At 39.8% G+C, this 60,948-nt stretch overlaps 1 protein-coding gene across 1 annotated transcript; it reads right to left on the reverse strand.

Moving 5' to 3' along the window:
* Window positions 1-36,325: 36,325 nt before the first annotated feature.
* On the reverse strand, window positions 36,326-36,862 carry LOC139194996 (uncharacterized). Its single transcript, XM_070820166.1, has one exon. The coding sequence runs from the start codon at window positions 36,860-36,862 to the stop codon at window positions 36,326-36,328; it is 537 nt and encodes a 178-aa protein (XP_070676267.1).
* Window positions 36,863-60,948: the final 24,086 nt, after the last annotated feature.

Here is a 60,948-nt window from a genome sequence, read left to right on the forward strand (position 1 = left end):
GACAAGCTACAAGTTTAGCATGCTCATAATTTAATTAATTATCTGCATCGCCATAGTTAATAAAAATGTCCTTATCACTCAACCAATCCTCGCTCCAATCTCCATCTCATCCACTCCCCGGAAAGTCCAAACCTCCACCTTCCAACTCCAATCTGCATCCTTGTTTTGTCCTTAGATCCTAAGGGATGAGAGGACGACACTATCCTATAATAATAAATTAACATAATCAAAAGCACCAATCGCTTTCCATCCCTCAACACTTGCCCATGATTTTTCTTCCCAACAAATATTTCTTTTAACGCTACTTATTAGTACGATTTAGTGAACTTTTCTTCAGTTATAAAATAAAAGTCTTAGGTTCGAATCTCATAAATGATATGTTTGAGATAAAATTATTATGACATGCTAATTGTATGACTTAGTCTTAATTTCTTACCTCTTAACGTAAATATATCGTCTGTATTATAAAATTTTATTTTGGCACAAAAAAAAAAATATATATATATATGTCAAAGATGAAAGAGTCAGCCTCTATGGATTGGATGGGCTGGACCACAACAGCACCCAAAACCGTAACAAATAATGGTTCACAGCTCTAATGTGCACCACCATGCACTACACTGCGTTTGGAGCCATGGGCCTCCCAATACTTCAATAAAATAAAATCTTGAAGTGTTGTAAAAGTTGTGGGTTTGAATGCCACATGGTTTAGTCAAAAGTTAAAATGTAAGGATGACTAAAATGGCAGTGTTGTTAGATTTGCAATTCTTAGAAGACATGATTTTCAACTTGTATGGCATGGTTTTCAACATGCCTTAATTTGCCTTTTAGACTTATGCATGTAAAAGTCTCTATATAAATAGCATGCAATGCATGATCAAACAACACACTAGATCAAGAGTGAAAGTAATAATACCAATATACCACACAAACGCCATGCCTGTGAACGAGAAATTAAACAGTCGTAACTTGTGGAAATTGTTGTTGACATCCCCATGTTGGGTAGTGAATCTGACCACGTGTTCTAATGAGGAAAAGGATGATTCCCCAATGAAGAGACTGAAATCTAGGATATTGAATCCTCGGGGATATTCAAACCTTTCAATGAAAGCTAGGTATGGAAGGATAAACTTTGGGACTTTCGGCCCTTTCTTTCAAAGCCAAATTAATCATTCTCTTAACTTCACCCTTATCAACGGATGTCGTTTCTGTTCTTCTGCCAAATTCGGCCAAACTGGTCCTTGGCCCACTGTATGGTCTTTCAAGATCGCTTGTCTTGGTCTGATTGAGTCTCATTTTGGCTTGCCCTGGTGGTGCGAAAATTTTCTTCAAACACAAATTAAACCTTCTTGTTGTCAAATTGTAGTATAAATGCAAGTAGGGATCATTCTAAACCGGGGATTATGAGGGCTTGCTAAAACCTCTAAACTGACTTAAAAACATATAAACAAAGTTAAAAACACTAATCTAGACTCAAAGAACTTAAAACAAACTCAAAGGACTCAAAACAAGCTAAAAACGCTCAAATCTGCCTAAAAACACAAACTGGGTAGATTTGGACTCTAACACACTTTTGGGACACCTAAAAACACAAATCAAAACAGAATTTGACTAATAAAACACTTTAAAGTAAATGGGGTTTTGATCGGATCATATTTATATATATTTTTACTTCGAATTCACTCATCTTTTCTTAGTTAGTTCCTTATATTTTTGAGCTATTTACGTTATTTTTGTGTTTATAGGATTTGTTATGCAAAGAAAATAAAAATAGCACAAATGAGTTTTAAATAATAAACAGAATAGTTACTTCGAACATTATGATTTTTTTGTAGGTCAATTAATTTAGTTTATTCATTGCGATTATAATTGAAGTCATTATTTGTCTATTTTCTGATCGCCAACTTCAAGCAAATTCTCTTGCTTGCAGAGTTCCTAAAGACGTGACCTGCCTAAGAATTGTGGAATGCATTTCGGGAGTCAATACTCGTAGTAAGCTGTTTAGAAGTGCAATTGCCCATCAGATGCTTCTTAGCTGTTATGATCATAAGCAAGTGTGGCTTTCCAACTAGACAACAAAAGGGATCCAAGGAAGTGGAAGGCTGAGAGACAGCTAGGAGGCAGAAACGAAAAATATAATAGAGCAGACGCGGGGGGGAGACATAAAAAGGATTGGGAGCTGCTGGGGCAGCTAAGAGAAAGGAAATAAAAAATAAATAAAGAAACGGTGAAAAGAATCCAAGGCAGTAGAGAGGTCAGAGTGCGCCAGAGGGGAAAGCAAAAAGCAGACACGGGACGGATTGGAAAAAGCTGCCTTGGCAGCGTGTGAGAGAGTGAAAGAAATAGAGGGGAGCAGGATAATTAGAAAAAAAAACGTGACGCGGAGAGAGGGGGCTGCCTCTTGGCAGCTCGCGGAGAGCACAGGGCAGTGTGCGGAAAAATAAAAAAAAAGGCAGAACAGGAGAGGTGAGGACGTGCAGAGAGAGCAGCATCGGGGAGAAAAAGAAAATAAAAAAAGAGAGGTCAGAGAGGGAAGCAGGAAAGCTGCCTTTGGCAGCTGGAAAGAAAGCGGAAGAAAGGGGCTGCCCTTTGGGCAGCTCGCAGGAACGTGCAGAGAGCAGTGAGGAAAGGTGAGGCAAGCAAGAGAGAGCAGTGAGGGAAGGAGAGGCGCAGGAAGAGTGAGGACCGTGAGAACAGGAAGGCAGTACGGGAATACAAGCTGCCTTTGGCAGCTGGCAGTTGACGCGCGGAAAGGAAAGTCAGCACGCTGCCTTGGCAGCGTGAAAAACCAGGAAGGCAGGCCAGCGAGGCGCAGTTCACACGGGCGCGAAAGCAGCAGATCACCTTCTTTCGGTTTAATCTTTCCAAACTCCTATTTTATTTCTGTTTTTAATAATGTGTAATTAAACTTATTTTGGCTAGAGGTTAATTCAAAGCCATGAATATATTTGTAATATGAATTGATTACCTTCGGTTGTGATTTCATAAGTTGTGATTTCAATTTACTTATCCGTTCGTATAAAAACTGATTTGTGTATGTTGGTTGAGAGTGCACGCTTAATTTACATGCATGAATTTGATGCTAGAATATAAGTGAATTTCACCTAATCGTTATGAACTTATTTTCACAAGTAGTAAAGGTTGCTAGTCACAATCACGTTAAGTAAATTCTTGGCAAGAGTATCATGCTTTTCATAGTTACGAATGCCTCGTCAATGCTTATAGTTTTCACAAAGTTTAATGATCTTTGATTGTATCTCTATTGTGCTTTTCACGTAGGGGACTTTTGAAGAATGTTTTGAATTGTTGTATGCGTTTTTCCGTCCAATTCAATAACTTAAGGAAAACTTGAAGATTAAAAAAGTGCTGTTCACGGTTAATCTGGAGTATTGAGATTCACAATTTATTGAAAGAACAACTGAAAATCAATTTAGGTTGCATATGTGTCATGTGTGGAGAAGAACCCTCTAGCTAGTCCGTCATTTATCATTTTACCTTAATTTTATGTTTTTATCAATTCTGTAATTTAATTAAGTTTAATTTATTTTTCATCAAAGCCAAACACCCATCCATTATTAAATTATATTATTTAGTTAGTTTTCTTTATTGTTAGTCTTTTAATTTAATTTCCGTCCATTTCAATTCCTAGTGTCTATTTTGATTGTTTTTATTATTTTGAGTCATTTTAAGTGTGTTTCGAATTATTAGAGTTTTTAGCCTAGTTTTGTGTCCTTGAGTCTTGTTTAATATTTTTTACTTTGTTTTTTTATGTTTTTAAGAGGTTTTAGCAAGCCCTCCTAATCCCCGGCCTAGAACGATACCCTACTTATACTTATACTACAATTGACAAAAAGAGGGTTTAATTTTGTGTGCTTATATTTTTCACATCAAATTTTGGCGCCGTTGCCGGGGATTAGTAACTTTGCTAATCCTTTTATTTTTGTTTTTGTTTATGTTTATATTGGTGTTTGTGTATTTTACTTTTGATATTTGATTTATTTTTCTTTCTTTGATTTTAGGTTCAAATGGAGCCGAGGGAAATTTAAAGGAAAGATGCGTCCGGCTAAAGACGTTAAATCAAGCGCTTCTTGGGAGGCAACCCAAGCATTCAACGAAGGGAGACTTTGGAATCGCTAACCCAATCAGCTTTGCATTCTTCCACCCTTATCTTTGCTGCTTTCATTTTGTTTTGTTTAGTTAGTTGTGTTATTTGGTTGATTTCTGTGAGTTTGTGTTATTTAGTTTAAGTGTGGGGGAAGGTTAACCAAAGTCTCTTTACATTAATTTACATTTAAAAAAAAATAAAAAAATAAAAAAATAAAAAAATAAAAAAATAAAAATAAAAAAAAATAAAAAATTAAAAATTAAAAAAAAAAAAAAAAAAAAAAAGATAAAATTTAAAATTAATGTTAAAAAAAAAAAAAAAAAAAATTACATAAAATATTTTACAATAATGTAAACTAATAGTATTCATTGGTCGGGTGGTGCTTCAGTAGTAGGCGGGGCTTCAGCAGTCGGCGGGGCCACAGAAGGAGGAGGCGGCAGAGGTTGATCAGTTGGAGCTTCACTACGCGGTGCCGCTCCAGAAGACGAAGGCAGATGCGGTTGGAACAAACCCACAAACCTCCGATGATCAAGTAAAATTTGACCATCGGTGTCCTGCATCTGGTCAATCTTCCTCTTCATGCTGGTGGCATAGCTGTGTGCGAGCTTGTGCAATTCCTTATTCTCATGCTTGAGCCCTTTAATCTCTTGCTTGAGACTCTGTATTTCAGCCACCAAGGATTCAACGTGACGGGTTCGGGCATATAGGCGTTGGGCCATGTTGGATACGGAACCCGCACACTGCACACTGAGAGCCAGAGACTCCTTGACCGCCAATTCATCAGACCGCCTTGCGAGCAGTCTGTTATCTCTGGGAGTGACAAGGTTTCGGGCCACCACCGCAGCGGTCATGTCATTTTTCATCATCGAATCCCCCACGGTAAGGGGACCGGTAGGGGATATGAAGGATGGCCGCCATATGTTGTCTGGTGAAGGCGGAGCTGCCTCTTCACCAATGTTCAAGTCAAAACGACGATCAGAAGGGCCAGACATTTTTCAGAGGTGGTGAAGAAAGAAGAGAGGATGACTGATCAAGATTAAACAAGTGCAAGAAGGGAGTGTTTACAGGAGGGTACTCAAGTGTGTTGTGGAACAAGCTTAACGTCTCTATAAAAAGGAAGAAATCAAAGAGGCGCTCCTCAGAGAAGCGTCCTCTCGCAAATCGAAGAGTCGGGGCTCCGTTCTCAAACGTCTGATTCTTTTCTCAAAAGAGGAGTTTCCTTTCTCAAAAGCCGGATTCTTTTCTCAAAAGAGGCGTTTCATTTCTTAAAGGCTGGGCTTGCTCAGAAACCACGAGCCGAACCCCGGATTTCAAAAGATCAATTTGTCCAGACGTGTCGTCACTTGTCACACGCAAATTGCTTTGCGGAAATCTTGGGCAATTTGTCGAAGCACCAATTCAGAAATCGAAGAGGGAAATTCAACAGTCAAAGACACGCTAGCTTTCTCAAAAGCTGGGCTTCAACCCACGGGAAAATCTTCTTTTCCAGATTTATCCGCACGTGTCACATGCTACCTCTACAATCGACGATGCTCAGAGCTCGAAGCGCCGATTACAGATATCAATGAGGAATCAGCTTTGCGGAAATTACGGGCAGCTTTGTCAGAAAGCGCGTAATTTGTATTCTTCACCCATCCACCGGCTGCCGACACTAAGTGAGAGAACAGTTCCGGTTGTGAAGACAAGTCCTATAAGTTTCTACCTTCGCCTTCCACAGCAATAGCACACTCTCTCAGCACACCCTCTCAACACCTCTTCATCTCCGAAAATGCATTCCCAAAGAATCCTCTCGAGTCACTCTGTGTTCCTCATTCCTTGGGATACTCCTGCGAACAACCCATTCAAAGCAAAAGTATTTCATATCATAAAGGTTGAAAGCAAGAGTATCTCATATCATGCTTTCTCCATGTCCTTCTCCTTGTCTTTGTTTTCCGACAAGGAGAAAGAGAGCAATCAGCCAGCATTTGGTATCAATCTTCCAATCTGGAGCCAACTGCCTGGAACCCTTTCCTGATTGCTTACCTAGCCTTGCTCTCGAGTACTCATCTTCTTCATCTTATGCTTCCGTTTTGTCTACCACATCTACTTGGGGGACAAGTAAGGGAGGTGAAAATGAGACCTCGAAGCATGTGGAGACAATTCAGCTAGGGACAAGGAGAAAGAAAGCAAGAGGTGGGCACTTGGAAAGATTGAAGAAAGAAATAAGGACCAACACCTTTCCCTCGTGCCTGCCCGTTGTGCAGAAGAAACAAGCAGAGAAGAATGCAGCTTGCACAATCATCCCAGCGGAAGGAGTCCGAACTGAGGAACTAGAGAAGCTGCCACATTCTGCTTGGAGAACAAATAAGGAACTGCAACATTCCCAAAGAGCAAAGCTCCGCCGTACAATATCATCAAATAGTAAAAAGCTAAGTGTCACCCTGTTCAAGAGGAAAGCTGTGGAAAGTCAACAAGCACGACCAATGATTATTTATTAGTTTTATTCATTATCTTTTATCGTAATTTTCAATTTTTCGTTTGCAATTTTTTTTAATTAATTTTCTTGCGTACTTAACTGAATTTTTCCTTTTCTTTGCAGGAACTTTTGGTTATTTCCACCCTTGAAGTTGATTGCAGAATTTTAGCTTGGGGGTCATCGCTTGATTTTACTGCAAATTAGGGAAGTTTTCAGTCCAATTGCGTTATTTTGTTTCTTATTATTTATTTATTTTATTTTATTTTTTTATTTGCATTATAGTGTTTTCTGACATTGGGGACAATGTCCAGTTTAAGTGTGGGGGTAGAAATCTCCAGAATTTCATTTGTTTCTGTGTTGCTGTTTTTTGTGTTCTTAATTAGTTTTGTTTTCTTTTAAAAAAAATAAAAAAATAAAAAAATAAAAAAATAAAAAATCGGAAAATTTAAAAATCTAAAAATATTGTCTTGTTTCCCTTATTGTTTTGAATTAGATTTTTGTTAGTTTCCCGACCCAATGATATAATTAGATCAAATTTGAATCACGATTATCAAGAACTTAGTTAACATGTGTTTTATGAAATTCCTAATTCTCTTGTTAGTTTTGTACATGTTTGATCATCTTTGAAAAACCAAATGCACATAGCCTTGTTAATGTGAAACTAAAGTATGACTTAAAGCTTCATATGTGAATTTAGTGACCATATACATCCTATGTGAGTTTTTGAGCCTATTGAAAGTGTGCATTTTTCATACACTCCTATTCTTTCATGTGTGATGAACTTATGTGAGATACATCTCTAGAACTTGCGTAACGATCTTTCGAAATGTTTGTCATTGATTGCATGAACTTGGAAATGATAGAGGCATTAGGTTTACCACTATGGCCCAAATAACTATGTTCCCCAAAGAAAAATGATATCATTAGATTGCCAATTTGAGCCGTGTATGTTGAGCCTTTTATTTCTTATTTCCAGATATGTCTACCCTTATACCTGAACCATTTTTTCCTTACCCTTTCCAAGCGAGCAATGCGAGATTGTCTTATGAGAAACGTTTGTGAAGTGCTTTGAAGGTGTGTGGCAAAAGAATAAGTGTGGGGGTATTTCATGTTTGTATTTAAAAAAAAAAAAAAAAAAAAAAAAAAAGAGAAAAAAAAAAGAAGAAAGATTGTATACAAATGAAATAAAAAGTTTGTCAATTTTCAGTTTAAGGGTGTGGTTGGAGGTGCTAAAAGAATCGTTGGAAATATTGAGTTCTTATAAATCTAAATAGAAGAATTGCTTGCAATGTAGCTTGGAACTTGTGTTTTCCTATTCTTTCGTTTCAATAACCCTCTCCTTAAACCTCATTACGTCCAATAAAAGTCCTCTTGATTTAAGTTTTGCAATTATGATTGTGGAGATGAGATCTTTATGCAAGCTTATGGTAGAAATTTCACATTTGATTCTTTGAGCGAAACACATTAAAACTAAACACATGTGTGATTGAGTGTATATCCCGTGAGAATGTTACTAGTTTGCATATGATGATTTTAAAAATAAAAACTTGAAATTGCATTAGCATGGCTATCTCACACACTACACTTCAAGGATGATTCAAAGATTACTGCTAATATTTGAATAAGGAAGATGAACTTGGATTAACTTGTTTGGTGCTAGCTATGGTTCTTGACGATTTGTTTTCTCGAATGAAATTCTATGAGGGTCACATAGGGGGAAACTAATGTTTTTCATGTTAGTGCTTTTTCATGTTTTCTTTGTTTTGCTCGAGGACTAGCAAAAGTTAAGTGTGGGGGTATTTGATCGGATCATATTTATATATATTTTTACTTCGAATTCACTCATCTTTTCTTAGTTAGTTCCTTATATTTTTGAGCTATTTACGTTATTTTTGTGTTTATAGGATTTGTTATGCAAAGAAAATAAAAATAGCACAAATGAGTTTTAAATAATAAACAGAATAGTTACTTCGAACATTATGATTTTTTTGTAGGTCAATTAATTTAGTTTATTCATTGCGATTATAATTGAAGTCATTATTTGTCTATTTTCTGATCGCCAACTTCAAGCAAATTCTCTTGCTTGCAGAGTTCCTAAAGACGTGACCTGCCTAAGAATTGTGGAATGCATTTCGGGAGTCAATACTCGTAGTAAGCTGTTTAGAAGTGCAATTGCCCATCAGATGCTTCTTAGCTGTTATGATCATAAGCAAGTGTGGCTTTCCAACTAGACAACAAAAGGGATCCAAGGAAGTGGAAGGCTGAGAGACAGCTAGGAGGCAGAAACGAAAAATATAATAGAGCAGACGCGGGGGGGAGACATAAAAAGGATTGGGAGCTGCTGGGGCAGCTAAGAGAAAGGAAATAAAAAATAAATAAAGAAACGGTGAAAAGAATCCAAGGCAGTAGAGAGGTCAGAGTGCGCCAGAGGGGAAAGCAAAAAGCAGACACGGGACGGATTGGAAAAAGCTGCCTTGGCAGCGTGTGAGAGAGTGAAAGAAATAGAAGGGAGCAGGATAATTAGAAAAAAAAAACGTGACGCGGAGAGAGGGGGCTGCCTCTTGGCAGCTCGCGGAGAGCACAGGGCAGTGTGCGGAAAAATAAAAAAAAAGGCAGAACAGGAGAGGTGAGGACGTGCAGAGAGAGCAGCATCGGGGAGAAAAAGAAAATAAAAAAAGAGAGGTCAGAGAGGGAAGCAGGAAAGCTGCCTTTGGCAGCTGGAAAGAAAGCGGAAGAAAGGGGCTGCCCTTTGGGCAGCTCGCAGGAACGTGCAGAGAGCAGTGAGGAAAGGTGAGGCAAGCAAGAGAGAGCAGTGAGGGAAGGAGAGGCGCAGGAAGAGTGAGGACCGTGAGAACAGGAAGGCAGTACGGGAATACAAGCTGCCTTTGGCAGCTGGCAGTTGACGCGCGGAAAGGAAAGTCAGCACGCTGCCTTGGCAGCGTGAAAAACCAGGAAGGCAGGCCAGCGAGGCGCAGTTCACACGGGCGCGAAAGCAGCAGATCACCTTCTTTCGGTTTAATCTTTCCAAACTCCTATTTTATTTCTGTTTTTAATAATGTGTAATTAAACTTATTTTGGCTAGAGGTTAATTCAAAGCCATGAATATATTTGTAATATGAATTGATTACCTTCGGTTGTGATTTCATAAGTTGTGATTTCAATTTACTTATCCGTTCGTATAAAAACTGATTTGTGTATGTTGGTTGAGAGTGCACGCTTAATTTACATGCATGAATTTGATGCTAGAATATAAGTGAATTTCACCTAATCGTTATGAACTTATTTTCACAAGTAGTAAAGGTTGCTAGTCACAATCACGTTAAGTAAATTCTTGGCAAGAGTATCATGCTTTTCATAGTTACGAATGCCTCGTCAATGCTTATAGTTTTCACAAAGTTTAATGATCTTTGATTGTATCTCTATTGTGCTTTTCACGTAGGGGACTTTTGAAGAATGTTTTGAATTGTTGTATGCGTTTTTCCGTCCAATTCAATAACTTAAGGAAAACTTGAAGATTAAAAAAGTGCTGTTCACGGTTAATCTGGAGTATTGAGATTCACAATTTATTGAAAGAACAACTGAAAATCAATTTAGGTTGCATATGTGTCATGTGTGGAGAAGAACCCTCTAGCTAGTCCGTCATTTATCATTTTACCTTAATTTTATGTTTTTATCAATTCTGTAATTTAATTAAGTTTAATTTATTTTTCATCAAAGCCAAACACCCATCCATTATTAAATTATATTATTTAGTTAGTTTTCTTTATTGTTAGTCTTTTAATTTAATTTCCGTCCATTTCAATTCCTAGTGTCTATTTTGATTGTTTTTATTATTTTGAGTCATTTTAAGTGTGTTTCGAATTATTAGAGTTTTTAGCCTAGTTTTGTGTCCTTGAGTCTTGTTTAATATTTTTTACTTTGTTTTTTTATGTTTTTAAGAGGTTTTAGCAAGCCCTCCTAATCCCCGGCCTAGAACGATACCCTACTTATACTTATACTACAATTGACAAAAAGAGGGTTTAATTTTGTGTGCTTATATTTTTCACATCAGGTTTTGGTTTTGACGAATTTGAAAACAAAACAAGTAAATTAAAGAACTAATGAAATCTGCACGAATTTGAGTAAATTGAATGGATGGAAGGCTAGCTAGGAGGTTCTTCTCCACACATGACATACTTGCACATAAACCAATTTTCAGTTGTTCTTTCGATCAATCATGAAACTCAACACCCCAGGTTAATTAAGTCCGCTTAAATTAACCTTCAAGTTCTCCTTAAGTTATTGAATTGGATGGGAAAACGCATACAACAATTCAAGCATTCTTCAAAAGTTCTTTACGTGAACAGCACAATAAAGATACAATCAAAGATCATTAAGCATTATGAAAACTATAAGTATTGACGAGGCACTCGTTACTATGATGAGCATGAAACTCCTGCCAAGAATTTATTTAACGCGATCGTTTATAAGCGACCTCCACTACTTGTGAATATAAGTTTGTAACTATTAGGTGAAACTCCCTCATACTCTAGCATCATATTCATGCATGCAAACTAAGTGTGCACTCTTAATAAACATACATGAATAAGTTATCAATCAAGCAGTTAAACAAATTGAATTCATAACTTATGAAATCACAACTGAAGGTAATCAAATCATATTGCAAGCATGAACATGGTTTTGAATTCCCCCCTAGCTAAGGGGGGTTTAGTTCCTCATACTCACAAAGCAAAGATAAACAAATTTAGACATTGAAAACAAAAGAATGAAAACACCTAAAAACGCTCCAACAATCCAACTTGAATGGCAAGCACGTCCAAGACTCCTTCTTCTCTTTGTTGCGGCACAAGGTGTGGTTTGATGGATGAGTGGTAAATTATGGTGGTGGATGGATATAGGTGAGTTATGGTGAAGGGTGGATGGGTGGATTGTGTTCTCCCGGCCAAGGAATGAAAGTGTGAGTGTATGGAGTTGTGAGATGTGAATGTAGTGTCTTTTGATGGATCTTTTCTCCTACCCCCTTGTTATGGTGAAGGGTGGATGTATTTATAGGCTAGGGAGAGGACCACCATCTAATTAAGGTGGTAGTGGTGTATGTTGTGGTAATGAGTGGATGTAATGGGTGTAGTGGATAGATGATTGGTAATGAGTGGATGAGTGTTTGGTAATGAGTGGATGTAATGGGTGTAGTGGGTGGATGTTTGGTAATGAGTGGATGTAATGGGTGTAGTGGATGGATGTTTGGTAATGAGTGGATGTAATGGGTGTAGTGGATGGATGTTTGGAGTTGTAGGTCAACACACTTGCACACACACATGCTGATTTCTAGCCTTCAAATCTTCAAAAACGTCCATCCTCATGTCTCCATGCTTGCACTATCTAATCTTGGCCCAAAAATGCTCCAAATAGCACTTTGTTGCTAACTTTGTTATTTGAACCTACAAACACACGAAAATAGCTTAAAATACATAATTAACTAAGAAATAACAACATAAATGCACAAGAACAAGCTAACTAAGTCACATAAATATGCTCATATCACCTGGTGGCAGCCTTTCCCCTCCCAAGGGAATATTGTTTAAGAAGGTATTTTGTTTTGGCTAATCGACGGGCCCATTCTCGTGAGCTTTGTTAACTCGAATCTCAAGCAACTTATTAGTCACTAAGTGGCTTTCAAGTGCCTCATCATGTTTGTCGTGTAGGTTTTTCACCTCTCAGCCCAAAACTTGCTCAAATTGTCAAGATTGTTTTTCCGACTGTCGTCGAAAAAAAGATTTGAACAGTACACCAGAGGTCTCATCATCGTCGTTGTCGTTGTTGTCACAATCCTCTACTAGGCCTTCGATAAAACCATATTTTGCCACCCTAGTAGTATGTGTGAAGATCGCGACATCATGGTTCTGACCGCAGAGATTAATTTCCATTTCTCGACGACACATTACCTTGGACTGGACTTCGAACTGTAGGTGTTAAACTAGTAGTCAATTTACCCATAGTTACTGATCGTGTCTCAATGGTCATGAACTTCGTAGTTTTAGCATTGGGTCCTACTGGGCGTGCAGGCTAAGTAATTAATGAGCTAACTACGTCATTTAGCTGAATGCGGGACGTGCCAACTTGTTGGCCGAGCTCGGCCAGGGAGTAAAATGAATGTTGATATGGAGTTGGGCGCACTGCTGACTTTGTGATCTCGCAATTGCAACTGAGGAAGGAACACATCTCGGTCGTCCGGTTCTAGAGCTTGAAGACAAGGCTGCTAGTTTTATGAAGTTCAATATCGAAGCAGTACTGTTTATCCAAACTGAATGTGCTTCTCGATTGGCTGATTCTACAACTCTAGTACCGTTAATCCAAACTGAAGATGTTGCTGGTTGCCTTCACAATACTGTTTATCCAAACTAAAGGTATGTTGGCGAAAAAAAGGAAAAAAAAATCTCAAGGCTTTTTAGAGGTTGTTTGCACAGGGCAATTATGTGTTTATTTGGAAGGGGCTTTGAATGATGCACTCCTTTCTTTATTTATAATAGCAATTTCCTCAATTACGGTTAGAATTTCACTCAGACTAGAATTCCTCAACCCAAATTAATTAGGTTTCGACCAATCCTAACTCCTATAGGATTCTGAACCAAGTTATTTAATCACTCGGATTCAAACCTTGACTCCCGGCATCTATTCTAATTTGAAGCATCCTTAGCTTCTGAAGAATCCTCATTGTACAAAGATTTGACCACTTCACCTTTATCCAGACAGAACCATCTTCTAAGATGACTCGGTTGAACTCTATTGGGGCAGGCCTAAGGTAGGAATATTCCTGATACTTCTTACTAAACCGAGAACAATCATGGGCTCGACCCAAAGTATTATTTTGGGTCTAAACATTAACCCCTCACTTCCGTCTTCAGCCTATGACACCTGGCCAAACTTCAACCTTGAAGAAATGAATAGTTACCAACCAAAAATAAATCTTTGGCCTACACTACATGGTCGAACAAATTGTCCTTACAAAATGAATATTCTCCATCTACCCCCTCAGATGCATTTATAGAACACGAACCCTTACTCTGCATCTAAGTCCTTAGTAGTCGTGAATCCTTGACACATGGTTATTTCTTGACACGTCTCTCTAACTTCGATGACACACGCACCTCATGCCCAAGGCGCGTAGATGTCGAAAAGTCTCTTCATAATAATCATTCAACCTTGATTAACGTGCTTTTCGACCTCTTCACCTGGATTTTTTAATTTTGCAATGATTATTAAATATTTCGGCCACATTTGCCCTTTAACTCTCAGATCTGAGATCATCGATCTTCTTTTCCAGTTGTCTATAAATACCAACTCTAGCCTGATTCCAATTTTACAGTTTCAAAAATCCCATAACTCTTACCATATTGCTCTAATTATTTGAAACCTAGAAAACCTTCAACCTTTACTCTAATGGCTTCCAACATCTTTATCACCAAACTCACTGAAGAATACGACACATGTCCAGGCTTCATTGATCACAACGCCATCAATGCCCTCTATTCTGAGGATGAAGCAATCCCAACTCACCAAGCTCTAGAACCTCTGTTCAAGGATGTCATCCCAGAACCTATCACCGAGCTACGAAAGAGCAATTACCTTAATCCTCTACTTCAAGGCCATGATTGGTCAAAATGGGAATCGGTCAAACCCCAAGGGGCGTAGCCTTCTACCCCCGTAACCTGGGCCGCTTAGGTCGACTGAATGGAACCTTACTTCTATATCACCTGCAAAAAGTTTGGTATCTTTGACACCATCATACTCTCAACCATCGAGATTAGCATAGATCGAGAACTCTTAATAACTGCTCTAAGTTTCTCAAGTTCGGCCACTAACACAAAGGTACTCCCTCTAAGCACTATAAGGTCGACTGTATTAGACGTGATGGCCATCCTCGGCACATCCTGGCCTGGCCTTCCAATTGATATCGCCCTTTCCAGGTATCAATTTGACCTAAACCTAAATACTGCTATAAGTTTCTCGAGTTCGGCCACTAACACAATGGTACTCCCTCTAAGCACTATAAGGTCGACTGTATTGGAGGTGATGGCCATCCGCGGCACCTCTCGGCCTGGCCTTCCAATTGATATCGCCCTTTTCCAGGTATCAATTTGACCTAAACTTGAAGACAGTCTTTGGGGAACGCACTTATGAGGTTTTTAAGAGAAAGGATCAAGAAGTGCCAAAGGATGAGGTGAACAAGCTCAACAAGAATTTCTTTAATTACAGCACGCTCCTCACCTACTTTACTGGTCAGAATTAAAGTTGCCTCTAGAAAGAATAGCATTAGGTCTTCTTGTTTTATTAGTACAATAAGTTCATATTTTGCTCCAAATCAAACAAGAGCCTCGCTGAGAACATGTTAATTGCTGAAGCCCTAGTTAGTGGTTACCAATTGGTGATCAGCCTAACCATTCTCGCCAATCTTACACGTTACCTCACTGCGGCCACAGTCGAGAAAATCGACCTACACTAGAATGGCCCACTCTAGGTCTTCCAGCTCTGGCTACAGGTTTATTATATAATCTTAAAGCCAGAATGACTTTACTTCGATTCTTCTAAAACAATGGGTCCTACCTAGCCTCTCGACCTACACCAAACCATTTGGCCAAAGAAATATTCAAATACTTCTTCGGTCTAAACGACCTTTCTGATGACGAATTTATGATTTGCCATCAAATGACCTATCCCTCATCCATCCATCTCCCAGCATCAACTTAGGGAGAGACAGAAGATGCTGCCTTTCGACAATATTGGGGATCCTTCTTGCTGGCTCTTGACATTCTGTTTGGTTGCGACACACATCGAGCTAGCTGGGAAGTATACCATCCCCATTTCTTGGCTTGACAACTCGATTACCTCTAGGGTTGCCCTTTGCCTTTACTCAATTCTCACTCGCTTCTAAGCTGAGAATGACTTTCTAGCTCTTGAGAAATAGAGTGTAACGAAGTAGAGAAGAACTTTGAAAAACGATGTGCTAGATTTTGTCTTCGACCATAAGCCTCTGAAATTCATGGCACTAGTACTTTTGTTGACAGGTAACGAAAAAGGTCTTTGGTGACCGACCCAAGAAAACTCATGCCTTGGAATCCGAGAAGGTGGCTCAAGGTATTTCTCAGTTCTTACATATTTCAATGCATTCAATTGATTACCTTCACAACTAATTTCTTATCAGTTAATCCAACTAGTTGTTCGATCAAACGTGACGAAGTAGTGGCGATGGTCACGGCGTAGAAAAAACTTGCCTCACCTCTTAAAAAGGTAGTTGCTACTTCGGCGGTGCCTCCACACCTGCCTCAGCTACTATTGCCTCGGCAGGTGACACTATCATCCCCCAAACAAAGGCAAAAATGCCTCTTCCCTCTTTATTGAAAACTACAACCCCACAAGGCAAACCCTTGAAGAAGAAAGCTAAAAAGGGGTTGCATGAAATTCACATGATCTCCAACCAAGACACAAAAATGACTACTACTGAAGTCATTCATCATCCTACTATTGAGGTACAAATGGAAATGTTACCAGATACCTCGGTTCCAACTACTAACCAAACAACCACTATACAACCAACGGCACAACCTGCCGTCCTTGTTGAACAGCCGACTCAAAACCTTGGGGCCAAGGAACCTGTAGTTCAGCGGTCGACCCTCAAATTGAGGTAACTATTATTGATTTATAGCCCAGCGCTACTCTTGATGAGGCAATGGTCGACTCGGCCACTGTGGCTCCCTCATTTAATCCAAAGATCACCATTGCATCGTTCGTTCTGGATGAAGAATTATGAAGACATTTTAACATTTTATATATATATGTATACCTCAAAAAACTTGAACCAAATTTTCCTAAACTTTCCTTTGTGATCAGGAAGGTGATGACGAGCTGATTCATCTCGTGAAGCGCCTTCGAACACCTAGGCAGCTGGGTGCAACTCCATTGCCCATGGACAAAGGGAAGGCCGTCATGTCCTCAACACCTGGTCTTGACCAAGATGTGATCCATTTTTTGGTTGAGCCAACTAGTATTGCTGCTCTCGAGGCGGTCATTGTAGGGACAGCAGATGAACCGGTGGTTTCTGCAAAACCTAAAGCGACATCGAAGATGCTGCTTCATCCTCAGGATCAAGACCTCGGCATCCCTGCTTAAGATGTTACTTCTACCTTTGTAAGTTCTTCTTGAACTTGATTTTAACCATTGATTCTAGAATTCTAAAACAAAACATCAAATGTCAGGTGCTTAGTCATTCATCTCAACGAAAATTTTATGTGTCGAAGGGCGTTGTCTACATTTCATGGCCACCTAAGTGGCCATAAAACATAGATACCCTTCATCGACCATATGAAGTACAGAGCTATCTTAAACATTAGCCTCAGCCATTAAGCTCTCTAGGTTCAACCAACAGCCCAGAAGACATGGCCAAAGTCATTTATCGATAGGTCTAAAAACATTTCTCTTTCGTCACTCTCTTTTAGATTTTGCTCGTTTAACATTTCTTTTGTGTAGCCTTCATGGGAAGTTAAGGTTGACGCATATCTTGCCAACACATCTAGGACGGTCAGCCATTTTGTAGCCCTCACATAGTCCAATGCTCTAACCAAACTACAAGAGACTCAATCTCTTTCAGCTTTGTAAACTCTTCAAACAAAAAGTCTCGACTCTAATGAAAAGTGCTTGAACAACCTTGCAGTTGATGATCTGGTAAGTAATGAAAGTTTTGTTCACTTGACGATCATCTTGGAGCGAGCTCGGCCATACTTTGATATTTTTTTAGAAAACTCTACAAGCTGATAATGACCTAAAAGCCATAACGGTTGCTCAAAAAGCTATCTTACCAGAGCTAGAGGCAATCAAAGCAAAGAAAAAGAAAATGGTAGATCTCGACAGTCAGATCACCGAGCTTCAATCCCAAAGATATGCCTTTGCCTCTGAGCTTGAGAATGATATTGAGGCAAACAAACCTCGATAGGCAGAGTATACGGTCAGCGCAAAGCAGATACAAGCGTTAAAGGCTGACAAGAGGACTTAGCAGGCTGAGATCACTATGGGCGAAGTAAAATGGTTGGAGCTAAAAGCCATACTTGAAGCGTTCCTTCCTTTGACCCCATAGATTATAATTGCCAGTACCGATTGACTTTTCTTATATATATATACTTTTTGCAATATTAATGAATATTAGTGAAACATCTTTACTCCTGCATCTCCCAAGTAACAGAATAATATTTCTTTAAGAACTTCCCATTAATCGACAACTTGTGCACCGAACCAGTTCAATCCTTGAGATGGTATAGCCCATTGCCGAGAATCTTGTGAATGATATATGGTCCTTCCTAATTCGACGACCATTTCCCAAATATGGGTTCCTTGATCCCAACTTGGAACACCATTTCCCAGACTAAGTCACCTTCGCCAAACACCTTTTTCAATACTCGTTTATTATAAGCTCACTTGGCGATCTTTTTTATGCTACTAACAGATTATAGGTATCAAGTCGAGCCTCTTCTAGATCCTTTAAATCCTGCCTCATTGCTTGACTATATTAGGCTCTGAACAATCTACTTTGTTCGATAATTTGCAACGAGTTTATTCTTAGCTTGACTTGCAGAATTGTATCATGTCCATGAGTCAAAGCATATGGAGTCATTTCTATCGATGATCGAAGTGATGTTTGATATGCCATAATGCCTCATTTAATTTTAAATGTCGCATGGCAGGCCTTTCCTTCACCATTTTCTCAAGGATACCGATTAAAACTTTCTTACTCATCTCGGCTTGCCTGCTCGCTTATGGGTAATACGGCATGGATTGTTCGAGCCATGAAAAGTTTACCGTTATTTGTGATAATTGTTTCTGGCACGCCGAATCTTGTTACAATATTCTGTTCTTCGACCCACTTGGTGAAGTAATATGTTACTACAAGTATCCATGTGGGTTTCGTCGATCTAGATGATGGTGTGATTTTGCCAATCACATCATAGCCCATCCTTTGAATGGCCATGGTGATCGAATGAAGCAATTCAGCCAGGACCTTTTGGATAGGTCAGTGGATTTGACATTACAAACAATTGTGTGCATATTCTATACAATCTTTTAAAATACTCGGCCAGACATATCTGTGTTGGCGGAACAACCAACATATTTTCTACCGGATTGATGGGTGCCACATATTCCTTTATGCATTTCTTCAATAGATTGAACATCTTCTTCTGGGCTAAGACATAGTAACAACAAACCATCATCGCCCTTTTGGTATAACTGTTGGAAATGTGCCCTAAAACCAATCATGTGATGATACTTTACGGACATTTCACATGTTAAACTAATCTAGTTTAATATAAAGGGCAAATATTATTGTTTGAGCCGTCTCATATAAATGTTATATGCTTAAACGAGAAAGTCCAAGGAATATGTGATTGGGAGAATGCAATCTAATGAAGTTAGATTCATGAGACCATTCTTTCGTAGACACATCCTAAATGTTCCTGATCATAGGATTGCCAATTGGGCATTGACAGTCCGTCAAGATTGGTACGTGCTATGTCTTCTCTCAGGGAGAGTGACTAGTCTCGAGTCATTGGTGTGTGTGACATCAAGACAAGTACGTAGGTGCTCAGTAGAGAATGAGTTCACTGAACGCGATCAACGAAGAGTTCTCATACTCATGTCACATGAGAACTCATGTCACATGAGAACTCATGGTTGGGATAATGCAAAGTAGTCCTTTGACCTGAGTCATCACAGTTGTCTTGTGGTTAAGTCCTTGATCTTTGATTATGTCAAACGTCATTCCATTGGAGTGTCCACGGCATCGTTGGGGTTAAGCCACTTAGCCATGGAGGCAAGTGAATGCGCAACAAGGGATCTCTAACCTTCAAACTGTTTGAGGGAGAATACTTTATGATATGATTTAGAATCTCTGGCCAGAGTATGAATGAGATTTAGAAAAGTCGTTCTAAATCACATTCAAGGTAATCATATAAGCACACGAATCACATTGGATAGTAGACATGAATAAATAAACTATCAAACCAAACAATGTGGTCAAGAGTATTGTATTAGAGAAAGACCGTATTGCATTTGTAATCCCAAACTGAATAGGTTTTCTCTACCTCTTCTGATTAGCTTGGGTAACCATGATATGCTGCAAGGTGTCACTCATGGTTTGTGGAAGCCCTAAACGTGTGTAATCACTAAAGGGAGAATTGAAAGTAAGTTTCAATTCACAATCGATATAAAATGGTTTTAATCGCCCACTGCCTCGCTAAAAGGAACCTAATGGATCGCACACCGTGTAAGGTGGAGATTGAAGAAATAATGGAGATGAGTAAGAATGATTAAATGGTTTAATCATTTATTTATGGCAAGGATTAATTAATATGTTAATTAATCAAACGAATAAGTTTGTTAAAGACCTCAGGATAGTTTTGGACATTAAGGCCCAATGGGCTTTGAACGTCAAGCCCATTGACTTAAGTTGTATGACAACTTAATGAATAATGATTCACAAAGGCCTAATTAGCCCAAAAATACCCTAGGGCCGGCCATGATGCTAAGGGTAGTGAACTTGGACTTATTTACAAGTTTGCCACTCAAATGAATAAAGGTATAAATATCACTTTATAGCCTAAAATTCATAAGGGTTTGTTTTGGAGAAAATTGGTGAGAACTTGTCTCTCCATTTCTCTCTAAAGAGGCCGGCCACCTTGGGGGTGCATCTTGCAATCCCACTACTCCAAGGTCACTCATTTCTTCTCCAATCTCTCCTTGGTGAAGAGACTTAGAGGTTCCCTATTTTGGGAACTTGGAGAAACCTATTCATCCATCCAAATCCATAGATTTTAGATGCAAGGAATGAAGGCCCTCTCTTTGGGTGATTAGCCTTTGCTTATGCAAAGAGGAATCTACAAAGGTACAATTTCAACTCACTTTGTTTTGAGTTGAGTTTTGGTTCACCAATCTACTAGGCTTTGAATTTCTTGGTTAATGTTTTGTTTTTAAGTGCATGCTAGCATGATTCCGCCTTTAATTGTTAATTGCATGCTATATGATGTTGCTTAAATGAACATGTTTTCACAAAATATTCCTTCAATAACTCATTTTGATATAGCACATAATTTGTAGCGTGCACCCTTGTCATGCGGTCATGCTTGCCACTAAGATTGTCGAGATATCGTATGATCGATCTTCTCCAATCATTTGGCAAGGTTTCGACTGTGCAGATATCTACGGGAGCCTCTCGTTCCAGTAACGAAGGCAAAGACATAACCCGTGTCTGAATTATACCATCCAATTTGAGAGTTTGTTGATTGACCAAGGCCGGGTATGGATGTCGATCGACTGGTATGACTCAGCTTACCTCACTTCCCAGAAGTTGTGCACCGGAGGCTATTTGAGCCAACTCATCAACATCAGTATTATGAAGTCGAGAGACATTTATGAATGTAATGCTTGCAAATGATTTGGCCAAATAACTGGCAACCATGTGATAAGGTGCTAGGGTACAACTTAAGCAACGAAAAGTCTCATTAAGTTGGTTAATCACAAGCTTTGAATCACCGAGGACAAGTACTTAAGCTATGATAGAAGCATATTTATGCAACTTAGTTAGCTTTTATCTTGGCATTTATGTTGTTAGTTCCTAGTTATTTTAGTAATTTAAGCTATTTTCGTGCGTTTGTAGGTCCAAAGGGCTAAAGTAGCAAGAAAGTGCAATTTGGAGCATTTTGGAGCAGTTTTGGGCTTGGAATGGATAACACATGCATGGAGCAAGGTGGATGGATGAATTTGACGGCCAAAAGAGGCTAGGATTATGCTGAAGTTATGAAGAAATTAATTCAAGAAAAGGAAGTAAAGGATGCAAGCAAGAAATAGAAGGAATGTTAGCCAAAGTTACCTTATTTTGTCCTAAACTTTCCTAATCCTTCACTACTTAATTTCCAGCTGCAAGGAGGATCTTTAATTAAATTGGGAGACTTAAATTCAGACCTAAACCCATTCCTATAAGGTGTCGCACCACCTTTCCCTTTCCTTTTCCCTTGCCATGCAAGGCAAACCTCTTTTCCCTTGCCCCTTGCCGCATATCCCATTCCCCTTTCCTACTAGGATCATGCCGTACCCTACTTACCCTTTTCCTCTTAGGATTCTGATTTGTTACCCTTTTCCTCTTGGGATTCTGATTTGTTACCCTTTTCTTAGAGGATTTGGAGTACTAAACCCTTCCCAATTTAATTACCAGCCATGCCCTTCCTTATCCTATAAATAAAGGCCTTTGTTGCAGCTTTTGAACTATCCATCAACACATCCCATCCCATCCTAAACCCATTCACCACACATCCCTTCATACAATTCATCACCCAAACCCTTCACCCACACCTTGTGCCACAACAAAGAAGAAGAATGAGGACCCTTGGACATGCTTGCCATTCAAGTTGGATTGCTGGAACATTCTTAGGTGTAATCCACCTTTTGTTTTCAATGTTTAAGTTTAATTATCTTTGTTTTGCGAACATGAGGAGCTAAACTCGTTTTAGCTAGGGGGAAATTCGAAGCCATGAACATATTTGCAATATGAATTGATTACTTCCAGTTGTGATTCTATAAATCGTGAATGCAATTTACTTAACTGTTTGATTCAAAACTTGTTCTTGTTTGTGGATTAAGGATGCATACTTAGTTTGAATGCATCAATTTGATGCTAGAATATAAAGGAGTTTCACCTAATCATTATGAACTTATATTCATAAGTAGTGGATGTTGCTAGTCATAATCATGTTAAGTAGATTCCTGGCAGGAGTATCATGCTGTTCATAGTTATGAATGCCTTGTCAATGCTTATGATTTTCACAAAGCTTAATGATCTTTGAATGTATCTCTATTATGTTGTTCATGTATGGACTATTGAAGAATAATTTGGTTGCCGATGCGTTGTCCATCCAATTTAATGACTTAAAGAAAATCTGAGGTTTAATTAGTGATGTTCACGGTTAATCTGGGCTGTTGAGGTTTATGGTTTATTGTAAAAGCAACTGGAAATCGATTTGTGTGAAGTGTGTCATGTGTGGAAAAGAACCCTCTAGCTAGCCAATCACCCATATTTTCCCCCAAATTCGTGCTAAACTTGTTTAAGTCTTTAGGTTACTTGTCTTTACTTTAAATTCGTCAAAAACCCAATCACCTTTACTTGGTTAAGTCAAATTAGTTAGAATCTGTCCAAATTTGTGTTTTTAAGTGTTTTGAGTCAATTTGAAATCAATTTTCGTCCAAATCACTCTGTAGTGTCTAGTTTGAGTCAATTTGATTGTTTTGTGTTGTTTTGAGTCTTTTTAGTTTGTTTTGAGTTCTTTGAGTCTAGTTAAGTGTTTTCAAGCCTAATTTTGTATTTTTGAGTCAGTTTTAAGTAGATTAGCAATCCCTCCTAATCCCCGGCCTTGAAAGATCCGTACTTCATCTTTACTACAATTGTCAATAAGAGTGTTTAATTTGAGTGCTAGTTTATATCACATCAAGCTGCCTTCAAGTCGTGAAGAATATTAAGACTGATAACAAGGGCTTCGTATTTAGTTTGTGAGGATCGGAGATCAAGAAATACCAAAGAGCGACCGTTTTCGTTACCTAGGATCTATCTTGCAAAAGAACGGAGAATTAGATGGAGATCTCAACCATAGAATACAAGCTGGATGGATGAAGTGGAAGAGTGCATCCGGCGTGTTGTGTGACCGCCGTATGCCACTGAAGCTCAAAGGAAAATTTTATAGGACAGCAATAAGGCCGGCGATGTTGTATGGCACAGAATGTTGGGCGGTGAAGCATCAACACGTACACAAAATGGGTGTAGCGGAGATGAGGATGCTTCGTTGGATGTGTGGGCACATGAGAAAGGATAAGATTAGGAATGAGGATATCCGGGGTAAAGTAGGAGTAGCCGAAATTGAAGGAAAGATGAGAGAAAATCGGTTACGGTGGTTTGGACATGTGCAAAGAAGGCCTACTGACGCTCCAATTAAAAGATGCGACTATGGGACAGAGGTTCAGGGCCGAAGGGGTAGAGGAAGACCTAGGAAAACTTTGGAAGAGACCCTAAGAAAAGACTTAGAGTACTTGGATCTAACGGAGGACATGACACAGGACAGAACACAATGGCGTTCTAAGATTCATATAGCCGATCCCACTCAGTGACTTGGATTTTCCAAGTCTCCAACCGAGAAGTTTTCCTCACTCGGGAAATTAAGGGAACACTACCTCAACCTACATGCTCCACTCACAAAGCTTCAACATACAAGCTTCAACAAAAGAAAATTCAAAGAACTTAGCGAAGAAGGCTTTGGTGTATTTAACACAATACGTTGAAATGAAGGAAAGCTTATTTATTGATATCCCCGATAAGTTACAAATATGAACATATACTTGAGTCAAAATAAACAAACAAGAGGGAGCCTTCATAAAGGTTGCTTAGGAGAAGTCTCAGCAGTCGGTAGAGCCCCAGAAAGAGAAGGCACCAGAGGGTGATCATTCGGAGCCTCAGTACTGGACAGAACCCTAGACGGAGGAGGCATCAGAGGTTGATCATTTGGAGCTTCATTACGCGGTACAGCCCCAGAAGACGAAGGCAATAAATGCATTTGGAACAAACCCACAAATCTCTGATGATCAAGTAAAACCTGACCATCAGATTCCTTCATCTGGTCAAGCTTCCTCTTCATGTTTGTAGCATAGTCATGTGCGAGCCGGTGCAACTGTTTATTCTCATGCTTGAGCCCTCTAATCTCCTGTTTGAGACTCATCACTTCAGCCGCCAATGATTCAACTTGGCGGGTTCGAGCAAATAGGCGTTGGGCCATATTAGACACAAAACCTACACACTGAACACTGAAAGCCAGAGAATCCTTAACAGCCAACTCATCAGACCATTTGGAAAGTAGTCTGTTATCTTTGGGAGTGAGAAGGTTCCTGGCCACTACCGCAGCGGTCATATCATTCTTCATCACGGAATCCCCAACGGTAAGAGGACCAGTAGGGGAGACGAAGGATGGGCGCCATATGTTGTCTGAAGAAGGCGGGGCTGCCTCTTCAACAAGGTTCAAGTCAAAACGACGGTCGGAGGGGCCAGACATTTTCAAAGGTGTTGAAGAGAGAAGAGGTCGAACAAATCAAGATCTTATAAGTTTAAGAATGGAGCTTCTACTGGTGGATATTCAAGTGTGCTTTGGAACTTAATGTCAGCCCCTATAAAAATCTACACTCGACGAAGCTTCAGAAATCGAAGAGGCGCCTGCTCAGAAATCGAAGAGGCGTTTGCTTTCTCAAAAGCTGGGCTGCTCAGAGACCACGAGGGTCGATCTCAAAAATCGAAGAGGCGTTTGCTTTCTCAAAAGCTGGACTGCTCAAAGACCACGAAGGCCGATCTCAGAAATCGAAGAGGCTTGCTTTCTCAAAAGCTGGGCTGCTCAGAGACCACGAGGGTCGATCTCAGAAATCGAAGAGGCACCTACTTTTCCAGCCTTGTCAGCACCTGTCACACGTACACTCAGCTTTGCGGAAATTATGGGCATTCTGTCGAAGATTTCTGGCGAAGTAGAAAGCACATGAATCGTACTGTTCAATCACCCACTTCCCACACGCAACAGTAGCTCACGGGTACCACAGATAACTTTGCCAAAGTTCTCTGACAAAGTTGAGACACGTGAAGCTTGCAGCTTCCACTACATCGCTCTGACCAAGAAGGGTAAAAGAATAGCAAAGAAACAACACTAACAAAGTTTAGACACATAAATTTTGAAGGTCTAGCTACCATATTATTACCCACAAGGGTAAAGGAACAGTACCACTGCTGGATAATTGGAAAGTCCCGGTGTGTCAACCTCTGTGCTTCGTGGCAAGGTAGACTAGCAAACATGCCCAACCTTTACTCACATTCGAGAAAACACTCCCAACAAGATTGCATGCTCCAAAATCGAAGAGGCACCGCCCTCCGAATCTCGAGAGCCAGACTCCCAACATGATTACTTTCTCAAAAATCGAAGAGACACCGCTCTCCGAATCTCGAGAGCCAGACCCCCAGCAAGATTGCTTTCTCAAAAATCGAAGAGGCATCGTTCTCCGAATCTCGAGAGCCAGATCCCCGACAGGATTGCTTGTTCAAAAACCGAAGAGGCACCACTTTCCCAACTTCAAGAGCTGGATCTCCTTGGATAAAGCTTGTCTGTAATCTTCACACGCAACATCAGCTTTCCAGATACCACAGAACACTTTTTCAAAGTGCTCTGACAGAGTTAAAACATGTGAAGCTGGCAGCTCCCACTACCGTGCTATGACCAAGCAGGGTAAAGGAATAGCATTATTACTTGATGTTAGGGAGACTCCTATATATGTCGACCTCCATCCCCAACGGACAGGCAGACCTGCAAAAATGCTCAACCCTTCCTCTTATCTAAGAGGGCACTCCCAACGAAGCCTTTCGAAATATTCAGCTTTCTTTCCCCCCGATAACACCTCTGTAAACAAGCTATACTAGAGCAAGAATATCTCATATCATCAGGGTTAAAAGCAAGAGTATCCCATATCATGCTTTTTCCCTATCTTTTCCTTTGGCCTTGTTCTTACCTGAAAGACAAGGAGAAAGAGAGCAATCAGTCAGCACTTGGAATCAAGCTTCCAGCCAGGAACTGACTGCCTGGAACCCCTTACCTGATTACTTACCTGGCATTGCTCTCGAGTACTCATCTTCAACATCTTATGCTTCCAGGGAAGATACCACATCTGCCTGAGGAACAGATAGGGCAAGTGAGAAGGATACAAGGAAGCATGTGGAGATAAGCGTAACAGCACAAGTGCCGATACATCCACTACCCTGTCAAAAGCAAAAGTATCCCATATCTGCAGGGTCGAACGTACTCTAGATTTGATGGACTTGTTTTGACCCTCAAATTCTTCAGTCGGCCTTATACTCTGGAGGAAACCAGAAAACCCTCCAGCCCAGTTCAAGAATAAGCCTGTGGAAAGTTACTTCTTCAAAAGCAAAAGTATCCCATATCATCTCTTCTCATTTTTCTTCTCTTTATCCTTCATGCTGCCTGCAAGATAGGGAGAATGTGAACAATCAGCCGGATCTCTGATTGCTTACCTTGTCTGTCACCTCTTTCAGCAGATCCCCTAGCTCGGCGACTTGGGGGACTCCTACTACATGGTTTGTATTGCGCTTGACCAAGCCTGAAACTACAAGTAAGCTTCAAGTGAAATTGATACATTACCTTGTGCATCTCCACCAGTTACAGATACCACCCCTGGATGGAGGAAGAGTACTTCCAGAGAAGATGCCACATCTACCTATGAGACAGATAAGGCAAGTCAAGACGATACCACACTCCGGTACTTAGAAGTTTCGTGGTTACGAGATCATTCTCCCACAATATTTCCTAGGGGTGGTTCGGGTCGGGATCCCGAACCGAAACTCCTTTCCCAAATCCCAAACCAAAACATTTCGGGATGGGATTTTATATCCCAAAACCGAACCGAAAATGTGCATTTCCCGAAATTCGGGATTCCCGAAAGTGTTTTGGGATTTTCGGGATACTTCGGGATTGGTTAAAAACAAACCATCATTCCATCGGAGGAGGTATCAAATGAACTCAAAACACTACAGATGACTAGTAAGCCAGAGAACATGTGCCGCATATAAATGTGAACAAAGAACCCTCACCAATAGACTTAAACACATTATCCATAAATTAGAAAGTAATAGATTGGTGGGGTGGGTTTCATGTATCTATTTTGCAGAATATATAATAGAGTGGACCTCCTGGACAATAATTCGACTTAAAGACTAGAAAGTGAATTCAGATAAAAAATTAAGGAGACAATGACCATATATAATTTACTCAGATATTGGTAGGTAGAAACTGGCCTGATTCAAGAGGCCGGTGATGGCTGCGCGGCGGTGGATTGGAGCTCCGGCTGCGGCGCTTCGTCTACTTCCACTTTACTCTCCATCCTCCTCCTCTGTGCTTCTCCGTTGCTGTCGCTTAGTCGCTTGGCACAAGCGGCGGATTGCAGAAAACGCCTTGGAGTTGGACAGTTATAAGTTATAACTTTGGCACCCTTTCTCTCAGCTTGAACAATGGCTTCCTCAATCAAGCTATTGATGGCCGAGACTGTTTGTGAGAGTGTGTGTGAGGGAGAGACTGAGACTGTGAGTGAGAGTGGAGCGCAGAGAGTGAACGAGAGCGGAGCACAGAGAGTGAGCGAGAGCGGAGCACAGAGAGTGAGCGAGAGTGGAGCGGAGAGACCGAGAGTGAGTGAGTCCGAGAGATCTGATCACCAACCTAATAAAATGACCTAACTAATGGACGGTTGGATTAGATTTTAACAAATCCAATGGTTCAAGTAATTTCTAATTATAAATTATAAATTATAAATAAATAAATATATATAATAATCGGTTCGGTTCGGGATTACCGAAAGCTTTCAAAGCTGTGGCCGAATCCCAACCCGAAACTTTCGGGACGGGTTCGATTTCGGGTACCGAATGTTTCGGGAAATTCGGTTCGGGAATTTTTCGGTCAAGTTTCAGGACGGGATCGGGATGGTTCGGGATTTTCGGGAAAAAATTCCACCCCTAATATTTCCTAATGTCATTTGTACTAAATCATTCACTTGTACTCACTAAAGGAGAGCTTGAACCTATGTACTTGTGTAAACCCTTCACAATTAATGAGAACTCCTCTATTCCGTGGACGTAGCCAATCTGGGTGAACCACGTACATCTTGTGTTTGCTTTCCTATCTCTATCCATTTATATACTTATCCACACTAATGACTGGAGCAATCTAGCGAAGATCACAAAAAGTGACCGTTTTCGCTACCTAGGATCTATCTTGCAAGAGAACGGAGACTTAGATGGAGATCTCAACCATAGAATACAAGCTGGATTGATGAAGTGTAAGAGTGCATCCGGCGTGTTATGTGACCGTCGTAGGCCACTGAAGTTGAAGGGAAAATTTTATAGGACGGCAATAAGGCCGCGATGTTGTATGGCACAGAATGTTGGGCGGTGAAGCATCAACACGTACACAAAATGGGTGTAGCGGAGATGAGGATGCTTCGTGGGATGTATGGGCACACGAGAAAGGATAAGATTGGGAATGAGGATATCCGAGGTAAAGTAGGAGTAGCCAAAATTGAAGGAAATATGAGAGAAAATCGGTTCCGGTGGTTTGGACATGTGCAAAGAAGGCTTACTAACGCTCCAGTTCGAAAATGTGACTACGGGACAGAGGTTCAGGGCCGAATGGGTAGAGGAAGACCTAGGAAAACTTTGGAAGAGACCCTAGGAAAAGACTTGAGTACTTGGATCTAACGGAGGACATGACACAAAACCGAGCGCAATGGCGTTCTAGGATTCATATAGCCGACCCCACTTAGTGGGAAAAGGCTTTGTTGTTGTTGTTGTTGTTGGTACAGTCGAAATATAACTTAAAAGCAAAGAACCATCGATAATGGCTAGGGGATTGAATGACGATGCCAACACTAACCGAGGTCACAATACTGGACCGGTCGAAATACATCGTTCAATAATTATCACATGTTAATACCATGTTGATGTCAACATCGTTGCCTCCAAATCTGTATAGAGAAAGGTGTTAAGCTAAGAAATCGGCCAAAGCCTGACCTTAGACTGCCTTTTGGGGCACGTACTGCAAACTAAATTCAAATAAAGCCATTGCCCATTTGCTAATTCGGCCTTTGACTATTGGCTGAATAAGAATGTAATGAATAACATCAGTTTAGGCAATGACTTGAGTAACGGACTGCATGTAATGCCTGAGTTTGGATGCGGCAAAGAATAAAGTCAGGCAAAGTTTTTCGACGACTAAATAATTTATCTCAGCTTATTGAGATTCGGTTGAGGTAAAAAATGGCATGTTCACGACCAATATCAATATCTTATGCCAGAAGGCAACCAATAAATTCTTCGATACCTAAGATATACAATTTTAAAGGTTTGCCATTCTGAGCTGGCATGAGAACAAGAGGGTGAGTGAGAGACACTTTAATTTGTGTAAAAGCGGCCTGATGTTCTTCATGCCATTCGAATTGGTTGGAATCTTTTAGATTTAGAAGCATTGAAAAAGATTTCATTTTCCCCACCAAATTAAATATAAATCAGTGAAGAAAATTGATCTTGCAGGGCGAGGATTGTAACAACTTTTTTGTTGTCGGGGGTAGGGCGTCTATAATTGCACGAGCTTTGTTCTTATCCACCTCGATCCCTCAGTGATGCATGAGGAAACCCAAACAAATTCATGCAGACTTGCCGAAGGCACATTTAGCAGGGTTTGTTTTGAGTTTATGTTGACACATACAGAGAAAAGTACGTTGAAGATCCTCTATTGTTCGGTAGCGTTTAGACTTGACCACGACATCGTCAATATATACTTCAACAACGGTGCCTATCAGGTCATGGAATATGGTATTCATGGCACGTTGATATGTGGCACCGGTGTTCTTAAGTCCAAAAGGCATGACAACCTATTCATAAGTCCCTAATGCCCTAGGGCATCGAAAAGTAATTTTATGGACATCTGCTTCAACAATAAAAATTTGATTGCAACTAGCGTGGCCATCCATGAAAGATAAAATTTTGTGGTTTGTTGCGACATCAATTAACAAATATGAAGTTGGCATTGGGTATTCATTTTTAGGAGTTGCCAAATTTAGATTACGAAAATTGATGTAGATACGCAAGGCATTACTCTTCTTCATGACTGGTACAATGTTCACCAACCATTCAACGTATCTGGCTATCTGAATAAAATCGGCTTTTAAAAGTCGAACAAGTTCATCTTTCAATTAGTGTTTGATCAAGTCCATGCATCTCATGGTAGCTCTAAGTAAATTAATCTTTAAATTCCTTGAGTAAGGTACAAAGTTCAGCCTTCATAGGTAGAGGGCAACAAGGAACTAATAAATCAAGGTCGAGGGTCATTGGCCGTCCCAACATTTATCTCTTTTAAAGGATCTTTGACTTTGAACAATTGTCTTCAAGTTGAACTGGTGCAGCTTAGACTTTATCTAACGTCAAAACGGGGTCGTTATTTACTTCAGCGAGGAATTATACCAAGTTTACACCTGAATTTGGCTGCTTGGAGATAGCGTACCAATGGGATAACAATCATTCTATAATAGATGAAATCATGGTTGTGGGTCTGTCCAGTCGTGTTGTATCAGTCATTAGGACAATCAGCTAAATCGACCAATCCAAGCTTTGCCAAATCCTGTTAAATAGTCTTGGCACCAACCTCAATGATTTTCTGAACGAAGATCCTGATCAGCCGTCCTCTTTGTTAAAGCCTTGTAAGGTGATATAGTCGACTAGGTTGTCATAATAATGGGCTTGAATCATGTTGGCTTCGAACGCCTTGTTATCGGTCGGATGAACTACGGTCGATATGCCGTCCCAAAAAATAAGGACCTAGTATAATGAAGAAAGATACAACCAATCTAGTGGATCCAGTCATGACCGAGCAATGCATTGTACTTGGTTTTTAATCAACTATGAAAAACATGGTCATATGATTTCGACCTATTATATTTTCTTCCAAATGAAGTATTCCTTCAATCTGAGATTTATCACTAACACAGCTGCTCATGGTTACGCCAGATAGAATGAGCTCATCTTTAGAGCAGCGCAAAGCTTTCATTATGGAAACGGGCATAACGTTGACCGTTGTTCTGTAGTTAATGAAAACTTTGGATATTGAATATCCTTCAATATAGGCCGTTACGTACAATGGCTTCAAATGATGAAGGTTTACGACCGAGGAATGGGGAAATAGCTCGACTAAGGCTGCTCTAAGCTTATCCTCCTTGGTAATCGATTTGGCCTCTATGATGGCCATGAAGTCAACTTGTGTAGTCTATTGGCAACCACATCATCATCCAAAAAGCTTAGTTGAGATGTGGTTGGCTGGAACTCTACAGATAGGACATGAACCATGCTAATTTCCATGTTGTCAAGGATTGAAGGCCCTATTGGGTCGTGATCCTTGTCCTCTAGATCATTTGGCAGAATATCTTGATCTATAGCTTAACCAATTGCATCATTTACAACTACAGGTGTCAGAGAATGCTCACCTAGCGTGTTTGGCATGGTCGTTACAATTTCAACTTCGACAACTAATTCCAATAGTGCTAAGACTTGGTCCTGTGTTTGTAGAGCCTTACGAGTCCACTCTTGATATATGATGCAACCATCTCGTGTGTCCAAGTAAGCATCTAATCTCGTAACACATTCTATTTCTTCGACCGTGAGGCTGAATAATGACACGATTGAGAAAACCTTAAAATAATGTCGCAAATACTACAGGTTATCTAAAGAAAATGGGAGGTCTGTAAGATCCAAATCAGTGTATGGGTCTACATCAAAGCCGAGAACACTGGCTTCTTGGATGTGTTGGAATCTAGCCTTCATTCCCAAATAAGACCATTTTAGGGTGATTTGTTCGGTACTAGGACCCGTTAAGGCTAAATCAATGAACTCTTGACATGCTATTGGGAAACCGTATAGGTCGTTGGCCGAATATTTATTGTGAAATTCCAAAATGTATTCTAGAGCCTCGTAAAAAATGGTAGGTGTCGATTCCCCTTGACTTTTATCAATGGTACATGCAGCAGCAATGGAAAGAGTTTGCTTTCGGCCTCTTTTCTGAAATACTCGATGTGAGCTTTCATTTCTCCAGGCCAAAGAAGAAGTTTGATTCTTTTCTCAGATTCTTCAATCTCAGTTTCAAAGTCACGACCAATTACCTTCTTCCCTTGACACAACATGTTCGAAATAGTTTGTTCGTCATCTTCCTTTTTGTTGTTTCTTTAGGCTGCCATTTTGTGACTGACACTTCCTAAGCAGCTCTTTGATGGGCCATGGAGTTCATTCTTTGTCGACGACATTTTTGGGACTTGGATAGAATAGTATATGTGTCGGTAGGGAATTGTAACTATACAAATGGTGGTTCTATAGCTCGGGTGGTTTGAAAGTTCGCTGGGTTGTGGATGAACTTGAACTTCCAAAGGTATGTACATAGTAATCCTCATCATAACATGGCCCGTTGAAGTCAAGTCGTCGTCTTACTGAAGGTTGTTTGTAATTCTGTTGTTAAGGGTCGAGTCTATCGAAAACCTTTTGCTGGCGTTAACCCGAACCGAGCAATGATTGAGACTTCGCCGAAATTGTAAGTGCGGGTTGTGGCGGTTCGGCCAAAGGTTTCTGTAGTTTTGGCTCAACTATAATGACTTGGAATTGGCATTTACTGCACATGATCATTAGACTTTCAGATTAATATTAATTTGAACTAGAGTCAGACATTGGCTCGATATAAACTAGATTGGAGAAGAAACTAGACGGTTCATTTTGGGATGAGAAATGGATCTTCAATCGTGGTAGAGAATTCTGTTTTGGGATGTGGTATGTTGGAATGAACTCATCTTTTTCTTTTTTCTTATCCTTTAGAAGATAGGCATCTACCATGTTTATCGATGCCAAATGGAAAAGATCAACGTCAACTAGCATTTGTGTCTTGTCTGGGAACTTCAACTTGCCATTATCGATCCAGCTTTGGATGGCATCACAAAATATGACACAGTTATTTCTTGTGTGCTTGTTCGAATTGTGGTATTTGCAGTATGTTTTCCCCTTTATGTCTTTGGCTTAGGAATTTTGTGCCCTGGCTGAAGCTTGATAATATCTGATACAATGTTCAATTTATCCGATCAATTGAACACGACTCATCTGGGTGTTTCAGACTTTGTTGCGGAAATAAAGAATGAAGTATATCGATCCGATTAAAATCATTTTTATGTTGAATGTATCTTGCTTTATTATTTGAACTTCTCGTTTAACGCTTGTATTTCAATTCAATAAAAAGTGGCATTGCAATTTCCTTTTTATTATGAATAATTGTTTTTAACTCTGATTCTCTTACTCAGAAAGCACGGATAAAAACTATGGTTGTTCTCAAAACAAAAGCAATGGCGGAGATATTTGTCTTGGAGACAACGCAACCACACATACAATACTTCGATATCAAAAATATTTCTCAAACTTGATGCTTACAAAAGTAAAGGTAACAACAATATCAAGCTAATCAGATGTAATTAAAGGCTCAGGAAAAACTCAGGTCATGTTACCAAATAGAACAATATTGTCCATACAAAATGCATTGTACGCTACTTGATCTACAAGAAATTTGTTGAGTTTTAAAGATATACGTTTGAATGGATACCACATTGAACAAAAAGTGCATAAAATGTGGAATATCTATGTAGTACCTCCAATGATACCCAGAAGCGTACATTGGAGAAGTTGCATGGTTTATCAAGTAAATTGTATTATACATGCATTAAGACAATTGAAGCACATATTGTCATGAACCAGAAGTTCATTGATCCAAAAAATTACATACTTTGGCATGACAATCTGGGTCACCTAGGATCCACCATGATGCGTAGGATCATTATCAACTCTAATGGACATCTATTATTGAGTAGACATATTACTATAGCAAATGATAACCTTCACAAGGCTTGTCCTCAAGGAAAGTTGGTAATTAAACCATCACAATCAACTATTGATGTTGAATCCCCATCATTTTTGCAAAGAATTCAAGGGGATATTTCTGGGCCTATTTAACCACCTTGTGGACTATTTCGATATTTTATGGTTTTGGTTGATGCATCTACCCTATGATCACATATTTGCCTCTTGTCTACTTGAAATGTAGCTTTTGTGAGACTTCTTACTCAGATAATTAAATTATGAGCACAGTTTCCAAATCACCCTATTAAGTCAATTCGACTTGATAACGTTGGTGAATTTATGTCTCAAACTTTTGATGATTATTGCATGACAATAGACATTAATGTTGAACTGTTCCTCTTATCTATGCTCAAAATGGTTTAGTAGAAGCATTTATGAAGTTGCTTCAATTATTAGCTCGTGCTCTACTCATGAAAACAAAATTGCCAATTTTCTGCATGGGAACATGCCATTTTACATGCTGCATCATTAATTCAACTGAGACTTGTTGCCAACCATCAATACTCTTCAGTACAACTTGTGTTTGGGCATCAACCAAACATTTCACATTTACAAAAATGGGACCTTAGTGAAGACTGGGAATTTATGTGAGTTTGATTCATCATCGATCATTAGATATTGGGAACCCTTGACATGTTATATTTTTTACCGCTCGTTTTACGGATTGTCACTTTTATGAGACAATTTTCCCGCCATTAAGAGGAAAAAAAGGCCATTCCAGAAGAATGGCGAGAATTAACATGGGATATACCCACCTTGGATGAGGTAACCCCTTCGGTCGATAAAAGTCTCCCTAAAAATCCAAAACAATCAGCGATCATCTTGGAAGAGGTATGATTATGTTGTTGGTAAATCCCTTTTCTTATTAAAAAATATTAACAGCTTTTATTTCAGGATGACGATAACGACGAGACTCTGCTGGCGTGTCGCTTTCGACTAACCAAACCTCCTTTCATTGAGCCTCCCCCTGTGGTTGAGGTGACTGACCAGGTCGATCTTACTGCAGCCGATTGTGGAAAAATACCTCAAATTGAGCTTGAAGCGACGGCATAAACACCAATTCACCCATAGGATCAAGACCTCGGCATTCCCCCTCAAGAGGCGACTTCGGCTTTTTAAGACTCAATTACTTTCTCCTTTTAACTTTACTATAACAAGTCTGAACATAAAAAATAGTACATGTTAGGTGCCCAATTATTCATTTCATCGAAAATTTTATGCGCCGAAGGGCATTATCTATATTTCCTGGCCACCTCAGTGGCCGTCGAATATAGATAACCTTCATCGGCCGTGTGAATTGAGAAGCAATCTAAAACACTGGGCTCAGCCATTAAGCTCTCTAGGTTCGAGCAATAAACCAGGAGACATGGCCGAAGTCTCATCTCGACAGGTCTAAAAACAAATTCTTTCTACTATATTCTTTTACGTTTTCCTTTTTCCTAAATTCTTTTCATGTACAGCCCTCATGGGAAGTCAAGTTCGATGCTCTTCTTTTGAATACCTCGAGAATGGCCAGCCCTTCGGTAGCTACAACCAGGTTCTCCGTACCGACGGCCGAATCAAATGCTCTTGTTAGGCTGCAAAATCTCTTGTCTCTATCGGCTTCACAAGCTCTTGAACGCCAGGGTCTTGATTCCATGGGTGCATGCCTGAACAATCTTGCAATTGACAGTCAATTGAGCACTGAAGCCATCACTCGAGTGTCTTCTACCTTGGAACGAACCCGTGAATATTTCGGTATTTTCGAGAAAGCTCTTCGGGCCAAAGATGACTTGAAAGCTGTGACGGCCGTTCGAGAAGCTCTTCGTCCAAAGGTTAAAGTTTTGAAGGCGAAGAAAGAAAGGTTGGCCGACCTCGACCGTGAAATTGCCGAACTCTAAAATTGAAGGTCGGCAGTTGCTTCCGAGCTTGCAAAGGATTTTAAGTTGAGTGGCAAATCTTGCTTAACTGAATATGCGACTAGCGTGAAGCGGGTCGAACAACTGAGGATGAATAAGAGGAATTGGCAAGCTGAGGTCACCATGGGCAAGCTGAGGTGGTTGGAGTTGAAGGCCGTTCTTGAATCTCTCCTTCCTTCATCACCTTAGAATTATTTATTTGTAAACTGATCGACCAACTTTATTTGTACATTCTTTTGCAAATTTAATGAAATGAACTTTTATTCTCACATTTCCCATGTGACTGGATAGTATTTCTTTAAAAACTTCCCATTGATTGGCAACTTGTGAATTACACCAGTTTGATCCTTAAGACGGTATGCCCCCTTGCCGAGAACCTTATGAATAACGAATGGCCCTTCACAATTCAGCGACAACTTGCTGAACCTGGGGTTTTTAATTCCTATGGGTAGTACAATTTGCCAAACCAACTCTCCTTCGTCGAACGTTTTTTTTCTGACCCATTGATTATAAGCTAGTTTGCCGATCTTCTTTTGTGCCACTAATAAGTTATAAGCATCAAGCCGAACTTCTTCTAAATCTTCTAACTCTTGTCTCATGGCCCGACTGTACTCGGCACTGAACAAACTACTTTGTTCGATTACTCGCAACGAGTTTATACTTAGCTCAACTGGCAACATTGCGTCGTGTCCATATGTCAACGCGTATGGAGTCGTTGCAGTGGCTGACCGAAGAGAAGTTCGATAGGCCCATAACGCTTCGTTTAGCTTTATATGCCATATTCCAGGCCTTTCTCTCACCATTTTTTCGAGAATACCAATCAAAACTTTCTTACTTTCTTCGGCCTACCCCATTTTCATGCGAGTAATATGGCGTAGACTGCTCAAGTCAAATTTTCAAATTCGTCGTATACTCTTTAAACATGTCAGACGTGAAGATCATGCCATTATCTGTTATGATTGTTTTCGGTACACTGAATCTAGTCACGATGTTTTCTTTTAAAAAATTACAAACTTCTTTATACATTAATTCGGCATATGACTTCGCTTCAACCTATTTGGTGAAGTAGTCTGTCACGACAAGTATCTATGCATGCTTTGTGGACCCAGAAGACAGCGTAATTTTGCTAATTACATCCATGGCCCATCCTCTGAACGGTCATGGTTTAGTGACCGAATGTAGTGACTCGGCTGAGACCCTCTGTATAGGAACATGAATTTGGCACTGTACACATCCTCGTGCAAACTCAATGTAATCCTTTAGTATACTTGGCCAGAAATAGCCGTGTCAACAAAGCAACCATCGTATTTTCAGCCGAACTGATGAACCCTGCAAATTCCTTCATAAACTTCTGCGATTGCTAAGGCAGCCTCTTATGGTGTAAGGCATAACAGTAATAAATCGTCCTCACCTTTTCAGTATAATTCATTTTGGTATATGATAGGAGTATATTTATGCGACTTAGTTGGCTTGTTCTTGTGCATTTATGTCGTGTTTCCTTAGTTATTTTAATGTTTAAAGTCATTTTCGTGTGTTTTCAGACTCTAAGTACAAAGTATGCAAGAAGATGCATTTTGGAGGCCTTTGGAGCATGTTTCGGGCTTGGAATGGATAGCAAATGCATGGGCCAAGTGGATGGACGAATTTGAGAACTAAAGAGGCCAAGAATGTGAAGAATTATGGTCCAAAAGATAAAGAAAACAGCCCAAAAATCTGTCACCCCAACTTGCATTCCTTGCCATGCAAACCACATAGAATTCCCTTTGGATTCCATGCCATGCTTGATCACTCTTGTCCCCTACATAATTTCTAATTTCATGCTTCAATTCATTTAATTATTACACTCAATTGCTTGATACCTCTTGTTCCCTTCACTCATTAGATTTTAGACAACATTTACATCCATTACATGCACCAATTGATGCTCCATCATTCACATTTGGAATCCCATGCCTTGTGTACCACATGTTGCTGCACCTTTGACCCATTTATTGACACATTTTCACCTCCCTTTCCATCTCTATGCAATGTACACAATCATTCATGCCCCCTAGCTACAAGACCACTCCATTTTACCCTTCACACTTTGCATCATCACTTCATTTTCACCCTTGGACCATTGCACACCACACACACAAATTGCCATGCATTTCATCCTTAACCTAACCTGATTTTCTAAGGTTTTTGGGGCCTATAAATACATGTTTACACCCCTTGGCCAAAGGATAATTCCCCATATTCATCATTTTATCACAGAAATTCGTCCATACACACCCTAGGAAGCAAAACACCCCAAAAACACCATTCTAGTGCCTAGAAAACATAACAGCCACTCCACCTTCTTCCACCCTCTTTGCCTAGTTCTCTACCACTCCCCAACCATCAAACACTCTTCCACTCTCACCCTAAACCCTTCCACAAAATTCCCCATCCATTCTACACCATAAATCCACCCAAAAATCTGTCCACAAGCTTCATGCCGCAAGCAAGGGAAAGGAGGAATCTTGGATGCACTTGCTACCAAGTTGGAGCATTTTAGGTGTTTTCTTTCCTTTGATTTTAATGTCTAATTTTATGTATCTTTGCTTTGTGAGTATGAGGAACTAAACCCCTCTTAGTTAGGGGGTGATTCGAAACCATGTACATGCTTGCAATATGATTTGATTACATTCAGTTGTTATTTCATAAGTTGCGGATTCAATTCGTTCATCTACTTGATTGATAACTTATTTGTGTATGTTCATTGAGAGTGCACGCTTAGTTTTCATGCATGAATATGATGCTAGATTATAAGGGAGTTTCACCTAATAGTTACAATCTTATAATCACAAGTAGTGAAGGTCGCTTGAAAACGATCGCGTTGAATGAATTCTTGGCACTAGTTTCATGCTCATCATAGTAACGAATGCCTCGTCAACACTTATAGTTCTCATTGTGCTTCATGATTCTTGATTGTATCTTTATTGTGCTCATCACGTAAGGAACCTTTGAGGAATGCTTTGAATTGTTGTATGCGCTTTTCCATCCAATTCATTAACTTAAGGAGAACTTGAAGGTTAATTTAAGCGTATCTAATTAACTTGGGGTGTTGAGTTTCATAATTTATTGAAAGAACAACTGAAAATCATTTTGTTTGCAAGTGTGTCATGTGTGGAGAAGAACCTCCTAACTAGCCTTTTATCCATCCTTTTCATCCAAAAACGTTTTACAATCTGTTTTGTTTTAAAGTTTCTGTTTTGTTTTCAATTTTCGTCCAAAACAAATCCCCCTTTATTTTGAAGTCTTAGATTAGTTAGAAAGTGTTTTGATTTGTGTTTCTAAGTGTTTTGATTCAAGTTTTCATCCAACTTCGTCCAAGTTCTTGTTAGGTTCTCAAAACTGCCCAGAAAGTGGTTTTTAGGCAGTTTTGAGTCATTAGGTTGCTGTTTTGAGTTTTATGTTTGTTTAAGTATTTTAAAGTATAGTTTTGCATTCTTTGAGTCTAGTTTAGTGTTTTAAATTTTGTTTTTATGTTTTTAAGTCAGTTTTCAAGTGTTTAGCAATCCCTCCTAATCCCCGGCCTAGAACGATCCCTACTTACATACTTTACTACATTTGATAAAAAGAGGGTTTAATTTTGTGTGTTAACTTATTTTACGCATCAAATTTTGGCGCCGTTGCCGGGGATTAGCAAAGTTGCTAATCCCTTGTCTTGAGTCTTGTTTAAATTGTTTAGTTTTTTTTATTTATTTTTATTTTTATTTTTATTTTTTTTTATTTTTTTTATTTTATTTTATTTTTTATTTTATTTATTTTATTTTTTATAATTACCCTGTTTTGTTTACTTATGATATTTGATTTAGTTTTATTTCTTTGATATCAGGTACTAAAAGAAGTAAGACATGGCAATTGCTAATCTTCAAGCTCAAATGGCAATTCTTACTTCTCAATTGTCACAGTACATCGAAAGGACCACAATACAAAGCACCCCTACATTCGATGTGTCCTATACGCAAGGATATCAAGCAGATCAACATCCACAAAGGAGTTGGGAGAGTTATCATGATCATAATCAATCAATGAACAACTTGTTTTCCAACACGTATAATTCAGATTGGAGGGATCATTCAAACACTATGTGGTGGGAACCTCAACCAGTTCAACACGAAGGATATTGGCAGCCATATAATGAGTTCTATTCAAGCCCTGCTCAGCCACCACAACCTCATACACAATATACCCAACCAAACTCAGGTTCGTCAATAGATTGTGCTCAAATTCTTGATGTACTAACTTCTTTGACGCAGGAATCACAAAATCAAGCCCAAGTGATGAGCGAATTGAAGAATCAAATGGGAGAGATCGTGGAATTCATGGGGCAAATGCAAGAACAAAGTGAAGTAACTGACTCAACTGTTGAAATTATTGAAGCTATCAACTTGGAAAGTGGCATAGAGGTTGGAGATGAACCCAAGATGTCCAAACCAAGCCAAAACATGGATGAACAGTTACTGCTCGAAGAAGAGGAGGATAACAAGGCCACGGCAAAGGAAGAACCACCATTGCTGCAGCCTACCCTAGCCCCAACACCCTTGCCGCAGCCCCATATGCCCTCTATGCAGTCCACTACAACCAAGGTAAGCCCAAATTCAATTCGTCCTGACCCCGTTCCACTAAATGTCTTTATTCCTTGCAGGATCATGCAATCCAAGGAAGAAGAGGGTGAGAAAGGCATCTTTGAAACCTTTCCAAAGAATCAAGAGAAAGAAGTGGATGGGGAATGTCTAGAATGCATCAAAGAGGATGTGCTTGAGACAACCATTCCTAAAGAAGTTGAATTTTATGACATGGGACAAGTCCCAACCATCACATTCAATCTGGCCAAGTCCAATATCCCTGAAACTTTCAAAAATGTGGTGTTTGTCATTGAGTTCTTGTCGGACAAAGCAAGTAAGCCATCTTCTCCAATTTCGATTTTAGTATATACTAACTTGTTGATTTTGATGATTCAGGCACCTACACTAGAATTTAAGCCATTGCCGGATCACGTCAAGTATCACCGTCCATTCAAGGATCAATTCCATGCTATGGGCCCTATCCAAGTTTAGAAGGAAGTATCGTCCGGCTGCAAGACGTTAAAGAAAACGCTTCTTGGGAGGCAACCCATGTATTCAAAAAAAGGAAGATCTATGAATCGCTCTACAATCAGTTTTGCGTTTCTAAAAACCTTCACTTTTCTGCATTTTTATTTTGCCATGATTGTCATTTTTTTATTTTTGTTTATTTAATTATTTTTGGGTGTGGGTTTATTTTTGAAACATTGATAGATATGCAAGATATTCTTACATTCTTTTTCATGAAAAAAAAAAGGGAACATTAAGCAAGAAATTACAAAGAGGGAGCCTTCACAAAGGCTGATTGGGAGAGGTCGCAGTAGTCGGCGGAGTTGCAGTAGTCGGCGGAGTCTCAGCAGTCGGTGGGGCCACGGAAGGAGGAGGTATCGGAGGTTGATCAGTTGGAGCTTCACTACGCGGTGCCGCCCCAGAAGACGAAGGCAGATGCTGTTGGAACAAACCCACAAACCTCCGGTGATCAAGTAAAATCTGACCATCATTTTCCTGCAGCTGGTCAATTTTCCTCTTCATGTTTGTGGCATAATTGTGTGCAAGCTTGTGCAATTGTTTATTTTCATGCTTGAGTCCTCTAATCTCCTCTTTGAGACTCTGTATTTCAGCCACCAAAGATTCAACGTGACGGGTTCGAGCAAATAGGCGTTGGGCCATGTTGGACACAGAACCCGCACACTGCACGCTAAGAGCCAGAGACTCCTTAACCGCCAATTCATCAGACCGTCTAGCGAGTAGTCTATTATCTCTGGGGGTGACAAGGTTTCGGGCCACCACCGCAGCAGTCATGTCATTTTTCATCACCGAATCCCCAACGGTGAGAGGACCAGTAGGGGATATGAGGGACGGGCGCCATATGTTGTCTGGAGAAGGAGGGGCTGCTCCTTCACTAAGGTTCAAGTCAAAACGACGGTCGGAAGGGCCAGACATTTTTTAGAGGTGTTAAAGAAAGAGGAGATCGGACAAGTCAAGATCGTAGAAGTGCAAAACGGGAGTTTTTACAGGCAGAAATTCAAGAGTGCTTTGAACGTCCTGCATACCTCTATAAAAATCAGCATGCGATGGGATTTCAGAGATCGAAGAGGTGAGCTCAGAAATCGAAGAAGCCATTCGGAGATCGAAGAGGCGCCAGCTTTCTCAAAAGTTGGGCTTGCTCACAAACCACCAATTCCAGATACCGAAGAGTGTCAACTGTCTCAGCCTCTTCAGCATCCATCACACGCAACTCAGCTTTGCGAAAATCACGGGCAGTCTGTCGAAGCACCGATTCCAACCATCTGTCTCTCTCAGCCTCGTCAGCACTTGTCACATGCAATCTCAGCCTCGTCAGCATTTGTCACATGCAATCTCTGCCCTCAACGAAGCTCAGAACTCGAAGCGTAAATTCCGGATATTAAAGAGACCTCTGCTTTATCGAGACGTGTCAGCATCTGTCAATTTGCACATCTGCGTTGCGTAAATCACGCGCAATCTGTCGAAATTTTTTTGGAGAAGCGGAATGCATGTGGAAACTACTGTTAAATTATCCCAGGCTTGCCGACACGAGTAATGGAACAATGCCTTCCCAGCCATTAAGAAAATTCTATAAATGTTAAACTTCAAAGTGAAGCAGTCTCACCCAACTTTCAGCCTCACTTAACCCTTCATCCTCTCTAAAATGGCTTTCCAACAAACCCTCTCGAGTCACACTGTATTCCTCATTCCCTGGGATACCCCTGCAAACAACCCATCCAGAGCAAAAGTATTTCATATCATAAAGGTTGAAAGCAAGAGTATCTCATATCATGCATTCTCCATGTCCTTTTCCTTGTCTTTGTTCTAACCTGCAGGACATGGAGAAATTGCTCTCGAGTACTCGTCTTCCACTGCTGATGTACTTCCAAAGAAGCTGCCACATCTACCTGAAGAACAGATAAGGCAAGCGAAAATGATACCAGCAGCATGTGGAGACAACGTACAGAAGAAACAAGCAGAGAAGAATGCAGCTCGTACAATCAACCCAGCACAAGGAGTCCGAGCTGAAGAACTAGAGAAGCTGCCACATCTGCTTGGAGAACAAATAAGGAATTGCAACATCGCCAAAGAGAAAAGCTTCGCCGTACAATTCCAATCCAGTTCAAGATCAAAGCTGTGGAAAGTCAACAAGATCAACTATCTCCAAAACCAGATTTGCGTTCTTAAACTCTACTCTGTCTGGTTTTTACTTTGCCATATTTGTCATGTTTATTTGTCGTTTATTATTTGCTTGTTTTTGGTGTGAGTATATGCTTGAAACATTGAGGACAATGCTTGATTTAAGTGTGGGGGGGGGTAACTAGTGTTTTGCATAAAATTCGTAGAAAATTATCACCCATTACTTCTAGTGTTGTTCCTTACTGTTTTAAGTATTTTTTTAAGCTGTTTTGGAGTATTTCAGTGTGTTTTGACATAAAAATCCGAAAATTCATAAAAATTTGAAAAATTGTTTTTGAAAATCCCAAAAAGAGTTGTTTTTGTGTGGTAACTAGTGTTTTGCATAAAATTCGTAGAAAATTATCACCCATTACTTCTAGTGTTGTTCCTTACTGTTTTAAGTTTTTTTTTTTTTTAAGCTGTTTTGGAGTATTTCAGTGTGTTTTGACATAAAAATCCGAAAATTCATAAAAATTTGAAAAATTGTTTTTGAAAATCCCAAAAAGAGTTGTTTTTGTGTGCTTATTTGTGTCTTAGGGTACCTTCCAACACAATGATGAGGATTCAGTTTGTAATTGCATGACTGTTAAAGAGAGTTATAAACATGGATGAAAGTTTGATTTACTCTTTATTTATGCGTGATTGTGGTTATAACTTATGAAATCACATGTAATCATAAAAGAAAAAAATTAGTTTTTTTGTAACATGCTTGAAGGAAAGAACTCAAACTAACGGTACAACCTTGTGAGACTTGAGCCTAAATGTTTATTTGGAGAGTTAAAATCTGTGCATTATTGTTTTCTAAAGTCGTTGCATGATCTCATTATTCTTTGCTTGGTTATTACTTAGAAGGCGTTTCATCATTTAGTTCCAAATGCTAGAACTCATGCCTATTTCATTCAAAGCATGCTATTGATTTGCATAACACATATTCAAGATGAAGTTGTGTAGTTACCACCACCAAAGCCAAACTGCCATGTATCCCATATCGTTATATGTTTAAGTTAACCCCATTGAGCCTTGATAGCCTACATTCTTTGTTAAACCACATTATCCTTACCTATCCTAGTTTAGGAACCCTTGTTCTTGAAGCATAGTGAAGTATGAGTCAAATTGAATTCCTTTTGATTAATGTATGGCAGAAAACAAGTGTGGGGGAAGTGATTCTTGTGTGTGTGTGTATGCCAAAATCATTCATAAGGCACGAGTAGAAAAGAAAGATTCGTGAAAAATAGAATGAAAAGAAGAAGAGCTGTGAAAAGAAAAGGAGTTGAAAAATATGTGAAAAAGAGTTTTAAAGTGTTGCTTGTTGAAGAAAGGGTCCAAAACATTGAATTCGGCCCTAAATATTGCTTGAGTCTTCCCTTCGTGTTTAAAAGTTGATTACTGCAATCTAAGTGAATTCTAAGTTTCCATTTCATTACTTTTCTTGCTATTGCTTTAAGAACGTTTGTTATCCCTATCCTTCATTTGTTAGCCAACACCCCAAGCCCGTTACAACCTTTGACTTCAATCTTGAGTGTTATGTGTTTCAATTTGTGGAGTTTGAATTTGGTATGAGCATATGGTGTCACTGGTTCTCGCGTCTAAGTAATAGCATTCCATTCATGAGATCATATCTAAACATGCTTATTAACTCCAGAAATTGCTTTCTTTGTGATACATATATGTGAGCATTCGTTTTCATATCTACATCAATCTTCTCACATATAACGAGTATAGGGTGTGTAGTTGGAAAATCTGAGTGAAAATTGAATGCATATCTTGTAAGGAATTGAGCGAATTCTCTAAGGCATGTTACTACATCAAAAACATTGTTTTAATTGATTAATTGTGAACTAGTAAGTGGTGACTATGATTAAGTATGTGCTTAAGTGTAAAGATGACTCAAATCTGTGGGGATAATGATTTTTAACATGTCATGTGCATTGGAAATCCCTGAGGCAAATGTTGGAAGGTTTAGGTTGTGTTTTATTTGTTTTGTTTCATTTTATTTCTTTGTTTTGCTCGAGGACTAGCAAAAGCTAAGTGTGGGGGAATTTGATAGGAGTATATTTATGCGACTTAGTTGGCTTGTTCTTGTGCATTTATGTCGTGTTTCCTTAGTTATTTTAATGTTTAAAGTCATTTTCGTGTGTTTTCAGACTCTAAGTACAAAGTATGCAAGAAGATGCATTTTGGAGGCCTTTGGAGCATGTTTCGGGCTTGGAATGGATAGCAAATGCATGGGCCAAGTGGATGGACGAATTTGAGAACTAAAGAGGCCAAGAATGTGAAGAATTATGGTCCAAAAGATAAAGAAAACAGCCCAAAAATCTGTCACCCCAACTTGCATTCCTTGCCATGCAAACCACATAGAATTCCCTTTGGATTCCATGCCATGCTTGATCACTCTTGTCCCCTACATAATTTCTAATTTCATGCTTCAATTCATTTAATTATTACACTCAATTGCTTGATACCTCTTGTTCCCTTCACTCATTAGATTTTAGACAACATTTACATCCATTACATGCACCAATTGATGCTCCATCATTCACATTTGGAATCCCATGCCTTGTGTACCACATGTTGCTGCACCTTTGACCCATTTATTGACACATTTTCACCTCCCTTTCCATCTCTATGCAATGTACACAATCATTCATGCCCCCTAGCTACAAGACCACTCCATTTTACCCTTCACACTTTGCATCATCACTTCATTTTCACCCTTGGACCATTGCACACCACACACACAAATTGCCATGCATTTCATCCTTAACCTAACCTGATTTTCTAAGGTTTTTGGGGCCTATAAATACATGTTTACACCCCTTGGCCAAAGGATAATTCCCCATATTCATCATTTTATCACAGAAATTCGTCCATACACACCCTAGGAAGCAAAACACCCCAAAAACACCATTCTAGTGCCTAGAAAACATAACAGCCACTCCACCTTCTTCCACCCTCTTTGCCTAGTTCTCTACCACTCCCCAACCATCAAACACTCTTCCACTCTCACCCTAAACCCTTCCACAAAATTCCCCATCCATTCTACACCATAAATCCACCCAAAAATCTGTCCACAAGCTTCATGCCGCAAGCAAGGGAAAGGAGGAATCTTGGATGCACTTGCTACCAAGTTGGAGCATTTTAGGTGTTTTCTTTCCTTTGATTTTAATGTCTAATTTTATTTATCTTTGCTTTGTGAGTATGAGGAACTAAACCCCTCTTAGTTAGGGGGTGATTCGAAACCATGTACATGCTTGCAATATGATTTGATTACATTCAGTTGTTATTTCATAAGTTGCGGATTCAATTCGTTCATCTACTTGATTGATAACTTATTTGTGTATGTTCATTGAGAGTGCACGCTTAGTTTTCATGCATGAATATGATGCTAGATTATAAGGGAGTTTCACCTAATAGTTACAATCTTATAATCACAAGTAGTGAAGGTCGCTTGAAAACGATCGCGTTGAATGAATTCTTGGCACTAGTTTCATGCTCATCATAGTAACGAATGCCTCGTCAACACTTATAGTTCTCATTGTGCTTCATGATTCTTGATTGTATCTTTATTGTGCTCATCACGTAAGGAACCTTTGAGGAATGCTTTGAATTGTTGTATGCGCTTTTCCATCCAATTCATTAACTTAAGGAGAACTTGAAGGTTAATTTAAGCGTATCTAATTAACTTGGGGTGTTGAGTTTCATAATTTATTGAAAGAACAACTGAAAATCATTTTGTTTGCAAGTGTGTCATGTGTGGAGAAGAACCTCCTAACTAGCCTTTTATCCATCCTTTTCATCCAAAAACGTTTTACAATCTGTTTTGTTTTAAAGTTTCTGTTTTGTTTTCAATTTTCGTCCAAAACAAGTCCCCCTTTATTTTGAAGTCTTAGATTAGTTAGAAAGTGTTTTGATTTGTGTTTCTAAGTGTTTTGATTCAAGTTTTCATCCAACTTCGTCCAAGTTCTTGTTAGGTTCTCAAAACTGCCCAGAAAGTGGTTTTTAGGCAGTTTTGAGTCATTAGGTTGCTGTTTTGAGTTTTATGTTTGTTTAAGTATTTTAAAGTATAGTTTTGCATTCTTTGAGTCTAGTTTAGTGTTTTAAATTTTGTTTTTATGTTTTTAAGTCAGTTTTCAAGTGTTTAGCAATCCCTCCTAATCCCCGGCCTAGAACGATCCCTACTTACATACTTTACTACATTTGATAAAAAGAGGGTTTAATTTTGTGTGTTAACTTATTTTACGCATCAGTATAATACGTAGTTTGTGGCATGGACCTTTGTCCGTCGGTAGTGTTTTTCGCTGGGGTTATCAATATATCTCATAATCACCCTTCTTCAATCGTCTGGTAATGCCTCAACAACACAAACCTCAATAGTGTCCTTCCGTTCTAACAACGAAGTTAAGGACATGACCCGTGTGTGGATCACGCAATCTCGTTGGAAAACACCTTGATTTGCGTAAATGCCTCTTGGTGTTCTGCACGCCATTCGAAGATGTTAGAATCCTTAAGTTTCAAAAGCGTGGAGAAGGCTTTCATTTTCCCAGCCGAATTAGCAATAAATCGACGAAGAAAGTTAATCTTGCCAAGCAACGATTGTAGTGTTTCTTAGTCATTAGGGATAGAGCATTGATGATTGCGCGAGCCTTGTTGTCGTCAACCTTAATACCACGATGTTGTACGAGGAATCCTAAAAAATTATCGATTGACACGCAGAAAGCACATTTAGCGGGATTCATCTTAAGATTGTGCCGGCATATACGTAGGAAAGCCCGATGGAGGTCATCCAAATTTGTTTGCCGACGTTCTGATTTGATTACAACATCGTCGATGTAGACTTCGACGATGGCACCAATCAAATCATGGAAAATAGTGTTCATGGCTCGTTGGTATATGGCACCAGCATTCTTCAAGCCGAATGGCATGACGACTCATTCTTACGTGCCGAGTGCCCCCGGGCAACAAAAAGTGATTTTGTGAACATCGGCTTCGGCGATAAAACTCTGGTTGTAGCCAGCATGGCCGTCCATGAAGGACAACATTTCATGATTGGTTGTGACGTCCATTAACAAATCTGAGATTGGCATCGGGTATTCATCTTTGGGAGTCGCCAGATTCAAATTATGAAAATCGATATAGATGCGTAAGGTGCCATTTTTCTTTAGTACCAGGACCATATTGGCCAGCCACTCAACATATCGAGCGGTCTGAATAAACCCAGCTTTTAAAAGTTGAACTAGTTCGTCTTTTATGCCGAGTTGTACTTCAGTTAAGAATCAGCGAGGAGGCTGGCGGAAAGGCTTACAAACCAGGTTTGATGCGTAATTCATGTTCACCGAGGGTCCGATCAAGGCCCGGCATCTCACGATAACATCAAGCAAAACAACCTTTAAACTCATTGAGTAATTTACAGAGTTTGATTTTCATGGAGTGGGGTAACAATGCACTTATAAATAACGGTCGAGGGCCATCGGTCGTTCCAACATTTATTTCTTCTAATGGGTCTTTAACTTGGGGCCGACTGTCTTTGAGTTCGGCCGGTGCGGCCTAAACTTTATCTATCGATAATACTGTGCCGTTATCTTCCTCGTCCAAAAATTTGATTAAGTTTTTGCCCGAATGTGGATGCTTGGAAATAGCATATTAATGAGCCAGCAGACGTTCCATAGTGGATGAAACCACGGCCCGGTGCCTTTCTCTTTTGGCATCAGTCATTAGTGTTAGTAATTAAGTCGGCCAAGCCGAGTCTTGCCGAATCCTGGTGTACAGTCTCGGGCCTACCTCGATGGCTTTCTGGACTAAGATCCGAGTCAACCGTCCATCTTCATTAAAACCCTGCAGGGTAATGTAGCCAACATGATCGTTGTAATAGCGGGCCTCATGTTAGTTTCGAATGGCTGATTATCGGTTGGGTGGACCACAACCAATTTGCTGTCCCAAAAAATGAGAACTTGGTATAAAGAAGAGAAAATGCAATTCGTTTGATGAATCTAATCCCGACCCAGCAAAGCATTATACTTGGTCTTGGAGTCGATGATAAAAAATATGGTCATGTGATTACGACCTACAATGTTTACCTCTAAAGGGAGCACTCCTTTGGTTTGAGATTTGTCACCGACGAAGCTGTTCATGGTTATTCCTAATGGGATGAGTTCGTCGTTGGATCATCTTAATGTCTTCATCACGGATATGGCCATGATATTGACCGTCGCCCCACAATCGATGAAAATTTTGGAGATTGGATAACCTTTAATATAGGCCATGACATACAACGACTTTAAATGTTGAAGCTTAGCCGAGGATGAGTGGGGAAACAATATGGCTAGGGCTGTTTTAAGTTTATCGTCGTTATTTGCTTGCCTATCTTCGGCAATGGTGACGAAATCAACTTGTGTTGCTTCCTCGACCACCATATCACCATCTAAGAAATTTGATTGGTGTATAGTTGGCTGGAATTCAGCAGGTAGAACATGAACCATGCTGATTTCCATGTTCTCAAGGACTGAAGGGCCCATCAAATCCTGGTCGTCATCTTCCGGGTTATCGAGGACTACAGCATCATGCATAGAGCATTCTCAGCCTGATTATCGTGTGCCTCAACGGGTACTTGCTCTTGTGCCATGTAACCCGACCTTGCTTCTTCCTGATTGTTGTTTTCGAGCCTGTTTGTCTCTAGTGTCTGACTTTGTCCTTGCAATGCTTTACCGGCTCGTTCTTCATAGGCAATCCAAGTGTCCCTTGTGTCTAGGTAGGCGTCCAGACGTGCCACCCAATCTTTTTCATCGGCCATAAGACCGAAGAAAGATACGACCGAAAAGACTTCGAAGTGGCGTCGTAAATATTGGAAGTCTTCAAGAGAAAAAGAAAGCTCGGCCATATCAATGTCCGTGTATGGATCGACCTCGAAGCCAAGACCCTAGCTTCTCGTAAATGCTGGAACCTAGCCTTTATTGCTGGGTCGGTGGTTTTTTGGATAATCTGTTCAGCATCAGGGCAAGTTAGTGCCAGGTCAAGGGCTTCTTGACATGCCTTGGGCAAGCTATACAAGTCATTGACATAATGTTCCTTATGAAATTCTCGCATGTTGATAGGAGCATATTTATGCGACTTAGTTGGCTTGTTCTTGTGCATTTATGTCGTGTTTCCTTAGTTATTTTAATGTTTAAAGTCATTTTCGTGTGTTTTCAGACTCTAAGTACAAAGTATGCAAGAAGATGCATTTTGGAGGCCTTTGGAGCATGTTTCGGGCTTGGAATGGATAGCAAATGCATGGGCCAAGTGGATGGACGAATTTGAGAACTAAAGAGGCCAAGAATATGAAGAATTATGGTCCAAAAGATGAAGAAAATAGCCCAAAAATCTGTCACCCCAACTTGCATTCCTTGCCATGCAAACCACATAGAATTCCCTTTGGATTCCATGCCATGCTTGATCACTCTTGTCCCCTACATAATTTCTAATTTCATGCTTCAATTCATTTAATTATTACACTCAATTGCTTGATACCTCTTGTTCCCTTCACTTATTAGATTTTAGACAACATTTACATCCATTACATGCACCAATTGATGCTCCATCATTCACATTTGGAATCCCATGCCTTGTGTACCACATGTTGCTGCACCTTTGACCCATTTATTGACACATTTTCACCTCCATTTCCATCTCTATGCAATGTACACAATCATTCATGCTCCCTAGCTTCAAGACCACTCCATTTTACCCTTCACACTTTGCATCATCACTTCATTTTCACCCTTGGACCATTGCACACCACACACACAAATTACCATGCATTTCATCCTTAACCTAACCTGATTTTCTAAGGTTTTTGGGGCCTATAAATACATGTTTACACCCCTTGGCCAAAGAACAATCCCCCATATTCATCATTTTATCACAGAAATTCGTCCATACACACCCTAGGAAGCAAAACACCCCAAAAACACCATTCTAGTGCCTAGAAAACATAACAGCCACTCCACCTTCTTCCACCCTTTTTGCCTAGTTCTCCACCACCTTCCAACCATCAAACACTCTTCCACACTCACCCTAAACCCCTCCATATCATTCCCCATCCATTCTACACCATAAATCCACCCAAAAATCTGTCCACAAGCTTCATGCCGCAACAAGGAGGAAGGGAGATCCATTGATGCACTTGCTTTCCAAGTTGGAGCATTTTAGGTGTTTTCTTTCCTTTGATTTTAATGTCTAATTTTATGTATCTTTGTATTACAAGAATGAGGAACTAAACCCCCTTAGTTGGGGGGTGATTCGAAACCATGTACATGCTTGCAATATGATTTGATTACATTCAGTTGTTATTTCATAAGTTGCGGATTCAATTCGTTCATCTACTTGATTGATAACTTATTTGTGTATGTTGATTGAGAGTGCACGCTTAGTTTTCATGCATGAATATGATGCTAGATTATGAGGGAGTTTCACCTAATAGTTACAATCTTATAATCACAAGTAGTGAAGGTCGCTTGAAAACGATCGCGTTGAATGAATTCTTGGCACTAGTTTCATGCTCATCATAGTAACGAATGCCTCGTCAACACTTATAGTTCTCATTGTGCTTCATGATTCTTGATTGTATCTTTATTGTGCTCATCACGTAAGGAACCTTTGAGGAATGCTTTGAATTGTTGTATGCGCTTTTCCATCCAATTCATTAACTTAAGGAGAACTTGAAGGTTAATTTAAGCGTATCTAATTAACTTGGGGTGTTGAGTTTCATAATTTATTGAAAGAACAACTGAAAATCATTTTGTTTGCAAATGTGTCATGTGTGGAGAAGAACCTCCTAACTAGCCTTTTATCCATCCTTTTCATCCAAAAACGTTTTACAATCTGTTTTGTTTTAAAGTTTCTGTTTTGTTTTCAATTTTCGTCCAAAACAAATCCCCCTTTATTTTGAAGTCTTAGATTAGTTAGAAAGTGTTTTGATTTGTGTTTCTAAGTGTTTTGATTCAAGTTTTCATCCAACTTCGTCCAAGTTCTTGTTAGGTTCTCAAAACTGCCCAGAAAGTGGTTTTTAGGCAGTTTTGAGTCATTAGGTTGCTGTTTTGAGTTTTATGTTTGTTTAAGTATTTTAAAGTATAGTTTTGCATTCTTTGAGTCTAGTTTAGCGTTTTAAATTTTGTTTTTATGTTTTTAAGTCAGTTTTCAAGTGTTTAGCAATCCCTCCTAATCCCCGGCCTAGAACGATCCCTACTTACATACTTTACTACATTTGATAAAAAGAGGGTTTAATTTTGTGTGTTAACTTATTTTACGCATCAAATTTTGGCGCCGTTGCCGGGGATTAGCAACTTTGCTAATCTCTTGGATTGTTTTCTTTCGAATTATTGTATTTTGTTTAAGTTTCTGTTTAAGTTGCTGATTTGTTTTGTTTTCTTTGTTTTTAGGTACTAGTTTATGACCCGTAGCTCACAACCTGTTCGTGAGCATATCTCCGACTTTGACGGTGATTTTGAGAGGACTTTGAGAAGGAAAAAGAAATTGCAAGAGTCTAATCCTCCTAGTCTCGAGCCTGAATTAGAAGAGCAAGAAGTTGAGGTTGAAGAGAAGGCCACGACACAAGTGGGTGGAGAAGAGCAAGGTATAGCCATGGACAACCGTACGCTCAAGGAGCTTGCCGCCTCGGGTTTGGATAATGCCGCACCATTGTGTATCCAATATCCCATGGCTGCTCAAGGTAAAACTGAAGAGTTCGAGTTAAAGTCAAGTTTGCTCCACCACATTCCAAAGTTCCATGGGCTGTCCATGGAGGATCCGAACAAACATTTGAAGGAATTTGAAATGGTATGCTCAAGTATGACTCCAGTTACCGTTGACGGAAGTATTTTAAAGATGAAGGCTTTTCCATTCTCTTTAATGGACAAAGCCAAGGATTGGGTATACGAGTTGGCTCCCGGTACAGTTACATCTTGGGAGAGTATGAAGAGGGCGTTTCTGGAGAAGTTTTTCCCAACTTCTCGCATCATTCTTCTTCGTAAAAAAATAAGTGGAATTCAGCAAAGCCAAGGTGAATCTTTTCCATCTTATTATGAACGATTTAAATCACTTGTTGCTTCTTGTCCACAGCATCAGATGAAGGAGGAGTTACTTCTTCAATACTTTTACGAAGGTCTTTTACCACTTGAACGGCAAATGTTGGATGCTTCCGCGGGAGGAGCTCTAGTGGATAAGACACCTAGGGATGCCAAAACTCTCATTGCGAATCGAGCACTCAATGCACAACAATATGAAGGTGTTGGGCAAAGAGACACCCCACGGCCACATCATGTCAATGAGGTAAGTTCTATTTCTGAGTTACAATCCCAAATGGCTAACCTTACGTCTATGTTATCGCAGTTGGTTGAAGGCCCCAAAACGCAAGGAACTACAATCTGTGGTGTATGCTCCATTCAAGGACACCAATCTGATCAATGCCCTAAATTAATTGAGAATGGAGGATGGGAATCGGCCAATGCTGTGGGTTATGGGAATCAAAACCAACCAAGGAATGATCCTTTCTCCAATACATACAACCCGGGATGGCGTGATCACCCCAATTTCAGATGGAGAGATGCACCACAATATGGCCAACAAAGTGGATTCCAACAACCCCCGAGTTTCTTTCCAAGGCCAATGGAACCACAACCACCTCCTCAGGCACAATCTTCCCAAACTAACCCAGGTACGTCTATGAATGATGATAAAACATATCAGTTACTAACCACCATGGCGCAGGGAATGCAGAACCAAGCAAAGGAGGTTAATGAGCTGAAGAAGCAAATGGGCCAAATGGCCGAATTTTTGGGGCAATTACGTGAAAATGGTAAGTTACCAAGCACTACGGTGGTCAATCCAAAGGGTGGCTTCGAATCTGCAAAGGCTATCACATTACGAAGTGGAAAAGAGGTGAGAAACAAGGAAGATGAGAAGATACAACTCGAAGAAGATGAGAACACCTACCCCACGGCAAGGGTACCATCACCCATGCCGCAGCCATCTAAGACATCCCATCCGTCCACCTCAGGTAAGAATGTTCCAAATGTTGTGATTTCGAACACTAATCTGCCCAATGTCCCCTTTCCTAGCAGATTTTTGCAATCAAAGAACGAAGAGGAGGAAAAAGATGTTCTAGAGACATTTAGAAAGGTGCATGTCAACATTCCCCTCCTTGATGCCATAAAGCAAATCCCGAAGTATGCCAAGTGTTTAAAGAAGCTTTGTACAACAAAGAAACGTGTCCGGGAGAAAGAGGTGGTACATGTAAGTGAGAATGTCTCCGCCATCTTGCAACATAAACTACCCCCCAAATGCAAAGACCCGGGAAGTTTTACAATTCCATGTGTCATTGGTAATACCCGTTTCAAATCTGCCATGCTAGATTTAGGAGCATCTATTAATGTTATGCCATATTCTGTGTATGCATCTATGAATCTAGGAGCACTTAAACATGATGGTGTAATCATACAATTGGCCGATAGATCTAACGCTTATCCAAAGGGAGTTTTGGAAGACGTTTTAGTGCAGGTTGATCATTTAGTCTTCCCAGCGGATTTCTATGTCCTCGAAATGGATGAATCGGACCATGCCCCTTCATTGCCCATCCTCCTTGGAAGGCCATTCATGAAAACGGCTCAAACGAAGATTGATGTGGCCAAAGGATTAGTCACTATGGCATTTGGTGGTGACATGATTAGTTTCAAAATTTCTGAATCCATTGAGACTCCTAATGTTGTTCATTCTTGTTGTGCCATTGGTAAAATTGAAAAGATAAGACCGGACCATTCAGCACCAAGCACGAAGGATGCATCAAGAACCATGCAAGACGAGGGAATTGGAGTGGAGTACAAGGACCATACGGCCACTGCCCTCAAAATGCTCAAAGTGGCCGAAAGCACCATGGGGAAGAATGTTCACATTGCTGCCACTTCATCACATCACATAGGTAAGCCACCTAATCCAAATCCAATGCCATTTAAAGTTGATAGGTGGTTCCCTTCTTTGGTGCAGGTACCTAAGCAAATCCCCGATGGTGGGCGTATGAACATGAACCTTAGACAACACAACGCACCCATCAACAAACATCACTATCCATTTCCGTTCAAGGATGTAATCTACGAGAACTTTGTGGAGCATGTTGTGGAGGATATCCCACTGCATGCCGTGGGTTCCAAAGAGATTTGAAGGTGTTCATCGTCCGGCTGGAAGACGTTAAAGCAAGCGCTTTAAGGGAGGCAACCCATTTATTCTGCCTGATTGTCAATTTTATTACTTGTTTAATTATTTTTGGTTATGATTTTCTATTTTGAAATATTAACAAATATGCAAGGGATTTTTGACATTAAACTTCATGAAATGAACAGGAATCTGGGAAATAAAGAAACATAACATAATACAAGAGGAAGAGCCTTCACAAAGGCTGCTTGGGAGAGGTCGTAGTAGTCGGCGGAGTCGCAGTAGTTGGCGGAGTCTCAGTAGTCGGTGGGGCCACGGAAGGAGGAGGTATCAGAGGTTGATCAGTTGGAGCTTCACTGCGCGGTGCTGCCCCAGAAGACGAAGGCAGATGCTGTTGGAACAAACCCACAAACCTCCGGTGATCAAGTAAAATCTGACCATCAGTTTCCTGCAGCTGGTCAATTTTCCTCTTCATGTTTGTGGCATAACTGTGTGCAAGCTTATGCAATTGTTTATTTTCATGCTTGAGTCCTCTAATCTCCTCTTTGAGACTCTGTATTTCAGCCACCAACGATTCAACGTGACGGGTTCGAGCAAATAGGCGTTGGGCCATGTTGGACACAGAACCCGCACACTGCACGCTAAGAGCCAGAGACTCCTTAACCGCCAATTCATCAGACCGTCTAGCGAGCAGTCTGTTATCTCTGGGGGTGACAAGGTTCCGGGCCACCACCGCAGCTGTCATATCATTTTTCATCACCGAATCCCCCACGGTAAGGGGACCGGTAGGGGATATGAAGGATGGGCGCCATATGTTGTCTGGTGAAGGCGGAGCTGCCTCTTCACCAAGGTTCAAGTCAAAACGACGATCGGAAGGGCCAGACATTTTCAGAGGTGGTGAAGAAAGAAGAGAGGATGACTGATCAAGATTAAACAAGTGCAAGAAGGGAGTGTTTACAGGAGGGAGCTCAAGTGTGTTGTGGAACAAAATTAACGCCTCTATAAAAAGAAGAAATCAAAGAGGCGCTCCTCAGAGAAGCGTCCTCTCGCAAATCGAAGAGTCGGGGCTCCTTTCTCAAAAGTCGGATTCTTTTCTCAAAAGAGGCGTTTCATTTCTTAAAGGCTGGGCTTGCTCAGAAACCGCGAGCCGAACACCGAATTTCAAAAGATCAAATTGTCCAGACGTGTCGTCACTCGTCACATGCAACTGGTAGCTTTGCGGAAATTACGGGCAGCTTTGTCAGAAAGCGCGTAATTTGTACTATTCATCCATCCACCGGCTGCCGACAATGAGTGAGGGAATAGTTCCGGTTGTGAAGAAAAGTCCTATAAGTATCTACCTTCGCCTTCCACAGCAAAGGCACACCCTCTCAGCACTTCTTCATCTCCGAGAATGTATTTCCAACACACCCTCTCAAGTCACTCTGTATTTCTCATTCCCTGGGATACCCCTGCAAACAACCCATCCAGAGCAAAAGTATTTCATATCATAATGGTTGAAAGCAAGAGTATCTCATATCATGCATTCTCCATGTCCTTTTCCTTGTCTTTGTTCTAACCTGCAGGACATGGAGAAATTGCTCTAGAGTACTCGTCTTCCACTGCTGATGTACTTCCAAAGAAGCTGCCACATCTACCTGAAGAACAGATAAGGCAAGCGAAAATGATACCAGCAGCATGTGGAGACAACGTACAGAAGAAACAAGCAGAGAAGAATGCAGCTCGTACAATCAACCCAGCACAAGGAGTCCGAGCTGAAGAACTAGAGAAGCTGCCACATCTGCTTGGAGAACAAATAAGGAACTGCAACATCACCTCGTTCAAGAGTAAAGCTGTGGAAAGTCAACAAGATCAACTATCTCCAAAACCAGATTTGCGTTCTTAAACTCTACTCTGTCTGGTTTTTACTTTGCCATATTTGTCATGTTTATTTGTCGTTTATTATTTGCTTGTTTTTGGTGTGAGTATATGCTTGAAACATTGAGGACAATGTTTGATTTAAGTGTGGGGGGGTAACCATTGTTTTGCATGAAATTCGTAGAAATTTATCACCTATTACTTCTAGTGTTGTTCCTTGTTGTTTTAAGTATTTTTTTAAGCTGTTTTGGAGTGTTTCAATGTGTTTTGACATAAAAAATCCGAAAATTCATAAAAATTTGAAAAATTGTTTTTGAAAATCCAAAAAAAGAGTTGTTTTTGTGCGCTTATTTGTGTCTTAGGGTACCTTCCAACACAATGATGAGGATTCGGTTTGTAATTGCATGACTGTTAAAGAGAGTTATAAACATGGATGAAAGTTTGATTTACTCTTTATTTATGCGTGGTTGTGGTTATAACTTATGAAATCACATGTAATCATAAAAGAAAAAAATTAGTTTTTGTAACATGCTTGAAGGAAAGAACTCAAACTAACGCTACAACCTTGTGAGACTTGAGCTTAAACGTTTATTTGGAGAGTTAAAATCTGTGCATTCTTGTTTTCTAAAGTCATTGCATGATCTCATTATTCTTTGCTTGGCTATTACTTAGAAGGCGTTTCATCATTTAGTTCCAAATGCTAGAACTCATGCCTATTTCATTCAAAGCATGCTATTGATTTGCATAAAACATATTCAAGATGAAGTTGTGTAGTTACCACCACCAAAGCCAAACTGCCATGTATCCCATATCGTTATATGTTTAAGTTAACCCCATTGAGCCTTGATAGCCTACATTCTTTGTTAAACCACATTATCCTTACCTAGCCTAGTTTAGGATCATCCATACCCTTGTTCTTGAAGCATAGTAAAACATGATTCAAATTGAATTTCTTTTGATTAATGTATGGCAGAAAACAAGTGTGGGGGAAGTGTGAGTTATTATGCTTGTTGAAAAGAAAAGAAGAGTTGAGAAAAAAAAAAAAAAAAAAAAAAAGTTTTAAAGTGCTGCTTGTTGAAGAAAGAGTCCAAAACATAGAATTCGGCCCTAATTATTGCCTGAATTTTCCCTTCGTGTCTAAAAGCTGATTTCTGCAATCTAAGTGAATTCTAAGTTTCAATTTCATTACTTTACTTGCTATTGCTTTAAGAACGATTGTTATCCTTATCCTTCATTTGTTAGCCATCACCCCAAGCCCCGTTACAACCCTTAACTTCATCTTGAGTGTCATGCGTTTCAATATGTGGAGTTTGAATTTGGTATGAGCATATGGTGTCACTGGTTCTCGTATCTAAGTAGTAGCATTCCATTCATGAGATCATATCTAAACATGCTTATTAACTCCAGAAATTGCTTTCTTTGTGATACATATATGTGAGCGTTCGTTTTCATATCTACATCAATCTTCTCACATATAACTAGTATAGGGTGTGTAGTTAGAAAATCTGAGTGAAAATTGAGTTCATATCTTGTAAGGAATTGAGTGATTTCTCTAAGGCATGTTACTACATCAAAAACATTGTTTTAATTGATTAATTGTGAACTAGTAAGTGGTGACTATGATTAAGTATGTGCTTAAGTGTAAAGATGACTCAAATCTGTGGGGATAATGATTTTTAACATGTCATGTGCATTGGAAATCCCTGAGGCAAATGTTGGAAGGTTTAGGTTGTGTTTTATTTGTTTTGTTTCGTTTTATCTCTTTGTTTTGCTCGAGGACTAGCAAAAGCTAAGTGTGGGGGAATTTGATAGGAGCATATTTATGCGACTTAGTTGGCTTGTTCTTGTGCATTTATGTCGTGTTTCCTTAGTTATTTTAATGTTTAAAGTCATTTTCGTGTGTTTTCAGACTCTAAGTACAAAGTATGCAAGAAGATGCATTTTGGAGGCCTTTGGAGCATGTTTCGGGCTTGGAATGGATAGCAAATGCATGGGCCAAGTGGATGGACGAATTTGAGAACTAAAGAGGCCAAGAATATGAAGAATTATGGTCCAAAAGATGAAGAAAATAGCCCAAAAATCTGTCACCCCAACTTGCATTCCTTGCCATGCAAACCACATAGAATTCCCTTTGGATTCCATGCCATGCTTGATCACTCTTGTCCCCTACATAATTTCTAATTTCATGCTTCAATTCATTTAATTATTACACTCAATTGCTTGATACCTCTTGTTCCCTTCACTTATTAGATTTTAGACAACATTTACATCCATTACATGCACCAATTGATGCTCCATCATTCACATTTGGAATCCCATGCCTTGTGTACCACATGTTGCTGCACCTTTGACCCATTTATTGACACATTTTCACCTCCATTTCCATCTCTATGCAATGTACACAATCATTCATGCTCCCTAGCTTCAAGACCACTCCATTTTACCCTTCACACTTTGCATCATCACTTCATTTTCACCCTTGGACCATTGCACACCACACACACAAATTACCATGCATTTCATCCTTAACCTAACCTGATTTTCTAAGGTTTTTGGGGCCTATAAATACATGTTTACACCCCTTGGCCAAAGAACAATCCCCCATATTCATCATTTTATCACAGAAATTCGTCCATACACACCCTAGGAAGCAAAACACCCCAAAAACACCATTCTAGTGCCTAGAAAACATAACAGCCACTCCACCTTCTTCCACCCTTTTTGCCTAGTTCTCCACCACCTTCCAACCATCAAACACTCTTCCACACTCACCCTAAACCCCTCCATATCATTCCCCATCCATTCTACACCATAAATCCACCCAAAAATCTGTCCACAAGCTTCATGCCGCAACAAGGAGGAAGGGAGATCCATTGATGCACTTGCTTTCCAAGTTGGAGCATTTTAGGTGTTTTCTTTCCTTTGATTTTAATGTCTAATTTTATGTATCTTTGTATTACAAGAATGAGGAACTAAACCCCCTTAGTTGGGGGGTGATTCGAAACCATGTACATGCTTGCAATATGATTTGATTACATTCAGTTGTTATTTCATAAGTTGCGGATTCAATTCGTTCATCTACTTGATTGATAACTTATTTGTGTATGTTGATTGAGAGTGCACGCTTAGTTTTCATGCATGAATATGATGCTAGATTATGAGGGAGTTTCACCTAATAGTTACAATCTTATAATCACAAGTAGTGAAGGTCGCTTGAAAACGATCGCGTTGAATGAATTCTTGGCACTAGTTTCATGCTCATCATAGTAACGAATGCCTCGTCAACACTTATAGTTCTCATTGTGCTTCATGATTCTTGATTGTATCTTTATTGTGCTCATCACGTAAGGAACCTTTGAGGAATGCTTTGAATTGTTGTATGCGCTTTTCCATCCAATTCATTAACTTAAGGAGAACTTGAAGGTTAATTTAAGCGTATCTAATTAACTTGGGGTGTTGAGTTTCATAATTTATTGAAAGAACAACTGAAAATCATTTTGTTTGCAAATGTGTCATGTGTGGAGAAGAACCTCCTAACTAGCCTTTTATCCATCCTTTTCATCCAAAAACGTTTTACA

Source organism: Malus domestica, chromosome 04, assembly GCF_042453785.1.
Source record: "Malus domestica chromosome 04, GDT2T_hap1".
NCBI lineage: Eukaryota > Viridiplantae > Streptophyta > Magnoliopsida > Rosales > Rosaceae > Malus > Malus domestica.

Bases quoted from the DNA above. Each gene is read 5' to 3' on its own strand.
- LOC139194996 (XM_070820166.1), bottom strand. From the start codon at position 36,862: ATGGTGAGAGAAAGGCCTGGAATATGGCATATAAAGCTAAACGAAGCG.